The 72,089-nt window shown below is 34.6% G+C and overlaps 3 protein-coding genes across 3 annotated transcripts; 1 reads left to right on the top strand and 2 right to left on the bottom strand.

The window, feature by feature from the left end:
* Positions 1-7,808: 7,808 nt before the first annotated feature.
* Positions 7,809-8,321, bottom strand: LOC140435858 (uncharacterized). Its single transcript, XM_072524574.1, has one exon. The coding sequence runs from the start codon at positions 8,319-8,321 to the stop codon at positions 7,809-7,811; it is 513 nt and encodes a 170-aa protein (XP_072380675.1).
* Positions 8,322-37,279: 28,958 nt separating this feature from the next.
* unc-45 (unc-45 myosin chaperone) lies at positions 37,280-70,068 on the bottom strand. The gene is made up of 7 exons (XM_072526049.1): positions 69,499-70,068; positions 69,039-69,330; positions 68,004-68,685; positions 61,484-61,741; positions 59,545-60,112; positions 41,570-41,882; positions 37,280-40,045 (listed from the first exon to the last, which is right to left on the bottom strand). Exons 1-7 carry the CDS (start codon positions 69,777-69,779, stop codon positions 39,641-39,643), a joined length of 2,799 nt encoding a protein of 932 aa, XP_072382150.1. The 5' UTR covers positions 69,780-70,068; the 3' UTR covers positions 37,280-39,640.
* A 1,134-nt stretch (positions 70,069-71,202) lies between these two features.
* On the top strand, positions 71,203-71,889 carry LOC140435857 (uncharacterized). The gene has a single exon (XM_072524573.1). The coding sequence runs from the start codon at positions 71,203-71,205 to the stop codon at positions 71,887-71,889; it is 687 nt and encodes a 228-aa protein (XP_072380674.1).
* Positions 71,890-72,089: the final 200 nt, after the last annotated feature.

Genomic DNA, 72,089 nt, shown 5'->3' with positions numbered 1-72,089 from the left:
TAATTGGCGCAGAGTCAGTACGGAAGTGGAAGAGTCTTTATAGATCCTCGTCACTTTTAAGTGTTTGTCCACTGTTCCAAGAACCAGCCCCAGGGAAACCGTCTGCAGAGTTCACCCGAGGGAATTAGAGAATTAGAATTTAGAAGAAGCCTTCAGGAGCAAAGGAATGCACATCGGCATCGTCTTTATCCTGTAAGCGATTTTATTATTACTTAGAATTAAGAAGATTAGATTTTGAAAGAATTTTTAATAAATCAGACTCCTCTGAGTCCTTAGATTGAATCAGAGCTAAATTAGAAGATAAATAAAACAAAGATTTGAATAGATTAACAAAGATTAAAGTAATTTAAAAATATCTCCTCTAAGTCCTTAGATTGACTTTAGAGTCAGATTTAGACAAAATTGAATAGCTTAATAAATACTATATATTAATAAACATAGAGATTAATAGATAGAAAATAAAGTAGATTAAGATTTATATATTTATATATTGATTATTGAAAATTACTATACCAGTTTGACTATTGACTATATATTATATTGAAAATTTTTGAAATATGGCAGTTCCACAATTTGACGTTAAAAATTTATGCATTCTTCCAAATTTTGACGGAAATCCAAATGAATTACATGAATTTATTAAAGTTTCTACAATACTTCTAAACCATTATTATGACAGACTTAATGCAGCTAATATACAAAACAAATTTTTGCTTCATGGTATTATCAGTAAATTAACAGGTAGAGCCAAGGAAGTTATATCTGTATATGGATGCGAAAGTTGGGACGAAATAAAAAACGCATTAATTCAAAATTTTGGAGACCAGAGAGACGAAAATTCGCTTACAAGGGATCTAGTAAATTTAAGACAAGGCTCGACAGAATCTATTATGCATTTTTACGAAAAAATCATGGGACTTTTAAGCTGTATTAATAACTACCTAGAATTACATACGATAAATGCCGATATTAAAAGGAGCAAACAAGAATTTTTCCGTCAACAAGCTCTTACAACATTCTTAGCAGGCCTACGAGAACCAATGGGCTCTGTTATCAGAGCAATGAGACCAGGAAGTTTAGCCACGGCAATACAATACGTACAGGAAGAAAATAATGTTCGATATCTTCAAAAAAATCAAATAAGTCAACCTTCAACATCAGGAAGAAGCGAAAATTATCAAGAACGCCGACCTCAGAGACAGCAGATGCCTGCACAAATCCAGAAACCATTGTACCAACAGACAAATTTTGTACCTCCACGATGGCAGCAACCAATGAGACAATTCTATCCGCAGAATCAGTTTCAGCAACCACATCGGCAACAAAACTTCGATCAATTTAGACAAAATTCAAACCCTCTAGCATTCAGGACCCAGAACCAGTCAAATGTATGGGCACCCAAACCTGGACAGTCAAAGCAGTCTAGACCAACACCTATGAGTGGAATATCAGAAACCACAACCAGAGGCCGTCAAAATTTTACACCAAATTACCGGGCACAGCCAAAATTCACCGTAGAAGAACTTTACAATATACAATGCCACGGAGATGAGCAAGAAGAGAATGCCAACTACAGTGATTACTACGAACCTGAATACGACAATTTTTTACAAGATACATACGAAAATCAACCAACCGAATACGAAGAAAACGTAAATTTTCGAGAGGACCCACCAGAAGCAATCGGAACGTAATTGAACTTCATTCATTTCCCGACAAGAAGGAGCTACCCTACATCGAAATTTCTAAGCCTTCTTTACGACTTTTAATCGATACAGGATCTACAAAGTCATTTCTTCATCCAGAAATAGCTTCTTCATATTTTCCAAGTTACATAAAACATGAACCCTTTGTCGTCACATCAATTTTTCAAAACTATTCCCAAAAATATTGTGCCGAAATTCCTTCATTTTCAGAATTTAATTCTGACAGCAAAATGAAATTTTACCTCTTTAAGTTTCACAAAACTTTCGATGGTCTTATTGGCCTCGACAATCTAAAACTCTTCGAAGCCCAATTAAACTTCCCTAAATCGCTTCTAGTTACAAAAGATTCTACAATCCCCATTAAATATTACGAAACAAATAAAACACAATTTTATTCCATTCATTTGGAAGCACATTCTATTAGCCAAGTGAAAATTCCTGTCAAAGAAGAAAAGGGAACCATCATTATTCCTACCCAAAAAGTACAAGGCGTCGTAGTACGAGAAGCCCTTACTAACGCCGAGAACCACCTCGCCTGGACCGAAATTGCCAACTTCACGTCAGAACCCATTCATCTTTCTCTTATGGAACCACTCGAAAGCAATAAAATAGACATTCAAGATTTCCATATATATTCCATGGAAACAACCCCCGGACCAGACTACAGACAAGATATCGACGACTTAATTAAAACCGAACATCTTAACGAGGAAGAAGAGGAACAAGTTCGCCACCTATGCCGAAAATTCTCCGATATATTTCACCAACCAGACACTCCTCTCAGCTTTACTAACGAAGTTAAACACCACATCAGAACCAAGGACGAAGAGCCTGTATATACGAAATCATACCGGTATCCGTATGTGCACAAGGAAGAAGTAAAGAAACAAATCTCTTCAATGTTAGAGCAAGGGATTATTCGACCAAGTCAATCGCCATGGTCCTCGCCTATTTGGGTTGTGGCCAAGAAACCAGATTCATCCGGTAAAATAAAGTGGAGAATAGTGGTAGATTATAGAAAGGTCAACGAGAAGACAATTGACGACCGATACAGAATTCCTCACATTAGCGATATTTTGGACAAATTGGGAAGATGTCAATATTTTACGACCCTCGACTTAGCAAGCGGATTTCACCAAATCGAGATGGCTGAAGAAGACATTCCCAAAACAGCATTTAATGTGGAAAATGGACACTATGAATATTTAAGAATGCCATTTGGACTTAAGAACGCTCCGTTCACGTTCCAACGTATGATGGACAACGTATTGAAGGGACTTCAAGGAGAAATATGCCTCGTCTATATGGACGACGTAATAGTATATTCAACATCACTACAGGAACACATAGTAAATCTCACAAAAGTATTTCAACGACTAAGAGAAGCCCGACTAAAAATCCAAGTCGACAAATGCGAATTCTTAAAAAAGCAAGTTAATTTTCTAGGACACGTAGTCACACAAGAAGGCATAAAACCGAATCCAGCGAAAATTGAAGCAATAGAAAAATATCCAATACCGAAAACAGCGAAAGAAATAAGAGCATTTCTTGGACTACTGGGATATTACAGGAAGTTTATTCGAGACTTCGCAAAAATCACAAAACCTCTAACAAGATGCTTAAAAAAGGATGCAAAGATCAAACATAAACCCGCATTCGTAGAATGCTTTGAAACGTGCAGGAAATTATTAATGAATGAGCCATTATTGCAATATCCAGATTTTTCCAAACCGTTTAACCTCACAACAGATGCCAGTAACTTCGCTATCGGTGCAGTACTTTCCCAAGGACCAGTTGGCAGTGATAAACCAATTGCCTTTGCTTCCAGGACACTAAATGAAACCGAAACCAAGTACTCTACAATAGAAAAGGAAATGTTAGCAATGGTGTGGGCAACTAAGTATTTTCGACCTTACCTATTTGGAAGAAAATTTAAAATACTTTCAGACCACCGTCCTTTGCAATATCTATTCTCCCTAAAGGAACCCAACTCCAAACTAGTACGTTGGAGATTAAAATTAGAAGAATTTGACTACGAAGTAATTTACAAAAAAGGCAAAGCTAATACAAATGCGGACGCACTGTCTCGAATCGAAATACACACAAAGGAAACTAAGGACATCGATTCACAAATTAAGGAAGTCTTTGATGATTTAGTAGACATGGAAGACGATGGATGGTCAATGACTAATAATCCAGATGCAGATCGAATAATCGACGAGATTGTAGTAGAAAAAGCTACAGAATTAATTCCAGAAAGCATCCCAGAAGATATTGTTAAACACGAAGATCAAAACATGGACGAAGACGGAAATGAAACAATACATACAGCAGTAGAAAATCCAATTCTTGGTATACCTATTTCGGAAAAACCACTTAACTTCTACAATAACCAAATTATAGTCAAAATCGTCAACTACAATCCACGACCTCCAGCAATTATACAAACCTTTCCGAATAAAAGACGTTATCATATCCAGCTGTCGAAAGATCAGTTAAAAGCTGATACCATAAAAATTTTTAAGGAACACCTCAACCCGAAAAAGAAGTATGCAATTTTATTTGAAGCAGAAGAAGAAATTTTTGCAGAAATTTGCAAAATTATCAGGAAAACTTTTAAACACAACGCATATGACTTAGTAAAGTGCAATCTTTTATTGGAAGATGTTAACTTAGAAGAACAACAAAAAGAGATTATAAAAAACTATCACGAAGGAAAAACGAACCATAGAGGAATAGTTGAAACAGAAAGTCAAATAAGGAAACGATATTACTGGCCTAATATGAAGAAGGACATAGAAGATATCATAAACTTTTGCGATATATGTCAAGAAAATAAATACGACAGACTTCCTCCCAAACCAAAATTTATGGTTACACCAACTCCCACCAAACCACTGGAAATAGTTCACATTGATTTATTCCAGGCTGATGGACAAAAGTTTCTAACCATAATAGACGCATTTTCGAAATATGGGCAAGCCTACCCAATAAATGGAGGAAATGCAATCAATGTACTCAACGCCCTACTGATTTTTATAACACATCATGGACTCCCAACAATGATAGTAGCCGATAATGGTACGGAATTTAAAAATGGAGTAATACAAGAATTTGTAGACTCTCATAAAATCTCAATCCACTATACAACACCAGAGAATCCGCAATCCAACGGGATGATTGAGAGATTTCATTCTACGTTAATCGAACATCTTCGAATCCTAAGGAACACCAAAGCAAAGCTCTCGATTAAAGAACAAATGCTATACGCTATAATTGGGTACAATAATTCCATACATTCAGCAACGAAGTTAAGACCCATCGACATATTAAACGGACATATCAACGCAAAAGATCCCTTTGACGTTGACATACAGAAAGTAATACTGAACAATTATATCCAAAATCATAGAGAGATAACAAAGGAATTATATAAGGAAGTAAACCAGCAAATACAAGAGAATAAAAATAAAGTCATTGAAAATAGAAATAAATCGAGACAAGACCCTATTACGTATAAACCAAGTACAAAAATCTACACACGGAAAACAGTTACCAGAAATAAATTACTTCCGCGATATTCCGCAAAACATATAAAAAGAAATAACGAAGTGACTGTAAAAACATCAAAAACTACAGTTCACAAGAAAAACATAAAACACCAACCTAAATCAAAAACTAATTCTGAACCTTCCCCACAGGATCACCCTGACGACGGGAGAGGAAGTGAAGATCAAGGACCTGAAAGACAACCCAGGAATAATTCCCCTCAACCTGGGACAAGCAAAGATTCATACTAGTACACACGATTTTATACACCTTTTCAAACTACTACCAATAAAGGAAGAATTAGACAGAATTGAAACCCAGTACGTTGCAGTGACCACAGCAATTCAAAATGGACTTAGCCATCCGTATTTTAGCAGTTTACAAAATTTCGACCAAGCTCTTAGATATCAATTAAAATCAGCTCAAGAAAAATTCTCAACAATTTACCCCTATAGCAGAACAGAAAGAGGGTTAATTAATGGAATAGGAAGCATTATCAAAGCAATTTCTGGAAATCTAGATCAAGATGACGCAGAAAAATACAACAATGCTATAGAAACCTTACAGACGAATCAGGAAAATCTTATAAATCATCTTAATCGTCACATTAGCTTGAACAAGAAGATTATAAAAGAGTTCAACGAAACTATCACATTACTAACACATAACCAAGAAATAATAGCAGAAGAAGTAAATAATATCAGCACGAATCTCAATACATTCATTTTTGACTTCAATCATTACTTGCAAGCAAGGAATGTTCTGGACCAATTAAATTTGACCCTTCAAATTATACTTCAGTTACTTAATGACTTAGAAGAAGCCATTACCTTTTCTCGTGTAAACACTCTCCATAACAGTGTGATCAAGAAAGACGAAATAAAATGGATCATCAATAAAATGCTAAAAGTAGATGCCTATTATTCAAACCGTACTATTATATTTATCCTTCATTTTCCTGTCCTACACCCTGATTCCTTTACTTATTATCATTTATTTCCTATACCTACCGCAAATTCTACTACAATCATTCCTCCGGAACCATATCTCCTCATAAACGAAAAATCCTTTCAATATTTGGAAGAACCATGTGCCCGAATCGACACAAGATATCTTTGCCAAGAGGAAACAATACTAGAAGCAACGAAAACTGATGACTGTATCAAACAAATCCTGCAGTTGAGCACCCAAGAAGCTTCTTGCCAATACACCCCCGTCCAAACTCGAGATGTCATCATTCAAAGATTATCAGACGCCCACTATATAGGAATATTCCCCGAATCAACCAAAATTACAACTCGATGTTCTACAACAAAAATTTTGGGCCTAAAAGGAACTTATATCATCAATCTTCCGCCAAGATGCGAATTCAAAACCCCAATCCAGAGTTACATAAATTCAAGGACAACCATCCCAGAGCAACCGCTAATGCTTCCCAAAATAAGGACCATAGATATTCAAACAGCGATTAAATTCAAACCATTAAGAATAGATCACATCCCCTTAGACAAACTGGATGAACTCTCTAAGGAAGAGGAACATCTAAAGACAATTAACCCGAAATTATGGAACCATAGCCATAACCATTTTTGGATGACTCCTTTATATATCTTTATTACAATAATCTGCCTCTATATATGTTACAGGTATAAAACAAACAACAAAAAACCCAACTCTAGCGACGAAACTCCAGAAGAGGCCAACTCAACAGTTCTGTTCGTCCCTCACAAAACTTCTTCAGGGGATGGAGTAGTTACAGTACAATGACCGCTACCATCCAGTAAGTTCCACCACGTGGATTCCAACACGGGGCTACCGCTTGAACATTCTGGACTAAATTGCGACGTATTGAACAGCAAGATCAGCAATTAATAAATTATAAAAACACCATGTTAAAATCAATATTTTTCAGTCTGATTAATTAAAAGTCTGATTTAAAATTATAGTCTGATTTAAATTATTATTGTTGTTACTAAAATCTTTGTAAGTCGAAATAAAAGTTTTAATTGTGAAGTTCAGTTTTTAAAAAAGTGTTTTTCCCAAGAACATTCATAATTCGCACGACAACTACCTCACTTACTAGCACTAGCACTCGCGGTTGTACCTTATCCGGATCGTGTTTGTTGCTGTCAGTCTTAGGCGGTATGATGCTTTTCCTTTCAAATTTGGTGGCCAGCAGTGATTTGAGAGGTATGGACACTTTTACTGATGTTATGGGGCTATTCAATTGTGTTACCCCCATATGTGCCTCTTGAATTTTCTTTTGGGACTGCTATAATATATTCGCACTCGCGGCCTGGAGTGAGTGGTAGTGCAAAACTGTCCGATAACGGGCTCATTATTTCTGGAATTTCCAAAATGTCTTCCATTTGGTGGAACGCAGGGCTGTTTATTATTTCGCAGTTCCTGCCTGGAGTCAGCGGTGGTCTTCTGATAGGGCTGTCTGGCAGAGGGCTGTTTTTCATACTGTTCCTGCAATACAGGCGTGTTGTCATAACTTGTGGTAAAAAGGGTGGTGGGGATGGTTAAGGTAGTGGTTGTGTTTGATTGGGATTATATGTTATCGTCGTGAGCCGGTTTCAAATCTTTAATGTGAACTTTGTTGACTGTTTTTCCCGTTGCGTCTTTCAACTGAAAAATTACTTTTGATAATACTTTGTGAATAGTATATGGACCGGAGAATTTAGGAGCTAATTTGGCGTTTAGTTGTTTGGCAGCGTTAGAAATGTTGTAAACCTTTCTCATGACCTTGTCGCCGATCTTTGGTGTCCATTCTCTGCGGCGCAGATTGTAGTAGTGGCTTTGTGATGTGAAAGCTTTGGCCAAATTTATTTTCACTAAGTCGAATGTCTCTCTTAATTTGTTCCACTTGCACGATGGTGGGATTATGTCGGATGGCTTAGGTGCGTCTACTAACTTACTGGGTATGTCTAGTTCGTGGCTGAAATTTAAATAAGCTGGAGAGAATCCGGTGGAGTCGTGCTTTGCGGAGTTAATAGCAAAAGTTAGTTCTGGTATGTACGTGTCCCATTTCTTGTGATTGTTGTCGCAGAATTGGGCTATCATTGTCTTGATTACTCTGTTTGTTCTTTCGACTGGGTTCTTCTGTGGTGAATATGGCGGTATCCCGTGTTTTTCGATGTTAAATTCTTTTAGTAAACTTCTGAATTCTCTGTTTTCGTACGAAGTTGCGAGAGATTATCTGAGATGAGTTTGGTCGGACATACGAATTTCATTATTATTTTATCTTTTAGAGCTTGACACACAACACTGGTTGTGGCTCGTCTTACTGGGACAATCTCTACCCATTTCGAAAAAGTGTCTTGAAAAACGATTGCGTAGATGTTGCCTTTGCTTGATCTTGGCAGTGGTCCAATCATGTCGGTGGTGACGGTATGCCATGGTCGTTCTGGGATTGAGGTTGAATACATTTTTCCGGGAGTTTGTTGTTGTGAGGGTTTGTATATTTGACAGCTGTGACAATTTCTGACGAATTTTGCTGTATCTCTAAACATGTTAGGCCAGTAGTATTTTCGTGCCAGTCTTGCAATTGTTTTGGCTATGCCTAAGTGTCCGGACGTTGTCGTATCGTGGTTTTCGGATATTAGCTGTTTTTGCTTATTTGATGGAATACAGAGCTTCCACGGATTAGATAACTCTGTTTCTTTGTAGTCATATTTATCCCAGAAATGTCGGTATAGTTGACTGTCTTTTATCATATAATCTGGGAATATTTGTGGGTTGTTTTTCACCTCCTCTATTTTCTTTTTGTACCAATCATTTTGTAGTTCTCCAAGTGTAACAGTACTAATTGCGGCTACTGGTTCTCGGGAGAGTGCGTCAGCTAAATGATTCTGCGTTCCTTTGCGGTAGATGACCTCGAAATCGAACTGTTGTAAAGCCATGGCCCATCTGGCCAATCTTCCTGACGGATTTCCTATTGATTGTAGGTATTTTAAACTCTGATGATCAGTTACGACTGAAAACTGATAGCCTTCCAAGTATGGACGCATTATCTCTATTCCATATACGATGGCTACTAGTTCTTTTTCTGTTACACTGTAGTTTTTCTCCGCATTTGATAAAGATCTGCTGGCGTAAGCTCGATCGTGTCCTTGTTCGTCTTTTTGGATCAGAGCTACTCCGAGACCGTAGTCTGATGCATCTGTTTGGAGAAAGAATCTCTTGGTAAAATCTGGACAAATCAGTACGGGAGCCTGTGTAAGTAATTTTTTTATTTTCTCGAAAGCAATCGATTGTTCTGAGCCTCAATTCCACTTATGTTTCTTTGTTAGTAATTGTGTTAGTGGTGCTATGATTGTAGAATAATCATGAATAAAACGCTTGTACCAAGATGTGGTTCCCAGGAATTTCCTTAGTTGTTTGATAGATTTTGGGGCTGGGTATTGGATGATGGCTTTAATCTTGTTTTCGTCGGTTTTGATTCCTTTTTTTATTGACTACGTGGCCGAGGTATACAATTTCATCTTTGCAGAACTCGCATTTTTCTAAATTGATTCTTAGCTTTGCGTTTTGTAACCTTTTGAAGACTTGTTTTAAATTTTGCAAGTGTTCTTCGAATATTTCTCCTAGAACTATGATGTCGTCTAGGTAAGCGAACGCGTAGGGTTCCATTTCTGGTCCTATAACTGAATCTAATAGGTGTTGGAATGTGGCTGAAGCTGCGTGTAGTCTGAAAGGAAGGACTCTGAATTGAAATAAACCTTTCCCCGGAGCTATGAATGCTGTTAACGGCTTGCTTTCTTCTGCTAGTGGTATTTGCCAATACCCGTTTTTCAGATTAAGTGTTGAAATGTATTTTGGGGCCTTTAATTTGTCTAGTATGTGATTGATATATGGAAGTGGATATGCTTCTTTCTCAGGGATTTCATTGACACGTCTGAAATCTATGCAAAATCGATAACTGTCGTTTTTCTTCTTTACTAATACAATAGGTGAGCTATAGGGGCTGTTCGATTCTTCTATTATTTCTTCTTTCAACATGGTATCAATTTCGTCGTTTATGATCTTTTACATGGCTGTGTTTCTCGGTCTGTATCTTTGTTTTATTGGCGGGTTGTGTGTCAGTCTAATAGTGTGTTTGATTAACGGGGTTACTCCTTTTAATTTGTCAAATTTGGCCACTTCGTTCTGTAAGAAAAGATCCAATTTGTTTTGCTGTGCTTTTGTTAAAATGAGCTTAATATTGAATTTAGTTTTCGTGATGCCATCGTTGTAAATATTTTCTGTAAAGTTATTGGTTACTTCTTCCTGTGTTGCGGAGTCCAACGCATTGGCTTGTATTGGAAATTCGGCGTTGTTGACTGTACTGTTGTTAATATGATAGGGACAGTTTGTTGAAAAATCGACACAGAGTCTGCATTTTCGCATGTCATCGATGCCCAGTATCGCTTCTGAGGAAAAATGTGGCATGTAGTAAAACTTAATTTGTCGCCACACATTGTTGATTAGGCATATGGTATGATAGCTGTGTCTTATTTCTTGCGTGCTACCGTCTGCAAGCCTAATATCCGTTCTTTCCTCTTCTTCTCATACATACTCTAACCTAACAGAAACAGTTGGCCTTCAGTCAATACCCTTGGGCCAGTGGACTTGTTGTCAGATCAATACTCCGACAACACACACACACACACGCACGCACGCAAGCAAGCACGCACGCACGCACGCATGCACGCACGCACGCACGCTCGCACGTACGCACACGCGGAAGCACACACGCACGCACACACGCACGTACGCACGCACGCACGAACGCACGCACGCACGCACACACACCCACATACACACACACACACACACACACACACACACGTGTGTCCGCTTGCGGCAGATGCATATGTTAGTGAGGGTAGTATTATGCTGTTGTTTTGAAACGAAGTTTGCTCTTTCTGCCTATTAGCGAAGAGTTCACTACACACACACACGCACGCACCCACGCACGCACGCACCCACGCACGCACACACGCACGCCCACACACACACACACACACACCCACATACACATACACATACACATACAAACACACACACATACACACACACACACACACACACACACGTGTGTCCGCTTGCGGCAGATGCATATGTTAGTGAGGGTAGTTTTATGCTGTTGTTTTGAAACGAAGTTTGCTCTTTCTGCCTATTAGCGAAGAGAGTTGACTTCTTAGTGCTTTTTCTTTGTAGACTGCTTGCTTTGCGTGTTCAGTGAAAGTAAGCTTTCTGTCTAGTATAACTCCGAGGTATTTTGCCTCGTTAGTCCATTCTACAGGAGTGTTGGCTATGGTGATCTCTCTGTCTGGTATACTTCTTCGGTGTCTGTACATGACGGCCTGTGTCTTTTCGGGTTCAGGGCAATTTTCCACTTTATGCACCATCTTTGGAACCTATTCGGAGCGCTTTCACTTTTTCAGTCTTTTTAATAAAAAAGTAATTGAGAGCATTCTATATTTTACAAATATTTATGCATCCCAGAATAACCGTCACAATTTTGAAATGAATAACATAGATTTAAAAAAAAATATTAGCATATGTATATTATCTGGTTTACACTCTGCTTCAAGTTGATATGCATTGGTCAAAGGATGAGGATAAAGAAGTGCATATTATAAGAGAAAGCATGAGCCGACATAGATTTATATTTATAATTTATAATAGTGAAGAAACCGCTACATCAGTGTCACTTAGTACATGGACGTCAATCTAAATTTGCTTTACCAGATGAAACCGGATTCGACAATATTGGCCACATTACAAAAAGAGACGATAGTGCAAAAATGTAGGATGTGTAAAAGTAATACTATTTATTTATGTAAAAAGTGTAGAATGCATCTACACCCCGAGTGTTTCGAAAATTTTCACCTTAAAATTTAATTTACATTTAAGATACAATTTTTTTTATAGAGCCCTTTTTCTATCCGAATTGTCGAATAAAGGCCTCTCCCATTTCTCGCCATTCATCCCTGTTGTGTGCTAGGCGTTTCCACATTGGTCCTGCGACTCTTTTGATATCGTCGCTCCAACGCATTTGAGGTCTTCCTCTTGGTCTCTCCGCATCGTACGGTCGCCAGTTTCCGACTTCTTTGTTCCATCTACCATCTTCGAGACGTTCGTTGTGTCCAGCCCATTTCCATTTAAATTTAGCTGCTTGTTTCGCGGCGTCCTTTATTTTTGTTTTGTTCCGGATTGCTTCGTTCGTTTGCCGATCTATTAGTGAGATACCAAGCATCTGTCGTTCCATGGCTCGCTGGGTTTTTCGAATCTTGTCCATGTTCTTTTTTGCGAATGTCCAGGTTTGAGCTCCGTGAGAACCATGTCCTCAGTGAGAACGGGAAGGATACAAGAATCGAACACTTTGGTTCGAAGGTTTTGGGGTATCTTTTTGTCTTTCAGTATGTATGAGAGTTTTCCAAATGCGGCCCATCCCATTCTTACTCGTCTGCTTATTTCGGTAGTTTGGTTTTCTTTGTTTACCTTTAAGATTTTAAGTTTAAGATACAATATGTTCCTTTATTAAAAATTGTACTGTTTTCCTTGAAAATGAGAAAATAAATCTTTTTGGTTGTAAATTAGTCCTAATTTATGTATTTTTAATTCAATCTAATAAATTAATTGTCAAATTTCTCTTTGTATATTGAGCGGCCGTTAATGTTTTAATATATATAAAGAATAAACTGGCCTCAAATTTACTTTACTTACCTCAAAACTGTTTTAAAGTTAATAATAAAGTCTATTTAATAAATATATTCCCAAGAACACACTAGGCCTACGCACATATGTATATAATCTGGAAGGAATAAACTAAGATATCATATTTCTCTCATTAAATTCTTTCTAAGAACGTAAATATATATAGACCAGCAAAATATTAATAAGTTTACCGATGTTTCAAACTATTCAATGAACTTGTCTCACTATATACTCGTGAATCGCACCAATTTATATCGTTACGGGGGCAAATTTATCTTACTGTCTCGCTTATTTACATGGGCGAAGCATACACATTAAAAATGACCCCGGTAAGAATTTACTAATGAAATTTTACATGGTTGCCGCTACCGTTTAGTTCAATTTGTAGATTAGCCACCTTTAATTGAAAATTTTACGACTATAGGCGTTGGCGTGGTGTGTGAAAATAATAAAAAAAAAATAAAAAAAAGTCAATAAGTATCGAAAATCGACACGGAATTACATGAGGTACCTGCTAGTACCGGAGATGATGATTGGAATAAGAAAAATCATAAAGCCTGTATGGTGATAATTCAAAGTGTGGCAGACTCCCGCTTAAAGTATGTAAAAGAAACAGAAGTTGCCCTTGAAATGATAACCAAATTAGAAGCCATTTTTAGCAAGAAAGGTATGTGCTCTAAATTTTATTTACTGAAGGAATTAATAAATCTAAAATATATCTATGGTACTGATTTGCAAGAACATTTTACAATGTGTGATCGTATTTTTCGAGAGCTTAAAAGTCTGGGGAGCTATTATGAAGAGTCAAATATTGCATGTTTTTTGTTGCTATCCATGCCACATGATTTTGAGGGGATAGTCACAGCTATACAAACTCTTTACAAGCTTTCGAAATGTGGCTCTATCGCCGTATCCTAAAAATACCATGGACAGCGAAAATCACAAATATAGATGTCCTTAAAAGAATAAACCAAGAACGCCAACTTTTCGAAACCATCAAGAAAAGGAAAACGGCGTATCTAGGTCACATCATGCGAAATGAAAAATACCAGTTCCTCCAACTTATAATCGAGGGTAAAATTGAAGGCAAGAGAGGAATGGGACGCAAGAAAATGTCCTGGCTCCGAAACATAAGGCAATGGACAGGGATTAACGACATACAATCTCTGATACATATTGCAAGAAATAGAGAATTAATGGAAAATGTGATCGCTAACATCCATTAGTGGATTTGCATCTAAAGAAGAAGAAGATACAAACTCTATCCGAAGCAGACATGAAGGTTGAATTTGTAAAGAGTAGGCTATTAGAATTCAGCTCAAATAAAAATAAAAATGTAACTAAAGTTATGCCATCATCATTTAGTGTGACTCAAAAAGGTGTTAAATACTTTAAATGCGGTAAGATGGGCCATTTAAAGAATGTTTGTGGTGTAAAATGTCATACATGTAACAAAATGGGACACAAATCAAAAAACTGCTATCTGAATAAAAGCAGACAAAATCAAGTTAACAATAGGGCAAATTTAGCTGAAGAGTTATGTAATAACCAAAGCAGTGATATTCAGATATCATCGCAATCTGTTGCATTCTGTGCTTCGAGTGAGTATTTGTCAACACCTAGTAAAAGTACGCTGATTCAGGAGCTACACATCATTATATTAATGATAGCTCAAACCTAATAAACAAAAGACACTTTATGGAGCCAAGGTCAATACAGTTAGCAGAAAAAGGAAAGTTTGTGGAGGCAACCTGTGTCGGGGACTTAAAAGTGTTAAGTGAAGTGAATAACAAAGAAGCTGTTATTACTATTAAAAATGTGCTGTGTGTACCTGGTTTACGAGCAAATTTGTTATCAATATCAACAATTGAAAAAGCTGGTTTTGAAATAAAATGTTTTAATAATAAAATTGTCATTAAAAGAGGTAAGTAACTGTATTTATGCTGAAGGTAATAGAAGTAATAATCTTTATAAAATCATTTTTAAGCATTGTAATTTTGAGTATGCAAACTTAGCTGTTGGTAATGAAAAAGATCTTTGGCATCAAAGGTATGGCCATTTAAATTATAATTCATTGTTTCAAATAAAAAATAAAAATTTGGTTAATGGCATGCAGTTTTCAAGTTCAAAAAATGATGGGTTGTGTGATATCTGTGTAAAAAGCAAACAAAGGTGTTTGCCACATTTTTCAAAAAGTAAAAAATCAAGTAGAGTTCTGGAAATTATACATACAGATATTTGCGGTCCTATTACACCAGTATCACATATTGGTAATAGTTATTTTGTAACTTTTGTAGATGATTACTCAAGGTGTGCCATGGTGTATGTAATTAAACATAAAAATGAGGTATTTAACTGTATTAAAGATTATGAGGCAAAGGTAACATCTTTGTTGTGTGGTAAGAAAATTGCTAAAATAAAATGTGATAATGGAGTTGAGTATAGATCAAAAGGTTTAGTAGATTTTTGTTCACAAAAGGACATTCAAATTTTATATAATCCACCATATACTCCAAAACTCAATGGTGTAGCAGAAAGAATGAACCAAACATTGATGGATAGAGCAAGATCTAGCAAATATAGACAAGTCATTCTGGGAAGAGGCAGTGCTTGTATCAGCCTTTATAAACAACAGAATACAATCATGTTTGAATAAAGAAAAAACTCCTTATGAGTTATGGCTAAATAAGAAGCCAAATGTTAGCAATATGCGAGTTTTTGGATGTATAGCTTATGCAAGAATTCCAGATTCTCTTAAAACAAAACTGGATGATAAAGGTTTGAAGTGCAAATTTATCGGCTATACTGGAAATGGATATAAACTATATAACGAAAATGAAAATAAATTTGTTCACAGTAGAAATGTCATATTTGATGAGAACAATTTTAAATATTTTCCAGATAGGAAACAAACTGAAAATGATTGGGAAAATGTTAATAGCATCAGAGATGAAATTGTAAAAGGGAAGATAGAAGAGACAAATGAAATAATAGAAATAGAATATGTTTTAGAAGATATGGAGCAAAATGCTAGATCAAAAAGACAAACTAGGTTACCTGCTAAATTCGTTGACTATGAAATGGACATCAGCTGTTTGGCATTACTGAGTGAGTTCTCGGATGTTCCTCAATCATACTATCAAGTACAACAAAGTTCGAATTGGAATAATTGGGAAAATTCTATTGATGATGAAAAAGAAAATGTTTATATAAAGCAAGATTAGTTGCTAGAGGATTTGAACAACATGATTTTGGTGAGTTTGGTCAAATTCATGCTTCAGTTGCAAAACTTTCAACTCTAAGAATATTATTGGCTATTTGCAATAACTATAATTTGGAATTAGAACAACTGGATGTTAAAAATGCCTTTTTACATAGTAATATCAAAGAAAAACTTTTTATGAAAATTCCAGAAGGAATAAAAGTATCAGAAGAAGTAAGACAGAAGTAAGGTTTGTCTGTTAAAACGGGCAATATATGGTTTAAAACAAGCTCCAAAGGCATGGAATGAAACATTTAATGGTTTTATGTTAAATTTAAAGTTTAAAAGATCAAAATCTAATTACCCTTTATACAGTTTTCTTGATCAGAATGTAAGACGATATCTTCTTCTGTATGTTGGCGATATCTTAATTGCTTGTAACAATATTGAATTTTCAACTTTCTTGAAGGCAAAAGTCTGTGAAACATTTAAAATTAAAAAATTAATCAATGACATATTTAACTTTTTAGGCATTAGAATTATTAGAGATTTAGAAAATAGGACTGTTTGTATAGATCAGATATCTGCTATAAAAATGTTTATTAAAAGGTTCAATGTAGAAAATTCAAAAAATTTCAAAACATCAATAGAAAAGAATTTAAATTTAAAAAGAAATGTTGAAGAAAATAAAATGACAAAATTACCTTATAAGGAACTACTAGGAAGTCTTATGCATGTAATGATGGGAACAAGACTAGCTATTTTGGTCAGTTTCAAGACTGTGCAACAGACGAACGTTTTAAACATCTTTTAAGAGTTCTAAAATATCTAAAAACTACTGTCAGTTATAAGTTGCATTTTTACTGTATTTCTGATAGCTTGGTAGCTTATACAGATGTTGACTGGGCTAATAATGTTATTGATAGAAAATCGATAAGTGGATACTGTTTTAAAATATTTGGTAATTTAATTTCTTGGAGTTCCAAAAAACAAACATTTATAACTTTATCAAGCACGGAATCAGAGCTTGTAGCAGTTTGCACTGCATCATGTGAATTTTAATATATTAAAAATTTGTTGTCAGATTTAGAAATTAATATAAAATTGCCAGTTTTTTTGTTTGAAGACAACCAAAGCACTATTAAATTAGTTCACAACTTTGAGAATAACCGGAGATGCAAACATATAGATGTTAAACTGCATTTTGTGTTGGACTTAGTAAATAGTAACATGTTAAAATTAGAATATATTCCTACAGATAGTCAGCTGGCAGATGTATTCACTAAAGCTTTAAGTAGTGTACAATTTTCTAAATTTGTCAAAATGTTAAATTTAGTAGTTTAGCATAGAGTTTTTATTCCACCTTTTAACATTTTACAGGTTTGAGGGAGGGTGTTAGAGTACACTCAATTTTGGGAGCAAACCTTTAACATGTTGTGTTGGCAACAATGACAGCAAGTTCCTGTCTTCAGTAACAACTATCATGTGTCATAGGATAATAATATATAAGTTGTAACAATGTGCTAGACGTTCAACAGTTCGAACCGTGGGAGTGTCGATAACCGCACACCCATTTCCACGGCGACACGATGAGGTGGGATCCGGAGCGGCTATTTAAGAAGAGTGATGGGCGGAATTAAATTAGTCTTGCGGCTAACGCTCTAGACTCCCTGGCTCGCTGACCTGGACAGAGAGACTTCCGTACTGAGGATTATACTCTGTCTGCAATCAAGCAGAACCCGTGGGTATTGTGCATTGAACGTTACCGTCTAGCGTGGATCTGCACAACCGACTATTTCGAATGCGAGTGCGTATTGCGCTTCCGCTGGATTGAAGTGGAAGCGAGCACTGCAATTGAATTCGAGTATTCCATTATCTTTGTTAGTAATAATAAATTTTTCTTTTACAGACGTCCGCCGGGGAATCTACTCTTGCGGGATCCAGGCGGGGACCTAGATTACATTTTATTTTTATTTCTTTATTTTGTATATACGTTGAAACTAATAGATTTATTTTTAATTCAACCTGTGTTTTACTGAGTCTGTCGCTTCGAAAGAGCTACCCGTCACAAACTGGCGCCCGAGCAAAATCAATAACATGCCGACAGATAAAGACACAGACTCAGTAACAGGTACATCGTGGATAAACCGCCTTTGCAAAGAGGAATTGCAGGGCGAAGCCGGAAAATGCGGCTTAGATCTCAAGGGAACCATCAACGAATTGAGAGTACGACTCAGAACCTATTTTAAAGATCGCGAGGAAGCGACAGGAACGATTCCAAAAGAAAAAACTTCCAAGGGAGCAGAATCCGACACACTGACCCAGGAAATTTCGGTCATCCGAAAACAATTACAGGAATTAACAATACCGAAACAATTGTTAGAAGACCACGGATTGTTATGGTATCGAAACAATAACAAAAATTAGAAGTCGTGGACAGATTTTGGCGAAGATTTTAAAAAAGCTTTCTATCCCAGATATATATATATATATATATATATATATATATATATATATATATATATATATATATATATATATATATATATATATATATATAATCAATAACCCTTCTACCCTAAGGTGTTGGGTGTAAAGTCTCTTTTTAGGTTTCATATACAAACTTCCTCCAATTCTTCTTGTTGCTTGCCAATTTCTTCGCTTGCTCCTTGGTGACTCCTCTCCTGTCTAGGATGGCGGCAATTTCATCGTCCCAGGTCTTCATGGGTCTGCCCCTCGGTCTTTTCAAGGTTCTTCTCGCTTCCCACACTTGTTTCACTTGGCTTTTTTTATCCATCCTTACCATGTGGCCGTACCATCTCAGTTGGGCTTCTTCGATTTTCTTCTCTATTGATTGGACTTTAAGGCGTTCTCTTATTTCATCGTTGCGTATCCTGTCCATTCTGGTCACCCCTAGTACTCTTCTTAGATACTTCATTGAAATACTTTGCAGTTTATTTCTTAGTCTGGTGGTGAGCGTCCAGCTTTCACATCCAAATGTTAAGATAGGTACAAAAACTGTGTTGTAGATAGGTATCTTTGCTTTTTGAGATACTTCTTTTTTCGATAGGAATGTGCTCTTAATTGCGTGGTATATCCGGGAAGCGTTTGCTATTCGATTGTTTATCTCTGCTTCTTGTGTACCCCTACTCTCTAGTTGCACTCCCAGGTATTTAAAGGTTTCGACTTGTTCTAAAGTATAGTTATTTATTTTAATGTTTGTATGTTGGTCTGTTTTACCACATACCATGACCTTGGTTTTACTTTCATTAATTCTCAGGTTACGTTTTTCGAGTTTATCTCTCCATATCTGGAGGTTTCTCTTAAGTGCGTCCTCGTTTCTTCCAAATATGACGAGGTCATCTGCAAATGCGCACTCCGCTATCTGTATCATTTCCAGGTTTCTATGTCCAACAAATATTCTCGATGTTTCTTCTCTAGTTTCTTTCATTACATCATCATTGAACAGGATGGGGCTTAGTAGACCTCCTTGTCGTAAGCCATCATTGACTCTAAACTCTTCTGATTCCATATTATCTGTTCTTACTCTGTTTCTTGTGTTCTTGTATAGGCTCATAATAGCTTTTCTGAGTTTGCTGTCTACTTCTCTGTTTCTTAGGCTTTTGTCTATTTCGGTTCGCGGGGTTCTATCAAATGCTTTTTCGAGGTCTATGAAGGCTTGGTATAGTTCCGTGCTTGTATTTCGTGCATTTTGTATTAGATGCTTGAGTGTAAAAACATGGTCATGGATGCTTCTTCCCTTCCTGAAACCGCTCTGTGACTGCTCCAGCTTATGGTCTACTTCTTGTAGTAGTCTTTTCTCCAGTACTCGTTCGTAAACTTTGGAAGGGATAATCAGGAGAGTTATACCTCTGTAGTTGCTGCATTCTCGTCTGTCACCTTTTTTGAAAATGGGTAGAATAACGCCCACTTCCCAGTCTTTTGGGATCTTGTTCTCATTCCATGCTTTATTGCAAACTTTTCTAAGCATTTCATTTCCATTTTCTCCGATATTTTTTAGCATTTCCGCAGTTATCTTATCATAGCCGGCTGCCTTTCCTCTTTTGAGCCTGAGTATTATTTCTCTTATTTCTTCTATTGTTATTTCGTTTTGGTTTGGGTTCTCATATGGGTTTTCTTCAGTGTTATCTATTTCATTATTATAGTCTTTTTGAGTCAGAAGGTCTTTGAAATATTCTCTCCACCTGTTCATAATATTTTCGTTCTCGCAGAGGATGTGGCCATCTTTGTTTTTAATTTGTTTTGGTGTTTGTTGTCTGTTCTCTGTTCTTAGGCTTCTCAGAGTTTTGTAAAATTGTTTTTGGTTAGTGTGGTAGTCCTTCTCCAGCTTATTCCCAAAATCCTCCCAGCTTTTCTTTTATGCTTTAATCACCATGTCTTTTACTTTTGCCCTCTGTTGCTTATATTTTTGATAGCTTTCTGCATTCTGGTTCCCTAGATATTTCTTCCACGCTAACTTCTTGGATTTCTTCTCTTCTTTTATTTCATTACTCCACCAATTCGTACATTGTCTGTTTTTATTGATTTTAGCTATTCCGCAGATTTGCTTGCCCCCATCTAAGAGGGATTCTTTAAGTTTTTGCCAAGTTTCTTCTAAGCCATAGTTCTGGTTTAAGTGCTTTTGTAGACTATTATTCACATAGCTTTTGTATTTCTGTGCTATTTTCTTATCTGGTAACTTGTATGACCTAATAACTGCGTTGGTGCGATTTTTTAAGGTTGTGTCTCTTTTTCTTGGTACCTTCTGCGTGCGTTTTTGTTCCACACCGATATTAGTTCGGGATACTACCAGATAATGGTCGCTATATATTTCTGCTCCCCTTCTGACTCTGACATCTTTAATACATTGTCTTAAAGGTCTGTTTACCAATACATAGTCAATAATGGACTTTTCTCCTCTACTCTTGACTTCTCTGGTATATTTGTGCACATCTTTGTGTTGAAAAAACGAATTCATAATTATCAGGTCATTCTCTCTACAAAAGTCTATAATTCGTTGACCATTATTGTTTCTTACTTGTTCTCCGTGTTGTCCTAGTACATCCGAGGATTCTTGGTCTTTAACGCCTACTCTACCATTGAGATCGCCAATTATTATTATGTTACTTTCTGCACTATCTATGATCTCCGTCGCCTTTTCCCAAAAAAGTCCTTGGTGTTCGCTCTTTCGGTATCGTTTGGTCCATATATAACAAAGATATTGACTGGTTTCTTCTCTTCGGTTGTCATTCTAATTTTTAGGATCCTTTCGGTAATACATTCCCAAACTTTAATGCTACTAGTTAAGTTTCTATTGATGAGACAACCAACTCCTTCACGTGCTCTTTCTGACGGGGGTACTCCACTGAGTATTAAAAAATGGCCATTTTCCAGAAACTGTGTGCTGTTACCTTTTCTTTTGGTCTTTGTGATTCCTAGTATGTATATTTTAGCCTTATTAAATTCTTCTACAAGTTCAGCCTCCTTGCCGTTGAGACCTCTTACGTTCCATGTTCCTATTTTCCATCCTTCAGGTATTCTGGTTTTTTGAGTTGCCGTTGTTTTCACACTTTTAATCTCATTGAATGCAGTTGCTTTGTGTATTTGTAAGCGTTTCTGATCTTCCTTTTTTTTTAAGTTTCCATACTGGTCTTTGTATAGTGCTTTACTACTACTCATGTCCTTGTTCATTGCCTGTTTCGTCATCGTTTTTCCATTGCCGTTTTTTATTAGTTTTTTGGTTTGTCTATCTTATTTTCTTTATTATTCCATTTCCATTCTTCTTATTTACCCACAATTTATTTGTGCCAATCTTTACGTCGTTGCCTTTATCTCTCTCATCTCGTGTAATGATTCTTATAGTTTTTTGTATTTCTCTTTCTTTCATTGTGGTGTCGTTGTTGTTATATATTTTTTCTTCCTTGTGGTTTTTTAGCTTGTACTTGTTCTTCATGACTTTGATTTTTTCTTCCTGATCTTCTAGTTCGATCAGACAGGTTTTTGTTCCCAACTTGTATGCATCTTTAATTTTGACCTCAATTCCCATATATGTTTTGAATATATTCAGCATCGCCTCTTTTATTACTCTTTGATCATAGGTATCTATTAATGTACCATTCAACACTACATTGTTTTTCCTCCTTTGTTTTTCCATAAATTCCATATTCTCCTTGATTTCTTTCAATTCCTCTTTGATTTCTTTGTTTTCTTGTTTTAGGTCTTTGTTTTCCTTCTTTAACTTTTTATTATCTTCGATGAGCTGTTCTATTGCTTCTTTACTGCTCTTTTGGTCGTTCTTTATCTCTGTGACATCTTTTGCCAACTTGTTCATCATTTCAATTATGGTATCTAGTTTTGATTCATGCTTATTCCGTGGTGAGTTTGTTGAGAGCTTTCTATTCTTCGTATGCTCTCCTCTTTCTTCATCTTCGATGTCATCCTCCCTCATTTTTATTTTTATTCCGTCGTCCGTTACTGAGCTATCGCTCTCCCAATCTTTTCCTTTCTCCAAAAACTTTTTCATTATTCGGCGCCAGGCACTATCTTCCACCTCAACGGTTCAGAGAAAACAGTGTCTACCGTTTATTTATTACAACCAGCTAAAATATTGTCGTCTGGGATATTTTGCTCACATTGGCAATGTCGCATAAAAATTGGTGAAGACTTCAGTGAATGCTTTGCTTTTTATCGCGCTTATCAGTTAACCTCTTCGGTGTATTTTGGTTAATTGCTTATAATTATTTCACTGACTCACCTTTTAGAAGTCCACTTTTTATACTGCTGATTAGTTTTTAACTTTGTTTGGCACTCTAACTAATTTTGATTGTTTATTTCTCGTTGTAACTCTCAATAAATCGGGTTAATTACAGCCGAAACAACAAACGTATTTCGAAAACTTAACCGAATTACAAGATTTAGCCCAAGAATACGAAGCTTTAGAAGACGAAAAGACCCGAGCTAATCAGATTTGTCGTGGAAACTGGAGACGTACGGACCAAGCAGAGTACGATGCCAAAACGACATGCTTTAGATGCAAGATGCCAGGTCACAGCCGTAAAAACTGCAAAAACCCATGGAAAAAGTTTTGTTCGCGTTGCGGCAGTGAAGGGGTTTACAGCAACGACTGCTGTTTCAGGCGTTAGGGAAACGAATTACAGACTGGAGAAACAAGGAGTCGTCCCAGTCTGTAAGGCAAGATTCGACTCCATTCGTTTTCACCGTTACACGGCCAGAAAGCAATGACGTTCGACTGTTCGCACCGCTGAAAATAGGGCAAAGAACATACAGAGCGCTCATCGACACAGGAACCACTAAAAATTACGTCGGGGATAGAATAGCTCACATATACAAGGACTCACTAGATAGCTACAGCGGAAGAACAAGACTAGCAAATGGATCGTCTATGGAGCTTAACCAGAAGTTGACAATTTACTGCGAGATCGATAAGTTACAAACCCGACAAACATTCATAGTAATGCCAGGGTTAACGGAAGACGCCTTACTAGGAGTGGAATTCCTCAGGAACCATACTATCGAACTTAAATTCGATAAAAATACGACCAAAAGATACCGGATATGGTGTAACAACGGGAGGAAGTTTGCGGTAAAGATACCGCGAGGGATAGATGGCATCACAAGGCTCTAGACGTCACACACAAAAAAAAGGTATGTTACTTTTTTTCCAAAGAGAAGGGGGTGTAAAGATGCGCTGGACGTTTAACAGTTCGAACCGTGGAAGTGTCGATAACCGCGCACCCATTTCCACGACGACACGACGAGGTGGGACCCGAAGCGGCTATTTAAGGCGAGTGACGGGCGGAATTAAATTAGTCTTGCGGCTAACGCTCTAAACTCCCTGGATCGCTGGTGTATTGAATCTGCGAGCCGACCCGGACAGAGAGACTTCCATACTGAGGATTATACTCTGTCCTCAATCAAGCAGAACCCGTGGGTATCGTGCATTGAACGTTATCGTCTAGCGTGGATCTGCACAACCGACCATTTCGATTGCGAGTGCATATGGCGCTTCCGCTGGATTGAAGTGGAAGCGAGCACTGCGATTGAATTCGAGTATTCCATTATCTTTGTTAGTAATAATCAATTTTTCTTTTACAGGCGTCCGCCGGGGAATCCACTCTTGCGGGATCCAGACAGGGACCTAGAGTAAATTTTATTTTTATTTCTTTATTTTGTATATACGTTGAAACTAATAGATTTATTTTTATTTCAACCTGTATTTTACTAAGTCTGTCGCTTCGAAAGAGCTACCCGTCACAAAGTCAAGTGTAATAAAAATGTATGGCGCCTTTTTATGTCTGTAACATTACGCCTAATATAAAATACAATTAATTCTTAACACATTTTCCAAACATTATTTAAAGAACCTAACAAAGTCGAGACATATCTTTAATCATACAATAATGATATTTAATTTCTACAGATTCATCGTGAGCCATAGGTGCTTCGTAGTCATTCAATTTTGAAAAATATTTATCCTGCACAATCGATAAATTTACATGTTTAGTTAATTTGATTTTGCATAGCCTTACCGGTGTTGTTACGTAAAATGTTCTCTCTTTAGCAACATTCATTTCTAACCCGTAAACGTTTACAGAAATGTTATTTAACTTTTCAAATTTTGAAATACTCTTTATAGTCATAGGTGTCTCTAGTCCATCGATATTTAAGACAGTCGCATAATGTGGATATGAAGAAGTGCGATCTGAGCTGCATTTAGCTGGATAAATCGCCGAAACTATGCTCCAAAAAAAAAGCATGCTTCATCATCGTTTTTAATATTAATACATGCATGCTTCTTTTTGATTGATTCTGGTAGTCTAATGAACGACGAAGCTCCATTTTCCACTTCATATGTATTTATATTGACTTCTAAAGAAACTATTTTTTCAATGACTACCCTGATCCCTTTTCTTCAAATTCTGAAACGACTACGTTTTTATGAAACCATAAAACTAAGTCCGTTCCTGCGTTCAGAACAGCATTTTTGGTATTGAAATATTTAAATTGGTTAATATCACCTTCATTTGATTTTCTAATAAATTCTCCACATAATGCCATATTACATTTTATGATATTTAATTTTTTTTAAATGTTTTTAACTCGAATTTTAAATAACTTAAAAGAGTTCCCGAAAAATTGCATTAAATCTTTGTGTCCTAAATTAATAATTATACCCGTTCTGAATCTACTCGAAAATACGGAATTTACATCTCTCCATTTAACTCTACGATGTTTATTATTAGTTCCGCCACCCACGCGAAGACCGAAATTTTTAATTTCCAATTTAATTGTCTTTAAATGACCTGCGTTTTGTCTGTAGTTGTCGTAATTTAGCTAATTCCAAGTCCCCACACCGAATCGCTTTAGTAAACAAAGTCAAATATCTCTTGATGTGTTTTAACGAAATATTCGCTTCTCGCAGTGTATAATTTTGAAACAAAATATTTCGCACGTTAACTAAATGTTGTACAATATCGCTACTGAGGTTACCAATATCACCACTCATGATTGAATAAACAATAAAAAATTAATAAATGTAAAAACTCACCAATATTTTTGTTAATGCTCAGCTATTTTAAATGATGCAAGAGGCTGGTTTTTTCCTACGTCCACTTTCCCCTCGAAGATTAGTGAGTATTTTCCTCTACAAAGTTCGCCGATGATTGGTCGGTATACTTTGGTCACCCTATGAGGCAGGAACACGACTTCAGTGCCTAAATCCAGTAGAACTGCTTCCCCAAATTTTGTGTTTACCACTTTTCCTGAGTAAATTGGAAAGGGTGTCCCAATCAGCAAATCTACCAAGTTTTTTATTGGTTTGCATTCTACAACCAAAGATGATGCATTAATTTTTGCTAGATCCATCTGCAACAATATACATTTTCTTAATTTACCATCGAAATATTTTTTTGCGTGTATTTTTTAATCAACAATTACTTTATTATTTGTGAAATGCACTGTTCTACTTTAAAAACGAGAAAATTAAACATATTTACAAATAATATTGCATGTTTTAAATAATACAGAAATTAATAAACAAGATGACAAACTTAGAAAGAATTATGGATAATAGATGCTGTATAAAATCAGAATTTTAAAATATGTTTTGTATGTCTCTATTTTTTAACCAACAATTACTTTATTATCAGTGAAATACACTCTTCTACTTTAAAAACGAGAAAATTAAACATATTTACAAATAATATTGAATGTTTTAAATAATACAGAAATTAATAAACAATCTGACAAACTTAGAAAGAATTATGGATAATAGATGCTGTATAAAATCAGAATTTTAAAATATTTTTTGTATGTCTCTATTTTTTAATCAACAATTACTTTATTATCAGTGAAATACACTCTTCCACTTTAAAAACGAGAAAATTAAACATATTTACAAATAATATTGCATGTTTTAAATAATGCAGAAATAAATTAACAATATAACAAACTTAGAATGATGGTGTACAAAATCAAATACGAGCCCACTAAAATATATAAAATAGTACTTACTTTTTAATTTTTATTTGTAGCACAAACACAAAACGAATACTTTACCACTAAGCTTCTTGTAGCACAAACGACCACTGTTGCTTTCGCAAATATTGACTGCAGAATGAAAGTACAAAATGTATTCGTTCATTAAATAGGCAGGCTGGTATGACGTAACTCGACCGGAAATTAGCGAGAACTGCATACTATTAATAACAAGCTGATTCTTGTTGCACGTGCACAGGATATTCTTGACTGTGAAAACGCCGAAGTGTGAGAAAATGTTAAAAAGGAATGCAATAATATCCGGCGACGTTCTCGTTAGCAATATTTCGCGTCATATTACGTCCAGTGGTATCATTCTATGAATAACAAGCTACCACACGTCGAAAAGGAAATGCACGTGTTTCCGGCGACCGTGTGAGAGATATTAAAAGGAATTGCACATCCGGTGAGTCACTGGCTGTGAATGCATACATTCACTCGCGTTATATTTTTGTTCCCAGCGATGGTAGAATATATACGTTGGAATTTATAAAGATTCCCAACTTTAATTATATACGAGGTTACTCGCAAATTACTCGTAAAATATAAATTGAAAAATAAATGAATTTTTACTATTACGCTATTCTTCTTCTTCTTCTTCTCGTAGCACTACAACCCGGGGTGGGTTTTGGCTGACTGCACAACTTGCTTCCATCTTGCACGGTCCTCCATAATAGTTGGGTCAGTGGGTAGCCCCATTGTTCTTAGATCTGACCATATATTGTCTCTCCATCGCATTCGTGGACGTCCTAAAGGTCTTCTTCCTGTGGGGGCTTCCTCCCATATTAATTTGGTAAGGCGGTTATTAGGGAGTCTATGGACAAGGCCCGCCCATCTAAGACGTTGTGATTTAATCTCTTGGACTATATCGCTCGCTCTATATATCTGCTTGACCTCAGCATTTGTTCTCATTCAGTATTGGTTGCTATTAATGTCGTGATAAGGCCCAAAGATTCTTCCTTCTTCATTACGCTAGTCGTTGTGGATAAAATATATATGATGTTTATCAAAAATTACTCTCTTTGTCCGTCATTCGTCTTCTTTTTCGTCTGTCGCCATTGATGTTTGTCGAGGCGTATCTTCGTTATTATTGGGGGAATGGGGGGGCGTTTGGGGGTCTTTTCGTTAATATTGTTGAACATCTCCACCAGTCGTTCTTATTGGTGTACGTTGAGGCGTATCTTCGTTATTATTGGGGAATGGGGGGCGTTTGGGTGTCTTTTTGTGGGACGTCTCCAACATTGGTCGATGTACGTTATTATGTCACCATTGGTCGGTGAGACACGAGGATGAACTCAATTCGATGTCATGATGCCGCTATTGGGCGTAGATACGTTCCGACGTCACGAGTAGGGCGTTTTTGTGTCACCATTGGTCGAGGATACGTTCTAACGTAACGAGGGTTGTATTTATGTATCACCATTGGTCTAGGATATGTTCTAACGTCACGAGGGGACGTTCCTATGATACCATTGGTCGAGGATATATTCTAACGTCACGAGTGGGGACGTTCCTATGTCACCATTGGTCAGGCGTTTACTTGGGGGCGTTCCTATGACACCATTGGTCAAGGGACCTGGCCTAGAGACACGAGGGGCGTACCTACGTGACCATTGTCCGAGGGCGTGGCCTTGAGACACGAGGGGCGTACCTACGTCATCAGGGGGGCATGGCCTAGAGTGACACGTCACTTCCGCTCTAGAACGAACTTGTCACATCTACTCTCATACATTCTTAATTTTAATAATATTTCAATATTATAGATTTTCATGGACCTTCTACTTACATGCTAATTTGTGATGATCCTGAAGAGCAAGATCACAGGGGGTGGCCTTGAGACACGAGGGGCGTACCTACGTCATCAGGGGGGCATGGTCTAGAGTGACAGGTCACTTCCGCTCTAGAACGAACTTGTCACATCTACTCTCATACATTCTTAATTTTAATAATATTTCATTATTATAGATTTTCATGGACCTTCTACTTACATGCTAATTTGTGATGATCCTGAAGAGCAAGATCACAGAAATGCTTGAGTTTACACTTTATTATCTACGGATCGTCCTTTAAGCAAGAGTATTTTAGAAGGTATGGAACTTATAACAAACCAGTACTAATGAATATAGAAGCACCTAAGCAGATTAAACAAAGATTATACATGAAGTCATCCATATGGTACAGGATTGCAACCAATGGAGACAGCAAGCTAACAATATTTAAAGTGACTAGACCTACACTTTGACAAGGGCTTAAGGAATGAGGAGTAGAAGGACATTTGTTGCCAATACTTTACTAAAGAAAATTATACAAATAAACAAGTGTCAGGATATCTGAAATCTTCTATTTTGTTGTTTTCGGGACTTTGGTTTGTTAATGTAATGGAAAACAGATATAGTCATATTAAATAAAAACTTTCCTGTAGCATAATATATACTCTGTCTACCTGATATTATGCTATACATTTATATATAAAAATGTGTAAGTGTATACTATATTACAGAGAGAATATATTTTTTGGTATAGAATACGTTTTTTGTCTTATTTTATGACTATATTTATTTTCTATGGGACTTACCTTACTAGGGGGGTATATACTCTGCTGTAAAACGATAGACATGTGTTTACCCTTTTAGTGGGTATTTTCTGAGTAATAAAAGTGTTTACCATAATTAGAGTATTATTTCGATGATGTTACAATTATTTGGGGACGAGAAAAATTGTGGAAATTTCGGTAAAACACAAAATATTGTATTTTTTCTACGGAAAGTTGAATTTAGAATTTGCAGGTCATGTCGCTGAACGACAGTAATTAGGAAAACGTTTTTTTGCCGCTCCAACAGTGCCGCTCCGTTACATTGGTTAATACTGGGAACATTTCGGCATTAGCAGTTTTCAAGCAAGGCGAAGATTTTGAAATGTTTGAAGAACGTCTAGGCCAACAGCGAATATAATAGAGGGTACACGAAAGGTTCCTTTTTTACTTCTTACCTTATTAAGTGAAGAGGTATACAAGACTTTGAGGGTTAATATGGGAAAAAATATTTCGATTTGGTAGTGTTGGCATGTATTTATAATGTATATACTGTATGCTTCAAATATAAAGAGAGAAAGCTTAAGAAAAGTACATTTTGATTATATTATGGTATGAATTCTACAATGTTTAATTTATATAAAACAAGAACGAGTAAATATGTGTTTCTTTTTCGATAATATTTCTATAATATATCGATTAAGAAGATATTTCGTAATATATTCTTAATCCTACCGCTGACACTAATGTTACTCTTCTTGAAAATAACATTATTCAACACCAACTTGTTTACAATACTTTAACCACAGAATAAATAACAACCAGAATTTCCACTCTCAGATTTGAAGTAAAACAGCACGCGATCGCCATATTTTAAACGGAAACACAGACTAGGATTGAGAAATTTGTGACAAGCTACCACAGAACCATAATTTAAATTTTTAGAGATTAATAATTTAGTGAATTTGAAATAATTTAATATATTCTTCAACTAAAAGTACGACATAAAATATTGCATATTAGGTCTATGGTTGCCGTAAATCAATTAAACCGGGTTAATTTTTCTATGCACGTCCGATAAAATTTCACTGAACAGCACTGGTTCCATTTAAAACATGGCTGATTCCGTCTGCGCGAACGAGATGCGCCTACTTATCTTGACAAGCAAAGTGGGCATTCTGATTGTTTTATTATTCTGTGCTTTAACAGACTGACAACTATAAACTTCAATACTCAAAATACTACTACCGGCACAGAATAATAAACAATCAGAATGACCACTCTGCTTGAAAAAATAAGGACGCACATCTCGTTCGCGTAGACTTATTTATATTTTATCCATACTCATCCATATTTTAAACGGAACCAGTGCTGTTTAGTGACATTTTATCTGGTGTGCATAGAAAAATTAACCCGGTTTAATTTATTTACGGCAACTATAGACATAATATGCACCATTTTATTCGTACTTTTAGTTGAAGAATAGATTAAATTATTTCAGATGTACTAAATTATTAATCTCTAAATATTAAAATTACAGTTCTGTCGTAGCTTGTCACAAATTTCTCGATTCGAGTCTGTTTCCGTTTAAAATATGGCGATCGCGTGCTGACAAACTTCAAAGGCGGCATCTGAGAGTAGACATTCTGATTGTTATTTATTCTGTGCTACCGGTCTGTGACTAATACTACTTAACTGTCAAAAACCTCTGTTCATATTCACGGTTCGTAGACTTACTACGGTTGCCTCTTCCGCCTAACCAATGAACATTAAGCCCGAAACTGTACTCTCGTGACGTAATTCTTCCCCTTCAACCAATCAACACTGCAATCGACCTGCTCTCTACATTCAGTTTCAATCGCGAATAAATGGATTTTGTACACGGTTCGTAGACTTACTAAGGTTGCCTCTTACGCCTAACCAATGAACATTAAGCCCGAAACTGTACTCTCGTGACGTAATTCTTCCCCTTCAACCAATCAACACTGCAATCGACCTGCCCTCTACATTCAGTTTCAATCGCGAATAACTGGGTTTTGTATTCTTGTGTACTCTGGTGACGTAACTCAAGCATCCCCACCCCAGTCGGAAGAGGCAACTGTAGTAAGTCTACGAACCGTGGTTCATATTCATATATATTTTCTGATGTACCAAACTGCACTAGACATTTCATGAATTTTCGATGCCATCTTAAATGTTCTTGAACTACTTCCTCTTTTTTGTCAAGGGACTTTTTCTATGTGGGATAAATCTTACGGAACTTTCTAACAATAATAAGAGAAAAGTCAAATTTTGCAAAATAAATATTTATTTTAAAATGTTTACACAAATTACTTGGTAAAATAAACAATTCAAAAATTAACGAAATGCATTTAATCATCTAACCCTAGAAGTACCCCAAATTAAAAAAGAAAAACATTAATTTTCGTTGATCAGAACCGAAGATGTTCATGATGGCACATTAGAATTTATGAATGCAGTTTTTGAAATAGTAAAATAGCTTTGTTTTTAAACTGGACGACATCATGGACGGCTCATTTTTAAAGGAATAGTTCTTTAATTGTTTTTTGTCTAAACTTAAACCCTTAATCTATCAAAATGGTTCTTTTTAAATTTGTTATTGTTTATAAACAAAGGGCCGGTGATAATTTGAAAAAAAAAATCATAATCATATAATAATAATCGATTTAAAAAAATTGATTTGCTAATTGTGGTAGGTACTTTATTTTTTTTAATAACTAGAGTTTCTTTGACGTTTTTTATATTAATTATCTATATTACTAACTTTACTTGTTTACAAAATGTCGGTTCAAAAAAAAAACGGCTGACACTTAAAATTACAGTACTTTTGTATACTACAATATTTAGCATAAACTTTTTAATCGTTAAATAATTTAATTTGATAAAATAAGCATTTTTCTTCAATTTGGTGCTTTCGGAATTCATGTAGACCCAACAGTTTACGCATAATAACGTTGTAGATAAAAGCTTTTTTGGACAACAATTTCAATTTTGCAATAAATATTAAGTGAAACATCTTTAAATTTTTAAAGCTGAATATTTGTGACATTGTCCTTTGAAGTTTTTTGTGAATTTTTAGAAAAGTTATTAATAATTTTCAGGTCAGATAGCCAAGTGGGCTAGGAGCCGATTCTCATTCGCTTCACTGTCGAATGATTCAGTGGATGTGGGTTCGAGCACCAGCTCGGTGTACAGAAAAATAAAAAAGGCTAACGCAGCAGTTTAAAATTCTAGATGAATCTGCGGCTTAGACTAGAATATGCTGGTGCCTGATCGGCCTATGGTGGAGCAGTACGGCAAGAGATAAGGGCTTGTGGCTCAGTGATACTCCTCCATAGATCCCTACCGGTATATATATATATATATATATATATATATATATATACAGGGCGGTCCTTAAGTAATTGTACAAAAACAAACCGCAGATTCTACACCTAAAAATATTACGATTTAAGTCAAATTGCTTTAATAAAATGTTGATATTAAGAAAGATACAGGGTGTTAAAGTGGAAATTTAAAATTATTTATTTTTTGCTACAACTTTCATGTTTGTGAACATTTATGGATAAAAATTTACAACTGGATACTATTAAATATAAGAAATTATAATGTGATGCATACTTTGATGTAGTTGTGACACAATTTTACTGAAAAAGCATAGAAAATCCTTTAAAGTGAGAGTTTGTAAAGTTATTTTTGTTAATTTGTTGCTTAATTATTGCAAAAATAGAATCAAAAGTCGGTTTTTTGAAAAGTATATATTATATATATATATATATATATATATATATATATATATATATATATATATATATTAGAAGTGATTATTTCGACCAAAAAATAATTTATAAATACGTTCAAATTATCAGGTAAAGTGGTCTGTAATAAAAATCTTTCTTTTTTCTAAATAACTCAATATTTCGCCATTTATTTAAAAGCTTCCTCAGGAGTAAACTAAAACAATTTGAACATTACAAAAAATGGCGTACAAATACATTTTAAAACACTCACAGAATTTAAAAGATTTCGCAAATAAAAAGTGACATTGAAGTATTTGAAATATTGAATGTCAAGATTAAATTGTCTTAAGCACGTTCGTTACAGCTATACGATAAAAAATTAAAATTATTTCAAATGTAAAAATAAAAATAACAATAAAAGAAAAGTTAGAAGAATAATATTTCTTTGATGAATTATTAAGGTTAGTTGTTATTAAGATGAATGTTGGCTATTTTGAATATTTATAAATTTTGTTCAATATGTTACAATTTATGTTACTTAACTGTCCAATGTCCGTTTTATAATTTAAAGTGTTTTTATTTTTGTTAATGTAATACATCTCAAGAAATAATCTACTTTTGTAGTTATCAGTCTGTGCCAAAATGTGAGCTTTGTTATAGTCTAGCATATGACCAGTGTTTTCATAGTGCTCAACCACTGCGCAACTATTTTTTCTCAAACGGCAATCACTTTTATGTTGTGTGATGCGTTGTTTTAGCCATTGTGATGTTTGACCAATATAGCTATTTTGACATCCTAAACACGATATTTCATAAACGACATTACTTTTATATAAGGTTGGTACTGGGTCTTTGATTTTTGAAAATAGTTGTTTGCTGTTCATTGTATTATATTTAGCTATACTAATATTAGGAACATTTTTGAATATGGATATGACAGAATGAGTTAGACCATTAATAAAGGGAAGTTTTTTATATTTGATTGATTTGTTGTTAGAATCATGGACGGGACCGTCATAGAAATTAGTGCTGTAAATCAGTTTTTTTTTAATTTGTTTAGTATATCCGTTGTTACGAAAAATTTTGTATATTATGTTCAGATTTTTTTGTAAAAAGTTGTCATCAACAATGGACATTATCCTGTTTTTCATACCTAGTACGGTATTATATTTTTGACGGGTGGTATGGTTTGAATAGTAATTTATATACCTGCCTGATGCTGTCGGCTTTTGGTACCAATCCAATGTCAAAATATTGTCATTTGTTCTTATTACTCTTGTGTCTAAAAATGGTATACTAAAATCTGTCTCATTTGCCACATTTTTCAGCATATTTGTATAAAATTTTGGTGCCATCTAAAAATCCTTGCCCAGTCAAATGAAAAATATATTTATTCTGGTTTGCAAATTGGTCTCGTAAGGAAATAAAGTAGTCGAATTGAGTAATTTAGAAAAAAGAAAGATTTTTATTACAGACCACTTTACCCGATAATTCGAACGTATTTATAAATTATTTTTTGGTCGAAATAATCACTTCTAATATATATATATATATATATATATATATATATATACTTTTCAAAAAACCGACTTTTGATTCTATTTTTGCCATAATTAAGCAACAAATTAACAAAAATAACTTTACAAACTCTCACTTTAAAGGATTTTCTATGCTTTTTCAGTAAAATTGTGTCATTTTTCCATATAATTTACCGGTCTCCACCTTTAGTATTTAAAATCAAATAGCGATTTTACACTGTTAATAAGTAAAAAATGACGTTTATTCTTTTGCATATTTTGTTTATTACCAAAATTATCAAAAGCAGTTGTGCGATATCTGTATCAACGACTGTGATGGTAAATCGTTACTTCCCTTGTCTATACATGTTTAGTTTAATGCCTTGGCAAGTTGTTGAGCGTGCCTAGATCTGCTCCACACAAGACATGCATATTCTCCTGCTGAGAAGCACATCTCGGTTGTTGACTTTAGGACTTTTTGGATGTCACCTTTACATCTTGAAAGTTTTCGGAGAACATTGATTCTCGTCATAATTTTCTGTCTTTTGACTGAACCACTATTTTGACAGTGGCATTTATGTATATTTCTGCATTCTAGCATGACTATATATATTTAGGGATTCTACAGTATTCACTGCCTTCCCTCGCTCAACCGTTTCAATCTTTCTCTGTTGTTCCATTCTCCATCGTTTAGTCCTCTCTTACTCATGGCGTCGTCTACTTCGTTCCTCCAGGATTTTCGGGGTCGTCCTCTTTTCCTCCTTCCTATGGGGCTCCATTCGGTTATTCTTTTTATCCATCTGCTGTCGCTAGCTCTTCTTACATGTCCATACCACTTTAGTCTTTTTTGTTCTATATATGTTAGTATGTCTGTTTCTATTGATGTTCTTTGCTTTATTTCGTCATTACTTCTCCTATCCATTCTTGTTACTCTGCAGCATCTTCGCAGGCATTCCATCTCTGTTGCTATTATCTTACTGCTGTTTTTCTTGTTTATGATCCAATTTTCGGCCCCATATGTCATAATACTTCGCACTAATGTTTTATAAATCTGCGTTTTTGTCTTCATATTTAGGTGTCTATCCCACCATACTGAGTTAAGTTGTCGGATTGCTGTTCTTGTTTGTCCTAATCTTTGTGTAATTTCTTCCTCTGTTGTTGCCTTTTTCGTGATTATAAACCCCAGGTATTTGAATTTATCCTTTCCTTTGATTGTTACGTTGTCATCAATCTGTAGATCTTCTATGTCTTCTTCACTTGTAGATAGGTACTCTGTTTTCGCGAGGTTAATATCTAGGCCAGCCTTGGTATATTCTTCTTGTAGTTTCTTCATCATGTAGCTGAGGTCGTCTTGGTCTTGTGCAATCACTACTTGATCGTCTGCAAAACTTAACGTATATAGGTATTCGTTCCGTACCGGTACTCCCATGCCTTCGCATTTTCTTTTCCATGTAGTCAAGGCTTTCTCTAAGTATATTTTGAATAGGGTTGGAGATGTGGAACAGCCCTGCAGGAGCCCTTTTGTTGTGGTGAAGTCTCCTATGATTCTTGTTCCCATTTTAATGGACACTTTATTTTCTTTATACAGAGCTTTTGTAGCTTCTATGAGTTCCGTCTGTATTTCTAATTTGTACATTGCCTCCCATAGTTCTGACCTTGGTACAGAGTCATACGCCTTTCTCAGATCCACAAATGCCAAGTGTATATCTCTATTTTTTGCTTTTTTCTTTTCCAACAGTTGTTCCAGTGTGTATATGTGGTCTATGCATGATCTTCCTGCCGTGAAGCCTGCCTGATCCTCCCCGATTTTGCCTTTTATCGCTTGCTCTATCTTTTCTCGCAGTATCTTCCCATATAATCTTCCTATTGATGATATTACGCTTATTCCTCCGTAGTTTTCGCATCGTTTTCTATCTCCTTTCTTAAATATAGATGTCATATATGCCGCAGTCCATTCCTTTGGGAGCTGTTCTCCATTTATGGCTTTCTGAAATATCCATTGTATCATCCGGTGTAATTTTTTTGATCCGTATTTTATAAGCTCAGGTGAGATGCCTCCAGGTCCCGGTGATTTCTTATTTTTGATTGCTTTTATGGCCGTTCTCATTTCCCTATCTGTTATTTCTATTTCTTGTTGTGGGAATCTGCTTCGTCTTCGCCTGTTTTCTTTTCCAATGAATTGTGGTCTTTGTTCTGTTAATAGTTCCTTGTAGTAGTCCTTCCATTCTTTGTCCTGTATATTTCCCAATTTAGTTTTTTCTTTTGAGTTTTGTTTCAATCCTCTCAGTACTTTCCATGACTCCGAAGTTCTTGTACCTCCTATATATGTTTCAATATTTAAGCAGATTCTTTCCCATTCTTCATTCTTTTGCTGTGTTATTTGTTTTTTATTATTAGCATGACTACACAATATTTAAGTCTGTTGCTTCAAAACGTTTAAGCTAGTTGTTGTCCCTCCCAGGATAAATTTAGTTTTTCATACGCAAGACTTGTGTTAATTTGGAAAGCACATACCTTGGTTCTAGCAGGGCTTAGTTTTAGGAAGTTTGTTTGTTTGACGTTATATTTAAGGTTGCTTCCATTTTATTTGTAAGAGGTTTTCACAGTATGGTATGTTAGGTATGTACGGTATGGTAGGTTTTTGAGTAAGTTACGCATTGTGGAGATCTGATCTGTTATTGCCTTTCTCCGCACCTTCGGATTTTTTCATTATTATTCACAAATCAACAAAGGATTAGAAAAATAAATACTATCACTTTTAAAAACTTTATTCTCAAAAACAAGGCACTAGAGAAAACCCTAATATTAACAATAAATAGATTTTTCGTATATAAAAACTTAAGTAGAATTATATAATAAGTACTGCCTCTGATGTAGCAAGAAGTAAAAATACATGATATTGAATAGTTAAAGATTCAAAATCGTTTCATATTTAAAATCATGCCCATAAAACTCATTTTGTAGTAAGATTTCGACTGCAAGGTACCTTTCTGTATGCACGGAAAGGTGGATAGTTGAAAACTATTCTATCTTATGTAAAAATTTTTCGCTGAATACGAATATGTAGGTCCCCCATCTCAAAAAGGTACAAATTTTTTATAAATAATTTTGTTATAAATAAATTTTCAAATTTGAATATTTTAATTTACAACTAGTCTCATCGTAAAGTACTGGTAAAAATGCATTAAAAATGCATTATGTTATATGTAAAAAGTTTATAATTTAAAAGTTCTTAAAATTATTAAGTAGAGAAATCGAAGATTTAGTCAACTTTTAGTAGCCCTCATAACTTTTTACATGGTGCATTTTTTTCTAAAAGCTGCACATAACTAGAAAGTTTGAGCATATTTCAACAATTTACTATTCAAAAAATGAAAGAAATTTTATTTTTCATTGAGTTAACAAGCAATAAACAAATACCTTTTCGTCCTTAAAGAATCACAAGTCCAAACGGTGCGAATACGTGTTTACAGTATAGGTGCTAAATAGTAGCTATTTTCATTTATTAAAATTTCAATAACTGCTGGATGCATGCAGGCGAATGTCGACAATACGTATTTGTCCAGTTTGTGCTTGTGATTTTGCTAGGGGAAAAAGCTATTTGTTTATTGCTTGTTAACTCAATGAAATAGAAAGTTTCTTCCATTTTTTTCAATAGTAAACTGTCGAAATAGGTTTAAACTTTCTATGATTATGTTTTTTATGATTGAAGTTTTTAGCGAAAAATGCACCGTGTAAAAACTTATGCGGACTAAAAGTTAGATTAAAGCTTCGATTTCTCTACATAAAAATTTTAATAACTTTTAAACTATAAAACTGTTTATTATCTAACATATATAACATTTTAATATATTTTTAGCGGTACTTTACGATGGCACTAGTTGTAAATTAAAATATTGAAATTTGAAAATTTATTTATAAAAAAAATTGTTTATAAAAATTTTTGTTTATAAAACCACTTTCTGAGATGGGGGACTTACATATTCGTATTCAGCGAAAAATTTTACATAAGATAGAATAGTTTCCAACTATCTACCCTTCCGTGGGTGGGTACCCTGAAAAAACCTTTAATGTTTTGTTTGCGACAATCTTATATTTTTTTATTTATATTCTCACATTGCTTAGTAACATAACAGACACGCTAAATATTATCCGTGAGAAATTATATAACTGGATATATGACCACCGATTCAAAACATAAAAGAAAAAACAAAAAAACGATAATGTAAATTCAGTTAAATTGTTGGTAAGTTTCAAGTACCAGTCTCCGATATGTTGAACAACAAATACGCGTACCCACATCAGCAATTAAGAGCAGTTCATGAGCAGGTGTGTAGCGTATAAGAAGTATCAACGAAGTGGCCATAATTTATGAAGAGAGAACCTGACCTAGTAAAGGAGGTCAAACAAATAAAACTAGGCAACACGAAAAGAGTTCCACAGGTGTTACCGATTAGGAAACTCTACCCGAGAATTCCAGGTAGAAGACACCAAGGAATAACTGATTCAGATGTTATGATAATATATCCGGTCGAAAAAATGATATTAAGTATATTATTATTGTATTGGTTCATTTTAACATTTTAATGACAATTGGGTACCATATTGTCATTTTAATGACAATCGAGTACCATGCTAAAACTGTGGCAAAGAAAAATCTAAGGTTTTAAAATGGAAATATAAATGGCAAATTACATGGAAAATGAATAATGATGATGTTGCATGTTTTAGTAATGAAAATGATTAAAAATAAAAAAAAATGAAACAAAAAGAGTAATAAAAGAAGAAAGTAACATGCTGCTAAAGGAAACTCGACACTTCAATGGAATAATATCGAAATGGCATGTAAGTGACCACTCCATCGGAATAAGGGCCAAGTATAAAATAAATTAACACTTATAAACTAAGTCTGTCGCAAACTAAATTTATGATGAATTTTTTTCATAATAATAATTTACTATGATTGGATAGTAAGGTATAAATATTATATGGAAGGTTCAGAATCAGAGTAACCTAGTATAAAATGTAGGTTAAACAATTCTGATTCCACACACCTCATGCGGATGTAGCACAGCTTCTTTTAATTTGGCACGTATTTCCCTGTCAACTATCTATTCCTCATCATCATCATTATCCTCCTCTCCAGGTTTCTTGATAACTCCCCATTTCTCGGCTTCCTGTAACGCTTGTCCTGCAATCTCCACAATCTTCTCCCTTCCATCATACGGTGGCAACTTCGATAAAGCCATTAAAATTTCTAAAACATCTGTCTCAACCAACTTCTCGGCAACTGTTTTGGATGCTGAAAGTATGTTGTAAGCTACGCAGACTCCTCTGTACTGCATACTAAGTACTGGGTTTGCTAAAAGACAGTGTAAAGTCTCCAACCAATTTTTTGAGTCGAAGATTTTCTCGCAGCACTTTTTGCTGACTCCTGTTAGGATAGCAAGCATACCTGCAGCTGCCATAGATGTGTCTTTGTCTTCATCTAGGCAGAGAGATACAGTTAACTTCATCTAAAATAAAATAGAGTAGATGATTATATTTTTTCTAATGATTTTATTATTTTAGAGAAATTACGTTAAAAAAATCTAAGGTGAAAAAGAACAAAAAAAATGGATAGAAACAAGCAATTGGACTTCGTAAGTTCTAAGTTTTCACCCAACGTGACCGGAAGTAGAAACGGAAGTTGATATTTGAATTCTTCGTCTGACTTTGCGTCGCGCGTCGATTGATATACGATTTTACCAATTTTGATTTTTGCCACACTTACAGTTTAACCGGTAATGTAAATAAAATCGGAACTAAATATTCGAGCTCGACTTTTCAATACGAGTCGATTAATATATCACATATACAATTTTTGCGACCATATTGTGGCATTTCCGATTACATGGGTACCATGGGTATATTATGGTACATCACCATCATCAACAGCTATTTCATACATAGTCGGATAAGTCTACTTGTGGTATGTCTATTCGTTTCTCTTGGCCGTTTTTTGATTTTATTGGCATTCAATGTCATTGGTCCATCTGGTTTGAGATATTTATCTGGTTCTCTTGTGTGCTCTCCGTCGCCATTTAACAATTCGCTTGTAGGATGTCTTCATATATGTCAAATTTTAACGTAACAATTTTTTTGAATTATATCTGTTATCATTGATCTAAATATCAACGTAGTGGGTGCTTACAACGAGGCGCCGACCCTCGCTCCGACCACAGGATCGTACCATATTAACGATCGCCAGGTAAAATAAATGCATTATTTTAAATGCCAGCGTTCACTGTCACTGCGATGCTTTAGGCGAGGATACGATGCGATTGTCTCCGTTATGAACGTACCCTTATGTAACTGCATAATGAATAAAATGATGGGAGAAATTAAAAAGACAGGACAAGAATACATATTGGGCAGAACGCAAATAAAAGTCATTTGTTATGCAAAAATCATGAAAATACCCTACAGCGAATGGTACAAACTTTTAAGACAGCGTTATAAAAATATCTACATCTGAGACGAGATTTTTAGTGGTGGCAAGGGAGTCAAACGATGAAAAATCTTATTACTACTGGGAGTGGAAACATTCAGCTAACGCAAAGCTTAAAGAGATTATAAGAAAAGAAGTATATAAAGCAGCTTATATACGAGGAAGTCTAAGGAATGTTATCTGTAAGAATAAGGATATGAGATTAGATGGGAAAATACGTATATATAAACCATGTAAGACCAATAATGACTTGCGAGTAAAACGAAAGCAGATATAGCAGAAATAAAAATATTTATAACGTCAGAAAACATTAATGACCAAATAAGAGATCTCTGGAAAATACAGTAAATCGTACTATAGAGAAGACGGGAACGAAACCAGCATGTTACACACATGGATAGTGAGAGACTATCCATAAAATATACCTTAACGGTCAACGTTTAGAGATGTTATAATCCAAAATATTGCACAATAAATAAAAAATCTCTTGAGTACTTTAATCGCACTATTAATTTTTAATAAGAAACGGAATTATAAAAGATAAACTTACCCTATCATTTTCTCCCTCGAACATCTTAACTACCTCTTCGGACTGAGTCATATTGCACATACACTGCACAGCAGCTCTACATATGTATTCATGATCCTCAAACATATAGTGCTCGATCTTGGAGAATCCCCCTTCCTTTATAATCCTCATTCTAGCCGTTTCGCTCATTTGAGCGATGTTGCATAAGGCCATAAGTGCTTCGAAATTTTCTAAACCTGAACAGTCTTGGTGTAACGAATTTAGGAGAGGACGGATTACTTCTAAGGATCTCTGGCCCGGAAAAGCTATTTCTGGATTCATGGTAATACCGATCCTGTAAAAATATTTTTTGTTTATTTATGTATTAGTAACGTAATCAGTCTCGTTCGAACCTTCGAGTTGGAAAAAAGCATCGAAGAAGTACTTGTGTATAATTATCTTATCTTTTTGTAATTAGTACCTATAATTAGTATAAGCTATTCATTATCAAGAATCTTAAAAACAATAACCGAAAAAAGTGTTTGTGTTCAATGTTATTTTAATTATCCAACAAGGAACTAATACAAATTTAATTACTACATTTAACATAAATATAAATAAAATAGTCCGGTATATTAACAAAATATGCCGGAATGTCTTAATAATTCCTAGTTGTAATTAGTGTAAAACTATGGATCACCAACTAGATAACCAAGAACCAACTAGCTATCAATGCATTGAGGACATAAATCCAGCCATTAGAAAATCCTGCCTAGCCCGGACTCCTCCACCTGGAAGAAATCGAAAAGACAGTTACAACTCTTTAGATGAACAGCAGAAAAAATTTAAAACATCCAACAACGATCTACATACAAATTAACCAAACTTTCAAATAGAGAAACCACAAAAAAATCTCACAGATGCAGATGAGGTAAAAAGTGATAGTGGTGGGTATCAGTCCACCACAAGAAACGACAATGCAACGATGATAGTCCTGAATTGAAAAACGCCAAACAAGCTACACTAAAAGATTATTGGCTAAGTAAAACTGTTCTTACATCTAACAGATACGAGGCACTTGAAGATGATAAACCTAGTAAACAGGTTGAAATGCTGGAAGAAAAAAAAAGATGAACAGCCACCACTTATACTTATACAAAACGTCGAGCGTATCAAACCATTACAGGAATTACTACAGCCGATAACTCCAGGTAAATATACTTTAAAATGTCTTGCTAACAACCAAATTAAAGTTCAAGCTGACTCATCCAAAAGCTATTCATTAATTGTAAAATCTTTAGCAGGAAAACATAGTCAGTACCATACATACCAACTAAAACAAAACCGTGGACTCCGAGTTGTTATACGTAATTTACATCCTTCAACAGATCCAGATGACATTAAAAAAGCGTTGCTAGTGCACCGACATACAGCACTGAACATCTCTAACATTAAGCAAAGAGGCACAAAGAAAGATCTGCCACTATTTAATATAGAACTTTCTATTCAAAGTAATATTAAAGATATATATGATATTACAAAATTACTCAACTATATTGTCACAGTTGAGCCACCGCATCCGAAAAGGGAACTACCCTAATGTCAAAGATTTCAACATTTTGGCATAATTATTGCCACAGGAGTCCGCACTGTGTAAAATGCATGGGCGATCACCTATCATCTCAATGTCCAAAACAAATGAATATAAAAGATGTTCAATGTGTAAATTGTCTAGAAAATCATCCTGCCAGCTATAAGGGATGTTAAGTATACAAAGAGCCGCAGAAAAAAAATTTCCAACACTTAGAGAAAAAAACGCAAGTCAACCACCTCGTGCAGTACATCCTTCAATCACTCAACCAACTATCAGCTATGCGAAAATTGTTGCAGGAAGATATAATAGAAATACATCTAGCATAGATGAGACTTCTCATGTAATAGAAACAACAACTCCTCAACATATACAAAATAATCTAGAACTGCTAGTACATAAGTTAATGGAAAGAATGGATAAGATGTTTGATCTCATAATGTCTCTGATATCTAAGCCTAACCTTCAACACTAAACTAAAGATGTGCTGTTGGAATGCTAATGGCTTAACCACTCATTTCCACGAAGTTAAAGCATTTATTTACTCTCATAATCTAGATGTTATGTTTATTTCCGAAGCACACATGACTAATAAGAGCCATTTCTATATTCCCGAATATTCAACCTACGTAACTCAACATCCATTAGGTAAAGCCAGGTACGGCAATTATTATAAGAAATAACATTAAGCATCATGAAACAAATAAAATTAGTAAAGTTAACATCCAAGCCACATCCGTATCGGTCGAAGATTCACAAGGCCCGATTATTCTATCTGCTATTTACTGTCCACCGAATAAAATAGTTAAAGCTGATCATTTTAATGAATACTTTAAGATGCTCGGACACCGTTTCATTACTGCTGGAGATTATAATGCCAAACATCATAAATGGAGTTCCAGAATCATAACCTCACGTGGACGAGGATTATTAAAAATTATTAATGAGAATCATTTAATTCCTTTCTCTACTGGAGAGCCTACGTATTGGCCTACTGATAGACAAAAAATGCCTGATCTTATTGATTTCGCTATAGTAAAAAATTTCTCCTTCATTTGACCTCTCATCAGATCACTCCCCTTCCTTCATAGATCTACAAAGCCAAATTCATAACTGTCCTAAACATTTAACACTCTCTAATAAAAGAACAAACTGGAACAGATATAGAGAAAAAATAAAAACATCCATTAACCTAAATTTGTCTCTTAAAAGTGATAGCGACATAGAAAATGCAGTTGCTCACTTAACTACAGTTATTTAGCAAGCTGCTTGGACGTCCACCTCAGAAATTAATTACAAACACAACTCCGAGTCCTATCCTGCACACATAAATTGAAAAAAGAAAACTGTGAAAGAGGTGGCAGCTCACTAGGCATCCAAAAGATAAAGCAAATCTGAATAGATCTTGAAAACTACCTAAAAGAAAACTGATCCAACATAAAGACAGAAGAGGTCAAAGAAATAATTGATAATCTGGAAATTAAAAAGTCACCTGGATATGACTTAATATCTAGTTTAGTACTAAAAAATCTACCCAACGAAGGCGTAAGTTTAATTACTTATATATTGAATTCAATATTAAAAACAGGTTATTTTCCACTACAATGGAAAGTTGCTCAAATTGCTCTTATTCCGTGTGATCTTAATAAGGATCACATGGAAGTATCTTCATATCGCCCAATTAGATTGTTGCCTATGATATCCAAAGTATTTGAACGACTTTTTCTGAGAAGACTGGAGCTTATTTTATATGACAGTAATGTTTTACCGAATTATCAGTTTGGGTTTAGGAAACCACATGGTACTATCGAGCAAATTCATAGTGTGGTAAAAACAATCAGAAATTAGCTCGAACAAAAAAATTACTGTATTGCTGCATTTCTAGATATCTCTCAAGCTTTCGACAAAGTTTGGCATGTAGGTATTATCTCCAAAATTAAATCCATATTTCCTCATCCCATAAGTTCACTTTTAGGATCCTACCTGACAGATAGATTCTTTCAAGTCAAAAGAGGTGGGCAAATCACTAACCTGTTTCCAATTTGTTTCGGAGTTCCACAAGGAAGCATACTAGGACCCACCCTCTACTTAATATACACATCAGATCTCCTAACGGCGACCAATACAACAATCGCTACATATGCCGATGACACAGTTATCATGGCTTCAAATTCTACAGCAACCGAAGCATTCCAGGTATTACAAAATCACCTACTTAAACTAGAGAGCTGGCTTAAACTGTGGCGAGTCCAAGTTAACAGTTTAAAATCATCACAAATAACATTTACTTTAAAAAAAAAGGTGTCGCGCCACCCGTTTCTATAAACAACACTCCACTACCAGTTAATTTAACCGTCGTTAAATACTTAGGAATCCATTTGGATAACAAGCTTAATTGGGGCATCCACATCTGGAAGAAACGCCTTCAACTCAGCTTAATATACAGGAAAATGTATTGGTACATGAGTCGAAAATCAAATCTTAGCCTGGAGAACAAACTTCTGATATATAAATGTATTTTAAAACCGGTATGGCAATATGCAGCACAAATCTGAGGTTAAGCAAGTAATACCAACATCGAAAGTACTGCGCCAGATCTGTAATGCCCCTTGGTATATTACGATTCACAGTTTACACCACGATTTACAGTTACCAACAGTTAGCGAAGCAATATCTGCTGTAAACTCTGTATACAAGACCCGACTATCCTGCCATCGGTGCGGTGAAATAACAAGTTATTATTCTGGTGTTTGGTAAATCTTTTCTTGATTTTTTTTTAGTCTTGTAATACTCATGATGTGTGTCAGTATTGTTTATCTGTATTAAACTTTGTTAAGTTGAAGTTTAAATTAATTTTTATATCATAGATTACATTTATATTATGTCTTACCTGGGTACTCGCCACTGGGCGGCTTGTTATTATACATAAATTATACATATTACTCATTGTTTGTAATGAGACAGATTGCAGTAAACATTGGATGTTAAATAAAAAAAAAACAGTAACGTAATGGAGACCGAGAAAATGAAATATATGATAATCAGGTTCCAAGAAATTCTGACCAGGATTGCAAGAAAAGGATAAATGCTTTTACCGTCTACGGACTGTAGTTAGTAAAATATTTCGAGGAGAGAAAAAAGAGTAAATGAGTAGAGATAATCGAGTAGTATTAAAATTACACAGTTTTAAGTGAAGGCCGAAAATGATCAAAAACACATCTTTATTTGTGGACTCTCTCCATTTTTGAGTCTTCTTCTGGTCATCTCTTTTTTCTTATGAGCATTTTAATTTCACGAGTCGTCACGAAAAGCTGTTAAGGGTGTGCGCTCATGCCGCGCCAAGGCTAAAATTCCCTAGAGCACGCCAGCTCTCTAGAGCATCGCTTAGACAATACTTTTCTCCTGTGCCATGCATGCCATGGACACGATAGTTAAACAACTCGGGATTGGAAAGCAGAGCACAAATCTCACAGAATGATGAGTCAGATGTGATGCAGATATTCGGATATCTTCCACAATTCGGCTTTTTGAGATATCGCAGAATGATTCTGCTTCGATAAAAAGAGTAATAGCTTCTTGTTTACCAATACAATCAGCAATCTAATTTATAGCTATTTTTTTATGTCCCGTCATCAAAAAAGTACTTGTGTTGTGCATTTATAATAATGTTAAATAATCATATAATGTTTATTAGATTGCTTCTATCAAGAGTTCCATATAGTAGAACTCTAGGGGTAGTTTACCACCTACATGGGGTTGATTAACTCGAACTCACTGGATACTCACAATTACTTTATTGGTTCTCTAAGTACAATAATAGAGATAGTACCCAGTTGACGGATGACAACACTAGCTTCGACTGTTACTTCTTAATTCTTAATAATCTACTCCCGTTATTTTCCAGGTATTTAACTCACGTGCGTTTGTTTATGCATTCATATTTTTCTAATATAATTTGTACACATTATTAAACAAGCTTTTGATTACATTGCAAATTTCAACACGCGTGTGCTAGTTACACCGATATTTTCAATGTCATAAACAAACAATCGCATTAAGCAAAAAGCAATGAATACTATTATTAAAAGGATTTTAAAATTTTAAACTAAATTAGGTTACTTAGATCTGATTTCTGGATGCTGAATTAAATCCCGTTACACTTTGCCAATGTCTTAAGGGACTGCTTGCAGTTACGGACTTACTGCCATATCTAATATTCAGCTATATATATATATATATATATATATATATATATATATACGGTTACAGTATTTATTGTACATATATATATATATATATATATATATATATATATATATATATATATATATATATATATATATATATATATATATATATATACGGTTACAGTATTTATTGTACATATATATATATATATATATATATATATATATATATATCTACGGCATAAAGTGGACTCTGCCCATGTTAAAATTCAGGTTCAAGTGAGCTCCGTGGTCAAGTCGACACCGATATACGGAGCTCACTTGACCATTCTATAATATTGGCTCTGTCGATTCGTCAACATGTATAGTTTCATAATTGTTAAAAATTTTGTGGAGCCCTTAAGTACCCCTGTATCATGAATGTATATTGCTTAGTTCACGTGTATATCTTATAGGGGTCGTTCAGATCTTTTTCATTGTATATTGGAACCATAGGTATATCGGTTTAAGTAAGCTCTGATAGTTTGGCAACTCTGCCATTAAGCTGTATACTTCTCGCGTATAGTCTGAACGGTTTATATGGACTCCTTATTTTTGTTATCATTCAAACGCATTACATTGTGTAACAGATATGAATACTATTAACTACCTGTTTTTGGTAGGTACGTGCTTTTCTAAAAATAGCTTTATAGATACAAAAGGATTTTGTTACCAAATTGGATTTTTTTCACATGCGGAAATTTCCTAATGTATTTTGTTAACGTGAGTATGTCTTCATACGTTTTATTTAAGAATTCTATAGATAAGAACTTCTTTTATTTTATCCATTGTTTTATATCTTTTATACAGATTTTTTATTATTTTATTTCTTGTTTTATCTGTGTACTACAGATAATTCTGGATAGAAAGTTATCTCAAAATAAATATTGAAGTGCTAAAATAAATATTTTTGTGTAAAAATGGATAGTAGTGCACAAAAAAAAGAAGAATGCTTAATTTATCTAACAACAATTATACCACTTTACCCATATTACATACTTACACCCATATTACATACTGAATGTTTTATCTCCTATTTAGGGGTAATATGTAGTCAATATAAGTGTAGTTAGTGTCAAATTTGCAATGATCAATATAAGTAATAGCTTACTGACTGTACTTTACATGTTTAGTTCAAATAAATAAACCTTGTCCCTTCAAAAAAGAGCGATTGGAATGGCAAAGTCAACTAAGAAAGTGTAATGAATCTTGTATCACCCCAGATTCACACAGGTTAACCGGTGTTTGAAGGCAAGAGTCCTCATTGCAGATTTAAGGAAGATAACTACCATAAGGAAGTTCCTTTCGAGGGTTCAGATGGCGAGAAGCATTTTATTTTTTTTGTATGTCTTGCAGATGTGTTGGTCTAGCTAGTTTTTCCTCGATTCTAGTCATAAAATGGGTTGTTATTCGTGGAGTGGATGTTACGAATCTAGACTTTGTTTCTTTTGTTCTCTAGCTACTTATCTTCGGATATTATGTGGATTGATAACTACGATATTGTAGAGCTTATGTATGGATGTGAGTCTTAATATCCGCTGAATTTGGCTGACTAATTTATAGCTAAATCTACGTGTTAAGTATGTATTGATATCACCCATACAAGCAAGGTATATTCGGCAGTAGAAGCATTGAGTTCAAGCGTCTACGTTTTAAGAGTGGAAGGATGTGCTTCCCATTTTTAGCTGACAAGTTCGCGAAGAATATTATTTTTCTGGTTCTAGTTTTCCATTTAGTTTTAAACAAAGTTCTGTGAAGTACAAAGTGTGTTTAAGAATTTCATGACACTATTGGTTCAGGTATATGTTCAAATTTGTGAAAGCGTCTCTGTTAGGGACATTGAAGGAGCCCGCCTGACTTTTTCCAGGGTTTGGCTTAAAATTAATTTATAATCTATTTTTATTGTGTTTAAGATATGATATTTAGATTTTTCTCCACTTCAGCAACAAAATTTTTTGGTTGTGCAACAATAGATGGATCGTCTACAAAATAAAAGTCCTAGTATTTACTGGTATGGGTTGTGTTAATATTATACAGTGTAGGTGCCATTACGGTACCCCAAAGGAGACCGTTCTACTACGTTCTCCATCTTCATCTTCTATTCTTATCATTGAGTGATACGAAAAATTTTCTGTTGTGTAGGCATACGCGGATAATACAAGTGAGTTTATTACCTAAGGGGATATCACATAGATTTTGGAGACATGTGCTTTAATTTAAGGTGTCGTAAGCAGAATTTAGATTGACAAATACCACTCCTCATGTCTGATATTTTTCATATGCGTCTTCGCTGTGTAGGGCAAGATTTAGTATGTGTAACGAACATGATCATCATCATCATTTTGGCTTTACAACCCTGTGTGGGTCCTAGCTTCCCCAAGAATTTTTCTCCAGTCGTCCCTATCCATCGCCTTCCTCCGCCAAGCACGTATTTCCATATTTCTCATGTCTTCATCGATGTTATCTAGGAATCTTGTTCTGGGTCTTCCTCTTCTTCTTTGACCAATAGGTCTATCAAGGAGCGTTTTTCTAGCTGGGTCGGTTTGCTCCATCCGCATTACATGGCCTACCCACCTCAGACGTCCTATCTTTATGTGTTTTACAATATCTGGTTCCTGGTATATCCTATAGAGTTCGAAGTTGTATCGTCTTCTCCAGACACCGTTTTCATTTACCGCTCCATAGATGCGCCTTAGTATTTTTCTTTCGAAACATCATAACATGATCTATCCTGTCATATATAGCCACTTTTATCTTTAAATTGATGTTTTTCTTCTAATATCGGTTTATCTTAAGGATCATATGCAGAAGTATTTTGTATAGCTGAAAAAATAAATAGATATATTGGCCGATAGCTTTTGTGGTCGTTGGGGTTTTAGTCAGGTTTAAGCAAGGCCACAACTTTGTCTTTGCTTTGTTTGTCTGAAGACTTTGGATATCAGTAACTGTTGTATTTTTGGTCCAAATTTTATAATAAGCTTTGTGCTCAGATCTTCAGTCAGTGCCGTACTATTCTTCATTATATACGTAGATAGTGGATCCAAGCTCAACATCGTTAAAAGGTTCCTTGAGCTGACTGGTTTTGTCCTCTCTCATTTTAAGTTTTTCTTTGCTTCTTTGCCGGCAGAGATAGCACTTTTACATTTATTATGTGATTTTCAGCGATCAGCTTAATACCAAATACACTATTTTTTGCCCTCTATGTATTTTCTGCACTAGAAATACGTCACATTTGTGCTAAGCGCATATGTCTGATAAGGTTAAGTAAAGTAAAGTGTCTTTATCTCTAGATATGCCCTTAATATTTGTAGACATTATTAGAATAATTGATCCTAAAAAGGACCGATTTGACAAAAATGATATTGACCGGGTGATTCTGATTAGCCGATTAATTAATTATTCATTACCCAGGGTACAACTGATTACGGTGGTCTTATTTGTACTCAAATTTTCGTAAAGGCTTTTCTTTTGAACCCCATAAGAAATGGCTAATTAACTTTTCATTAAAAATAATTTTACACACTGTTACTTTTCGACGATATTTCGAATCAGATTTGTATAGTAATAAGTATAGTTAATATGGAGTCTCTTTGTGAAAAGTAAATGAGTTTGTAATATCGGTCACAACTCATATATGAATGATAAGCACATAAACGGTTAAAATAAGTGCACAGAATTTTAACTAAATATATATCGGCGCCATTGTTTAGGAGATGGATTTATCGCAGAGATTAAAGGTTAAATGTATATTCCAGGTTCTATCTACGTATTTTCATTACTAAAAAAGTATAATTAAAATAAAGGCCTTAAGATATATTTAGATTCTATGGAAATTAGCAAATTAAAAAATACAGACATAATTATTCTGAATGACAAAATTGAGACAAACAGTTGCCTCAAGTATTGTTTATATTGTAATTTTCGAACGTTGGTTATGGAAACATCATGTACATACCACCGGATTCCCTAGATCGACATTCAGCAAAATTCTTTTAATAATGATGCGGGAGTAAAAATATAAATATCTGGGAGCTTACATCAACAAAGAATTAGATTCAGACTAAGAAATCAGGGTACGAATAGAAATGGCAAGGGCAGCGTTCTTAAAATTCAAGCAATTGTTCTGTGACAAAAATCTTAATACTGCGCTGAGACTGAGGTTTGTTGAATGTTACGTCTGGTCTCAACTATTGTACGGAGTAGAAATATGGACGGTAAAAGCGCAAATAGTTAGAAAGCTTCAAGCCTTTGAATTTTAGATATACCGGAGAATGTTGAGAATGGACTGCCAGGGTCACCAATGAGGAAGTGCTGAGAAGGATGGGTCGAGACAAAAAATTGTTGAGAACAATAAAAGTACGCAGGACTGCATACCTGGAACACATACTAAGGAATATAAAGTCTTCTGCAGGCCATCATGCAGGGTAGAGTCGATGGCAAAAAGGGAATAGGTAGAAATAGGAAGTCATGGCTGCGAAATATTCGTGACTGGACAAAGATAGATGACTGTAGACGAATTATTCCACGTTGGAAAAGACAGAGATACTTTTAGAAATGTCAACCTCCATTAATGGGGACGGCATAGGTAGAAAAATAGTGATACGCTAAACAAAAAAAAAACAGAGATGAAGATAGGCGCCAAGAAACTCTGTGTTATAAAACAGTTGAATAAAATACAGATTCTCGATTCAAATATTCAAAAATTTAATGAACAGCTTACTAAAATAGAAATGACGTCTATTTAAAATGCAATTCATTAATGGCTCAAGGTACAAAGCAGTCCTAGCATCTGCTAATGATATTGATCTTATAAGAAACTCTTTCCGCAAACGACATCTTCAACAAAGTGAAGAGAGCACGAAAAATGTTTTACTTAAAATCAATAAAATAAAAACCAAATACAAGCGAATCAACAGAAGAAAGCAATTCAATACAGAGCATAATTCACTTAAGACCTATTTTAATACATGAATGCGAATCATGGACAATGACTAAAACAAATAAGGAAGAACTCCGAATATTTGAAAGAAAAATAATAAGAAAACTTTTTTAACCTCATTATCATATTGCTACAAATCCGTGTAGAATAAGAACACATACTAAATAAAGAAAGCTCTTATAAATATATTGTTTAGGAAAATAAATCGCTTAAGGTAGATCGGACACATGCATAGACGCCAAAATGTCAAACTTGGTTAAAAAACGTAAACTAATTTTTGAAACCAAATTCAGTATTTTGCTTTAATCTGTGCCTTCTAAGAATTGCAAGGAAAAACAGACGTTGATAAAACTGTTATTAGAGACATGGGGAATCTAAAAATTGCATTGAACAACATATCTCCTCAACTAAGCAAAAATCCTTAACGAATTGGTTTCTAGTACTCGTACAGAGTATATCGAAATAAAAGGAAAAAGACAGTTAAGCAAGAAGAAAAGTGCAAGCATTTACGTTTTAAGGGTGAAAGGATGTGCGCCCCATTTTTAGCTGACAAACTTGCGGAGCATACTATTTCTGGTCCTTAGTTTGCCTTTTAGTTTTAAACAAGATTCTGTGATTGACAACGTGCGATATAAACTATCTACTCTACAAGGTATTTATAGGAAATTCAGAGTTCAAGGATTTCATCACACTATTGGATGTTCAGTTTTGTGAAAGCGCCTGTGTTGGGAAAATTGAAGGAGCGTTCCTAAGATTTTCGGGGTTTGGCTTAAAATTAAATCGTAGTTCATTTTTATTATATTTAAGGCATCTATTAGATTTTTTTCCACTCCAGCAACAAAAGTTTTTGGTTGTGCAATGTATGGTCTACATGAAAATCCTAGTATCTACTGGTATCTGTTGATCATTTGTGTAAATGTAATACAGTGTAGGTGCCATTACGGTACCCCAAGCGAGACCGTTTGTCTGCGTTCTCCATATTACCATTGAATGATACGAAAAATCTTCTGTTCTGTAGATATACGCAGATAAAACGATGTTTACAGTTTGTCATACAGTTTTTGGAGAAATGTCCTCTAATTTAATGTGTCGTAGGCGGCATTTAGATTGACAAATACCACCCCTGATACCTGATATCTTTCGTACCCGTTGTTGCTTTTTGCAACAACGGGTACGTTATTACGTACGTTATAAGTATTACGAATAAAAATAAATAAGCAAGAAGAATATAAGTGAACCATATTTAAAATAAGTGACAGAAAAAAGAATATTATATATACATTTACTTCTAAATTAAAAATAAAATACTCGTATGTCTGATAACGAAAGATACAAAATTTACAAGCGACAAAGTATTTTTTAAAACAACCGAACATATATGTAATAATTGTAATAGATATGTTGGCTATAATCAAATTACCATAAAGCCACCGAAATATTTTATCTGAGTAATGACTCAATACTGATTGCTACGTTACGTTATACGATACATTTATAGTTAAAGCGAAATTAGGTGTTATGCCTACTTATTATTTTAGTATCTGTTACAAGTTAGATTAGATAAGAGTCAGGCCATGGAGCTGGGGTATCTACATTGTATAAATGACGTGTACCCTATCCTCCATGCTATGGCATGCTGGACGAGCCATACAGTCTGTAGTCAACACCCCGAGGTGTGAGCGGGAACACAAATTGTATCAATACTCATACGCTTATGAAACGCACCTGGCGGATCATAAGGGCCTTCACATTTTACTCTGTTTCAACTTGTCTTGAGTAAAATGTCTTTAATCTTTCCTATCAGCTTCTCTTGGCTAACTCTCGTTTTTTTTCCGACCCCGAATGGCTATTAGGTTTCCGAGGGCAGACGGGTCACTACATTTACTCCTACTACATACTCTTCACAAATACTGGTCCTCCAAGTCTGGGGGTTTGAACGATGGGCCAGCACCCCTTCTTCTAGAAAAAAGTTATTTGCTAAAAATTTCGATCAAGAGCCTCGGAATAAGGACGGAAACAAAAGACGACGACTGCTACGAAAAAGGACTATGAGATTGGCCACATGGAATGTACAAGGTCTAAGAACCAAGGAAACTGAAGTTTTTCAAGAATTAGAACGACAACAAATAGACATATGCGTTCTTACAGAAACAAAAAAGAAAGGAAAGGGAAATGAAATCAAGAACGACTATATTCATTTATACAGTGGAGTTGAAAAATCATTAAGAGCAAAAAGAGGTGTGTCTATAGCCGTGCATACAAAACTCAAAAACTATATCAAGAGTTGGGAAGAGATAGACGAGCAGATCATTATGATGGATCTTGAGAAACATGGGGAGACGATAGTTATAATAGGAGTATATGCTCCTAGTGACGATTCTGATACAAAAGTTAAGGATGAATTCTATGACAAATTGCTTGACGTGTTGACCCATGTAAACCGATCCAAAGAAATATGCCTATTAGGAGATTTCAATGCTCGGGTAGGCAAAAAATTACAAGACAATGTGGTAGGAAGATATGGTGAAGACAAAATAAACAACAACGGAGAGCGACTCATTGATCTTTGTGAAACATTACAGCTTAAAATAATGAATGGATTTTATCAGCACAAAGATATACATAAATTTACCTGGGAACAACCAAAGAAAAAGATAAAATCTATAATCGACTATCTCATCCAACCAGAAAACAAAAGGCTCCAAACAAATGACGTAAGGGTGTATCGTGGTGCCGAATGCGGATCTGACCACTATATGGTGGTCGCAAAAATAACCATACACTACAGGAAAGTAAACAAGAACAAAATTGAACAGGAGAAGGTAGCAGCTTCCACAAAGATAAGATATAATATTGATAGCCTCAAACAAGAATCAGTACAATTCCTCTACAAACTTAGACTAGCCTCAAAACTAACTCACTTAACTCGAAGAGAAACAGCCGAAAAAGAATATCAAGATATAAAAAATTGCATTTATCAGGCGGCCAAAGAGGCATTGGGGTACGAAGAAGCTGACAAAAGAAAAAATCCTGAGTGGTGGAACGAAGAAGTAGGAAAATTAATTAAAGACAAAAAAAAAGCTTATCAAACATGGCTATCCACGAAAGACTCAGAAGACCACAGAATTTACAGCAGACTCAACAGGGAAGCAAAGAAGGAAGTCACTAAAAGAAAAAACGAAATGTGGGAAGAGAAATGCGAAGAGATGGACCGATGCTTAGGAGGAACCAAAGTGACACAAGCTTGGAAATTCATAAAAAGTATTAGAAAAGAAAGAAAAGATGAGGGAAATATAAACCTGATTCAAAATAAAAAGTGGGAAAAATATTACGAAACGCTATTAACAGAAAGTAGGCACGAATTTATGGAAAGACCTGACCATATCTCAATGACAGAAAACTCAGAGGTGCATAAGATTAACAAAGAAGAACTGAAAAAAGAATTGAAACAAATGAAAAATGGAAAAACACCCGGGCCTGGAGACATTCCCATCGAGTTGGTGAAACATGGACCGGATGCTCTTTTGGAAAGCTTAGTGAATATTTTTAATAAATGCTTAATTGAAGGCCAAACGATTCCAGACGATTGGAATTTGGCCCACATTAGCCCCATTTATAAAAAGGGAGACAGAAAAGAATGCGGAAATTATAGAGGCATTAGCGTAACTAGCTCGCTGGGAAGGTTATATGGTCGTATATTGAAAAGAAGAATAGAAGAGGAGTATAAAGAAATTGAAGAACAAAGCGGCTTCAGAGCAGGAAGATCGTGCGTGGACAACACATTTACCCTTCAACAAGTAATTGAAAAACGAACAGCTCGAAACCTCCCTACGCATCTGGTATTTATAGATCTGGAGAAGGCTTATGATACAGTTCCTTTAAAACTCTTATTTAGTGTCTTGACGAAAACGGACCTTAGTAAAACATATCTAAAAGCAATACTGAACATCTATAAATGTCCTCAAAGCACTGTAAAAACAGGAAATACTTTCTCAAGGGTATTTACAGTAACGAAAGGCTTGAGACAAGGATGTTGTCTTTCCCCCACCCTATTCAAAATATATATCCAAGAAGCACTGCACCAGTGGAGACAAAAATGTACGGGAATGGGGTTGAAGCTTAACAACCATTATCTGACAACGCTGTTCTTTGCAGATGATCAAGTACTAATTGCAAGCTGTGAAGAAGATGCAGATTATATGCTTAGAAAGCTCAAAGATGAATACGAAAAATGGGGGATGAGTATGAATATGTCTAAAACAGAATATATGCGAATAGGCAGTGAAGACGAAGACCCGGATTTGGAAATTAGACAAATGAAAAGGTGCTACGAATACAAATATTTGGGAAGTATTATCTGCAGTAAAGGCACAACGGAACGAGATATAGACTATAGAGTGCAACAAGGCAGGAAGAGTGTTCAAATTCTGAATTCGATACTTTGGTCCAACAAAGCTACTATGAAAACTAAAATGACTATCTACAAAGTAATTGTAGAGCCCATTCTTACATATGGAGCAGAATGTTGGCAAATGACAGTAAAAGGAAAGAAAAAAGTTGACACGGTTGAAATGGACTACCTAAGAAGAGCTTGCCGTATATCAAGAGTAGAACGTATACCTAATTCTGAAATTAGAAGAAAAACAGATAGAGTACATACAACTTCTGAAAGAATAGAAACTAGACAGTTAATATGGTATGGACACGTACAGAGGATGGACGACAACAGATGGCCAAAAAGAGCTATGGAATACAATCCAAGTAATAGAAGGAAACGAGGAAGACCAGCCAAGTCTTGGATACAAGGTGTTATGGAAACCATGAAAGACAGAGCCATTGATGAAGACACCTGGAGAGATAGAAAAAGATGGCGATCGAAATGCGGGAAGCGGCAGAAGCTGTAGGATCCCCGCTTATATATATATATATATATATATACAAGTTAGATACTAAAGTATTATAGTAAGATATTGAATTCCCTACATTTAAAAATTGAAATATTGAAATTAGACAGTAAAAAATTATAATTTTAAGATTGATTTACAAATTATTATAATTTAAATTTTACTACTTTATGAAACAAATATTGTACATCATAAAACGTAGCAATCGAAACATCGGAACGTACATTTATATAATAAATTTTTCAGTGTCAATGCATTAAAAAAATACTAATACATAAAAATTGCCCTTTCCAAGCTTATAACAGACACTAACTTAAGTTTAAAAATAATTAAAGCAAGTAATATAAATTACCACCATAAAATATTTAACTACATTAACCAAGTATTTGTGAAATTTCGGGATGAATAAATTGATTGATATTTAAATAAATTTCAAGTTCCAAAACGTACCTGCTGTAAAATTTAAAAATCTACGACTAATCAAATTATTGGCAACATCGGAGGAGTTTAGTTGTGTACGGGGAAGAATACATACGGATCCCAAAAGTGTTTTACCCTATTACGGAGTTCATTTAATCCTACGTGTTGGTCGGAGTCTACATAAAGCGCTACCCAGATAATAATATACACGGTGTATATTCTCCTGGAGTTAGTATAATACCGTTTTAGTACGGGGCCCACATTAACCGCTAGATCTATATATATATATATATATATATATATATATATATATATATATATATACTATGATTATACTTTTCCATTTGTTTTAAACGGCATTCCTTTACCCAGATAGTTGTAGCTTCCTCCGTGGTTATTGTTAGTTATTGCCCTGGAAGCCATCAGGGTCTTCTAACTCTAATACCACAAATTGGTCGCATTGCTCCTGTAGTGATCCTTTCCCAAGTTAACATGCTCCTTTTTTAACTTGGATGCACCGTACTGAAGACGACCAATAGTCAGAAATACGTATATACGGTTGCCTTCCATCGATATACCTTTTTTGTTTTCTGTTTTGCGAGACATGTCATTACATTTTACTTTATATTTATATATTTATATATATATATATATATATATATATATATATATATATATATATATATAAATATATATATCTAACTTCTTCTAACTATATATATATATATATATATATATATATATATATATATATATATATACATATATATAGTTAGAAGACCCTGATGGTTTCCAGGGCAACAACTAACAATAACCACGGAGGAAGCTACAACTACCTGGGGAAAGGAATGCCGTTTAAAACAAATGGAAAAGGATAATCATAGTATGTATGTATGTATATATATATATATATATATATATATATATATATATATATATATATATATATATATATATATATGTGTTCGGATAAGTTTCCGCGGTCAGATAAATGAAAATTACTGAGTTCTCGGGAAGAACCGCGTTGAGAATTTAAAACTCGACGTTTCGGCACCCATTTTGGAGATATTATCAAGAGTGATACGGTTCGGTTCGAGTTCGGGGTCTCAATCTGCCTACTCCCCTAACTCGAGACGTAGCAGTATCGTGTTCTATATTGCAAGAACTGTCTCTCGGCACTGAGGTCTCAATCTGCCTACTCCTCAGTGTCGAGTGACAACCGGTCTTACCCTGTGTGGCTGCTTTTATACTCGCTATATGCGCGGGAACGATATGCGCTGACGTGGTCTGAACTGACGTGGCCTGAGTGGTGTGGGCGGGAGGTCGCTGAAGCAGGGGTCGCCATGTTGCCAGCAATCGTTTCGCGTCATCGCGCGTGCTCAAGCTGTTAGGCCGTTTTTCGATTTCGATAGCTTCACGAATGATTCTCGCTTTTAATGAGCGGATGGGAGCGATGGTTTTTGCTTTTTCGAAATCTATTTTGTGGCCTGTCTGAATATGATGTTGGGCTAGGGCTGAAGTGGTATCGGAATGTTTGACTGATAGAGAATGTTCGTAAATACGGTTATGGATTCGTCGGTTTGACTGTCCTACGTATGTACGTGGGCAACTGGAACAAGGTATCTCGTAGACACCATGGTCTTCATTGGGGATTTGGTCTTTTGGTAAATGAGGGCCGAAACGTCGAGTTTTAAATTCTCAACGCGGTTCTTCCCGAGAACTCAGTAATTTTCATATATATATATATATATATATATATATATATATATATATATATATATATATATATATATATATATATATATATATATATATATATATATATATATATATATATATTAGTGAGCGTTCTATTGCTTTTGTTAAGGAATTAGACAAATAATACTTAATGCTAATACTAAATACTAATAAACTAAATTATGTATTACAGAACGTACCTTGCTAAGGCTTGAGCTGCTTGCCTCTTTCCTTTATCTGTACCATTTAAAGCCAAAGGTAACAATGCCTTACTACCACCTTGAGCAACAACGACACCTCTTAACTCATGTTCGCTGCACAATGCATTAAACACCCTTGCTATCAATTCTTTGGAATTGTTACTCTCTGTCTTCGATAAAGCAACCAAAGCCGTTGTCACATTACTTCTTCCCAATACCAAAATTCGTTTTGTAACAAAATCGGGATCATCTAGTTCGTGCTCTTCGGGAATATGCTGCTTTGCGAATTTTGCCAACTCCAACATTTCTGGGATAACTTCTTGTTTTTCATAGGCGTTACAAAGATTCACCAAAGTTGTTATGACGCCGAAAAGAACCGACTGATCTTCAGTTTTCGCTAATTCTACTAGAGCTTGAAGTGCCGCGGAGTCTTCTATTAGCTTTTCTTTTACTTCAGCGTCTAATGTTAAATAAGAGAGACCTTCAGCTGCCCACTTTCGGATATCTGTGTCTTTACCTGGATGAAGCAAGAACCGTCTACAAGCTTCAGCTAGTTTTAAAGAAGATCCTAAAAAAAAACAATAATAGATTGAATAATAGAAAAGAAGATGTTATTAATTTGATTGTCACAGGAAGAACAAAATATTAATTCAGTATTCGATTCTACTTTCAGTTTGTATACTTTCCTCTAAGGGGCTGTTCAAGTATTACGTAAGCACTAAAGGGGGTCTTTGCTTTGCTTATTTTTGATTACATGGGGCGGGGGGTCTAGATGGTGATTAAGTCAGCATTAGTTATTTACTTTTTTACACATATTGCTACCCACATACTACATTTATATTTGAATTGAACAAATATATACATGACGTCATTACAATTCATGAACATTTAGAAAGATCCAATTTCGAGTTTGCAGGAAATGTGTAAGCTGAAGTATGAAGTTCAGTTGAAACTGATGGCTATAATGTTACTGCAAAATATGTTGGGCCGAGTGAAAAATATCTTCCTGATTTCCTGATTAAATGATATTCAGAACATGTGCGTGAAAGCCAATACTTGTTTCAAATTGTAAAATGTAGAAACAGCATGCTGTCGTCCAAGAAGTGGCCTATTTAGATTGCTAGACAACAGGTTTCTTTCACCATCAGTAAAAGTGAAACAAACAGTTGATGACTTGGTTTTGGATGATGGAGGGTAATTTCCCAATCTTCCAATAAATTTAGCTCCAAGCCAATGCTGTACTCAAAGATTTCCTGCAAATGCCCTACGACTATTTTTGTGTGATGGTAGAATACAAGCTATTAATTCGAACATGCAAAACGTGTGGTCTTTATCATACTTCCGTCAAGTCACTAAATCGTCACATCGAGAATATGCACAAAAAAAGGTAACACGCACACGCACATAAGCAACACAATGTTAAATGGGTCGATGAGAACGACGTAAACATTCCAAAATCGGATGAAAGTGAGCAGACACACAGCATTGAGCAGCAAACATCTAATATCATCGAAAACTTAGATTCATGGATTTGTGTATCATGGAGTGAAAACTGTTAAATGGAATTAATACGTATACCAAACATTTAAAAGAAGTTTGTTTTGTTCGTAATATTACTTAAAATTATATTTGTACCTTACTCTATGTTGAATACCGTGTCAATAAAGTTTGTTTAATTAAATATTATGGGCGCTAAAGTCCTATGTCGTAAATATATTTTCTTAATTCTAGAATTATAAGTGCTACTCATGAATCAATAAAAAACCGAATACATTAAAAGAAAAATGAATATAACAATGTTTAAGTGACATAGGAGGGGGGAAAGAGCTTTGCTTACTTTTGCTGACAAGGGGATGGAGGTAAATAATTGTAATAAATCTGCTTACGTGAATACTAAAACGACCCCTAAGCTAGTTTTAGTTAATAATGTTCCACTTACCTTCTGCAAACGGCTTCAGGGAAGCGTCAGTACCGCCAGAACTCCCCAACTTGCACAGTCCCACCAGAGCTCTAATTCTGATGTGGTCATTCTTTGATTTATAAAGGTGTTTCAAAATATTGATGCCTTGATTGATAATGGTTTTGGCTTTATCTGCTTTACTAGCTGCTGCAATAATACACTCACAGGCAACTTTTTGCTGGAGTTCGTCTTCTGTGTTGGCCATTACCAGGATCATTTCCATGATGCCTTCTTTGCCTGTAAGAGACAATTATATATATATATATATATATATATATATATATATATATATATATATATATATATATATAGAAATGTAGCCATAAGGTCCCCTACTATTAAGAATCAGCAGATTCCGATGTCCGATGTTTCAATAGTCAAGCTTAAATCATTAAATGTAGTAGTTTGTAGTATTTCTCAAAAGTGTAAACTTTTAATTTCGAAATAAAGATTTTTTTTGGGAAACTTAACGTTGAAGAAACATTTCTGGCGCTGCGAACAGGATATTTCATACAGAAACTTAGTTGTTTCCTGGTCTACATTAGTTTGATGAAATCCTGAAGAACCTGGTAAAAGAGAAAAATGTATTGGAAATCAAACACGATCATCCTTGCGTAAGTTTTTCCTTTCTTTACCACTGTTTATGAGCATTTATTATTTTTATTGAATTTTTACACATTGACATTGAATTTATTATTTATTGAATTTATATTATTTGTAATATTTTTACTTCAACGAATTTTTTTTATATATATTTGCATATACATTTTTACATGTTTGCATATATTTTATGAGTACATTGAATGATATTTCCCAAAATAGTATCGAAAATTTAAGTTTACTATTCGATAATTTGAACTTCAAAATAAAAAGAAATCTACAAACATCTAAATCCAAGCCTGAATCTAAATTACATTCCAAAATGCCGATGACCAATAGCGATATTGCTAGCCTTTGCTCAACTCTGGCCGAATTCTCTTCTGGAGACAACCTCTCCACCTTTATTAAAGCAGTAGATAATTTAATAGTTTTCTTAGGCCCCCAAGATCTAAATCCGTCCCAAGAGTTTATCTTAAATTCCCATATCGTATCTCGAATTAAAGGAGAACCTATAAATTTCTTAAACTATTCAAACAAAACCAATTGGACAGAGATTCGTCCAGCCTTATTAACTAAATACGGAGACAGACGTTCCGAAGACATATTAGTAACACAACTATCCACTACCGTCCAAAAACATAGTGAATCCTACGACAATTATCATCAGAGAATAACTACAAATCTGAATGACTTACTCCAACACATCACCCTAAACGACAATCCCGCGACAGTAATTTTTAAAACTACATACTTTAAAAACATTGAACATATCGCATTTTGAACTAAATTCCCTAGAGGAAGCCCTCCAAAAGTGTATTGCATACGATAATCACAAAAATCAGCAACAATACATGAACTTCCTTAAGAGCCAACAAAACAAAAAGCCCCCAATGAAAAATAAACCCTATCAATCTTCGAATAATCAAAGATCCACAAACTTCCAACCCACGCATTCAAATTATGTGAGACCTTCGACTCATAACACACCTTTCCACAACACAGAGCCAACTTTAACTTCACTCCACAACAGAACTACAATTTTCCTCAGAGACAAAATTTCGATTCTTACGAACAAAACCAATCCTTCCAACGAAACAATGTTCCGAAAAATACCCAACAAAGATTAAATAAATATGTATAAAGCTCCTCGACCCCAACCAAATTTTGCCACTCCAATGAGCGGTGTTCAAACTACCACAACCAGAAACCATCAGCCCATGACAATTATAACTAATAGAAGCCACAATTTTCACATAGACTCAAATGATACCCAATATTTCGAAAATTAAGAATCCGAACAAGAGCCCGATTTGCATGATGAAAATCATCAGGATTTTCAAGCCATCCCGTTAGACGGTCATCCACCCCCTGTATAAACCTACATAATATCGAAAGTTCCCCTGGGTTGATCGACACCGGAGGTTCCCATTCAATTTTAAACCCGCGAGCTCTCAAACTATTTGATAAAAAACATATTTATCGAAAACTTTTTTCGCTAACGTCAATGAAAATTACTTCCAAGCACGAATTAAATATTAAGACGCCACTATTCCTAGAATATGGAATTCCACAAACATTCGACGTAAAAATCGCCGACTTTAGTCAGCACTTTGATATCCTCCTAAAAAATTACGATTTAAAAAGATTTCATGCCACTATCAATTATGTGACTCATATTTTAACCTTTGAGAATCCCCACGTAAGCATTCCATTCCAAACATTATATCAGAAAATTCCCGTAAACATAAACAACGGCAAAGTTTTATTGCGTGAAAGACACTTTCAAGGTATCAAAATTCCCCATTCTATTCACGTTGCAAAAAATGGCTTCATAGAGACTATCGACTTACCGACGCCTACGAGATTTAATAAGAGAATTGAAGTTGATAACTTCTGTAATTATGATATAGCAGAAATTCCGACACATTTTAATGAAAATAAAATACGAACTTCGCACTTAAACAACGAAGAAAAGTATAAAATTATAAATCTTTGTAAGAAATATAAGGATGTATTTTACGACGAAAACTAAAATTTAACTTTCACGTCAGCTGTTAGACACGAAATCAAAACGAAGGATGAAAATCCGATTTACGTAAAGGGTTTTCGTCATCCTAAAACAATGCAGGAGGAAATAAAAAAAAAACAAATAAATAATTTATTAGATAATAAAATAATTCGACCGTCAATTTCACCGTACTCAGCTCCAGTTTGGATAGTACCAAAAATGACTATATAGTACTCAATGATCATACTGAAAGTGTTCGTTACCTACTTCCTCAGATAGATGAGATACTGGATAACTTAGGAAAAGCCAGTTATTTCACAACATTAGATTTAGCTCCAGGTTACCATCGGATTGAAGTTCATCCGTATTCTATTCGGAAAACAGCCTTTTCAGTTCCGCATGCCCACTTTGAATTTTTACGTATGCCCTTTGGTTTAAAGAATAGCCCAGCAACATTCGAAACGTTAATGGACAATATTCTTAGGCCCTTTATTCATAAGTTTTGCTTCGTCTACATGGACGATGTCATTATTTTTTCCAAGTCACTGCAAGAACACTTAGTTCATATTGCTACTATTTCTGACACTTTCAGATAAAATAATTTAAAAATTCAGTTAGACAAATCCGAGTTTCTCACGAAAGAAGTTTCTTTCCTAGGTCACGTACTAGGTCACGTAGTGACAACCAAAGGAATCAAACCTAACCCGGCAAAATTCGAAGCTATACAAAAATACCCTCTACCAAAAACAGTAAAAGAAATTAAATCATTTCTTGGTTTAATCGGTTACTACCGAAGATTCATACCCAACTTTGCGAAAATAACATCCCCATTTTCGAGATGTACTCGAAAAGGAGCAACTATTGACCCTACTAATCCAAATTATTTAGAATGTTTTGCAAAATGCAAACAATTATTAACTAATTCCCCAGTTCTACAATACCCAGACTTCGAAAAGCCTTTTGTACTGACTACAGACGCCTCTAATATAGCTATAGGATCAGTATTATCTCACAACAACCACCCTATTGCCTACTATTGACACCCGCAGAACAAAACTACTCCACTATTGAAAAAGAACTTTTAGCCATACTAGATTCTTGTAAACACTTCCGTATGTATTTATACAACCAAAAATTCACTGTAGAATCAGATCACAATCCTCTCGTATGGATCTACAAAATTAAAGACCCCACTTCTAGATTAGCCCGATGGAGACTTAAACTAGAAGAATATGATTTTGAAGTTAAATATAAAAAAGGCAAAAAGAATCAAGTCGCTGATGCTCTTAGCCGAGTCCAAACAAATGCCCTAAGCTCGAGTTCAGAATGTGCTGAACCACTCGACAATTTCGACATTGACGATTTCCTTGCCGATTTTGACAACTTACAAAACAGTACTAACACACAACATACATCAGTTGAGAACCCTATTCGCGATTGAAAACAAAGTATCTGACCTCTGGCGGAATAAATTTAAACTACTAAAAGTGGTATAAACAAACCAAACAGCTGTTGATTTGAATAGAATTATTAAATTTTTTTAGTAAATTTTAGCATTATGACTACGTCACAGTATATTGCCAAGGAATATTCTTTATAAAGCAATATACTGTGAGTACGTTAAAGTATTTTAAATCAAATCGATATTGTTCTGTCCCTCAATGCAATTCAAGATCGCCAAAAGATATTTCCCTATTTCTCTTACCTAAACTGGAAAACTTGAGGAAAAAGAGGAAAGCAATAAAAAGAAAATACCACTATCATTAAGTCAATAATATACTAAGAATACATCATTTATTTTCTTGAATAACAGAAATACAAATACTTACTAAGTTGGGATAGTATCATGAGGTTTTTTCCTCATGATTTATTATGGAACCTTTTAAAGACAAATCATGTGCTATGATCTTTTTTGACAGGTGACTCTCCAAGTTAAGGTTGATTTCATGTAAACAAATGAACTATCTTACAATAAAGTCAAGTTCAAGTTATTTATTTATGTTAATATACAAAAAAATACTTACATATATCAAAAAATAGTATAAAATAAAAATTAACATATTAAAAACATAAGGCATAATATAAAATAATGCATATATTAGTAAGACAAACATTACACAGAACATTATTATACTCTGGGTTCCCAGGAATACACAAAATAGGATTCTGGATTCATCAATACACAAGCCAGTTCCAAACATTAAAGTTAAAATTTAAGAATTCATCACTTGAAAACTGCTTCCCCTTCAACCAATGGCCTCTTTGCTTCACCATAGTACTCAAAGATATCATTAGGCTAATTTCCATTTTTAAATGATAAAAATAACTCGTCTTAAACCAAACTAAACATGCAAAAGCAATGGTAAACATTAGACTGTTATGTTTGTTTATACCATTTATATCAGCCATGACACTGCAATCGACCTGCCCTCTACATTCAGTTTCAATCGCGAATCACTGGAATAGAGACTTCACCTGAACCAATTAATTTATCCTCAAACAAGTAACAATAAATTTTGCTCAATTTATCTATGTCTGACTTTTTATTTATACAAGACGTATTAGATTTTATTAAACACATTTCCAAAAAAACACGTTTTGAATGGTTTTTTTCCTTTGCCAAAATACAACTTTAACTTTCCAACTAAATTTTAAAATGTATTTTGTCCATTATTTTACATGTTATATTTTATATGTGTGTTTTTAATGTTGAGTGTCGTAGCTTTACACAAATAATCTCAACGACTAGTAAGTTGTAATGACAATTTGAGATATGTTGTTAATATTTACACTTTCTTCTAATTACAGTGTCTTGAAGAAGGAATAAAAGAATTCCGAAAGCTTGACCAAAAGTCAAAAGAGTGTTTCTATAACATCCCGGCCAAACCTACTGACTGCAGCCCTAATAAACTGTGTTGTTTGTTTATATCGACAGTCAATAATATCCAGTATTTCTTATATATATATATATATATATATATATATATATATATATATATATATATATGGAAAAGGATAATGCGAGTGAATAATAAAAGTAAAAAGTAATGGCATTTCTCGCAAAACAGAAAACCAAAAATGGTATATCGATGGAAGGCAACCGTATATACGTATTTCTGACTATTGGTCGTCTTCAGTATGGTGCAGCCAAGTTAGAAAAGGAGCATATTAACTTGGGAAAGGATCACTACAGGAGCAATGCAACCAATTTGTGGCATTAGAGTTAGAAGACCCTGATGGTTTCCAGGGCAACAACTAACACCAACCACGGAGGAAGCTACAGCTACCTGGGGAAAGGAATTCCAAACGTTGAAATGTTTAAAACAAATGGAAAAGGATAATGCGAGTGAATAATAAAAGTAAAAAGTAATGGCATGTCTCGCAAAACAGAAAACCAAAAATGGTATATCGATGGAAGGCAACCGTATATACGTATTTCTAACTATTGGTCGTCTTCAGTATGGTGCAGCCAAGTTAGAAAAGGAGCATATTAACTTGGGAAAGGATCACTACAGGAGCAATGCAACCAATTTGTGGTATTAGAGTTAGAAGACCCTGATGGCTTCCAGGGCAATAACTAACAATAACCACGGAGGAAGCTACAACTATCTGGGTAAAGGAATGCCAAACGTTGAAATGTTTAAAACAAATGGAAAAGGATAATGCGAGTGAATAATAAAAGTAAAAAGTAATGGCATGTCTCGCAAAACAGAAAACCAAAAATGGTTAATATATATATATATATATATATATATATATATATATATATATATATATATATATATATATATATACATATATATATATATATATATATATATATATATATATATATATATATATATATATATATATAAATCAGCTTAATTTAAAACATTATTAAATACTTACCTATAAGAGCATTCCCTACTTCTAGAGGGCCCCTTAATAGAGATGTTAATGCTACAGTCACTCTCACTTTGGATTCAACATCAGGTGTTAACAATTTTTCTTTAATGAAATTCTCTATTTTTCCCATAAATTTCTCCCTTAGTGTATCATAATACATATTTTCATAGACCCTAGCTAAACAAACTGCAGCTACTGTTCTTGTAGAAGGTGTGATGTTCATAGCACTCTCATACTTGTACTCTTCCAATTCACTAGCACATTCCATTAATCTTTCTACACCTCCTATATCTACTAGCTCTTTGGCCCAACAGAGCTGATCATAGTGAATATTCCTCATTATGAGTTCTATCAATGCATCCCTAGCTAGTCCTGAAATTACTCTGTTATTAATAGAATACACTAAGCAAGTCAGTAATGTATCTATTTGTTTCTTGTTACTTTCTATTAACTCCTGTTTAGGTTTAGTGTCTGGTCGATTTTCCATGCCAGAGAATGCATTTATAATAGATTGCATACAGTGTTCTGCAGCGGACACTTGTTTTACATCTTCAGAATCAAGTATCTCAAGAAACCAAGGAACTCCCATAGTTTCTATAACTTTTTTAGTGCGAGTCTCACTGTGCTTACATAGTTCTCCTATTATTCTAACAGCTGAAGTAAAAATAACTTTGTTCTTTTCAACCTAAAATAAAAATATTCACTTTTAAAATCATTTAATATGATAAGATGTAAATTCATGTGTAAACCTAAAATACAAAAATAATCATTCAATTTGTAATACTTTTAGAGCATCTTACGACTATAGTAAGTAGTCTAATATTTCTAGTACATGTATAATAAGAAATATAAACAAGTGAAGTACCCTTAATCAACTAGTGACACTGTAGGTAGTTTATCTAATTACTTTTATATACTAGAGAGAAGACTTCTTTGCTTCCTTTAACACTATAGTGGTCCACTGTAACTTTTTCTTCCTCAAGTGTATTCTTTTCTACTTATCAATAAACATTATGCATTATAAAAAGTATTAATTACCTTTAACAGTTTTTTAATCTCCTGAAGAATTGGAGACTTAACCATCAATTCAGCTCCAGCATGCTGCCTTGCTAATACTAAAAGATTGTTCATTGCAGTCTCCCGTTTCTCTGTAGTCTCTTCCAAATCAAAGGCAATTTTTGTCATACTTTCTAATTTAGTACTAGTTTTTTCATTCTGTTTTGCTCTCTCTTGTACTATTTTATACAACCTCTCCAAAATGGGCTGAATGGGTTTATTTGTGGGATCATCTTTGAATATTTGTGTGGCATCCTTATATGCTTCTTCATACCTACATAATATAGAGTATTGTTCAGTAAAAAAATTAAAACAAAACGCAGACAGACTAGTTATTAAATAAGGGTATCTTTCATGAGGAAATGAATAAAAAATTTCAATTTTAACAAGAAAAATAAATACCAGAATATGTCAGCAGTTTAAAATCTAAATTCTTGTTTACCTTTTTTGGGCTTCCAGAGCTTGACATCTTCTAAAGAGTGCTTTAGGGTCAGTTGGAACAATTTGTAAACACGCATTGCAGTCTTGTAGTGCTGCTTCATAGTTTTCTTGTTTCAGATATGCAGCAGCCCGATTTTTATAATAAACAGATATAATTCGAGTATCTTCTTTGGATAGGTTAATAGCTTTTGAGTAAAGGTTTACTGCTTGGTCCCAATTACCGTTTTTAAAGGCAGTATTTCCTTCTTCTTTAAAGGATTCAGCTTTAATTTCACTTTCCATTTTAATTGAACTTTTGTTTTTTATATCAGTTTAATTCAATACTTTCCTTGATCGTAACTTTAACTCACATGCTTTTATATTTTTCCCGGCAGAGAGTTTTCTCGTTTGTTCTAGAGATCCTATAAATAAATAACTTAAAATTAGGCTACCTATTTAAAGTATTTCTGACTCATTTACGCGATCGGTTTTTAATAGTTAAAAATTACGGGAATTGGCAGGTTAGACAGTAAATACATGTAACACAACTTTTCGTTATATTAAAAATCATAACAGATACGTCTCAACGTGTTTGTCAAATTAAAACATACCTTTTGACATAAGTCAAAGTTAGACAAAGTCACAAATCAAAGAGTGGTCTGTGGCACGGTTCGTAGACTTCTACGGTTGCCTCTTCCGACTGGGGTGGGGATGCTTGAGTTACGTCACCAGAGTACCTACACAAGAATACAAAACCCATTTATTATCACAGTTTGTTCGTGGTAATTATCTTTCAGTTTATTAGTTGCTTTCTTATTTATCGTTTCTTAAATATCTCAGTTTACTTTATATTTTTGTATTTAAAATTTTGGTGTTGTTTTCTATAAAAACTTATTTTGAATTATCGAAGAAACGTTATTTATTGTAGTTGTACATCGTACCTATTATCTTCGTATCTTTTTAAAAGGTAGGTTAAAACTTTAAAATTTCATTGTGTATTAACGTAATAATAACGTTGATGAAATTTTAGAATTCCAGGCACAGGTTGTAGTGTGAAGAAAAGATATTAAAAAAATGGAAAAATAGTTAGGGTAAATGCACCAGTTGTTGGCCATGTGCTAGTTATTGGCCTACTAATATGTTTTGATTAGAATTAGGAAAATGTTGGTATTTTGTTAATTCTAACTACTTTTTTTAAGTTTGGCAACATATCTCCTAAAGTATGACACATCTAGTTTCAAGGTAACCATTAAATTTTAGTCAGTATTCGATGTTGAATGAGACACTGTTCTGTGCCGCTAGTTTGCAACCGAAATTTTGTTATTTACCTATAGAAACTTGTGTTGGTCGGTAAGTACTATATACTGCAATTTACTTTCTACTTTATATTTTATGTTTTTGTGAGAATATAGTCTATGTCCTGTTCCAAACTGCATAACGAATATAACGTTATTTATACAAATAACGTAAATTTTAAGGTGGCCAACTACTAATGCATGAAATTATCAATGTATCAGTTATTGGCCTAGATGGCCAATAACTGAAACATTAGATTTTGTAAGAATCTAGTGATTGACATATGTTAATAACTAGTGTTTTATATGTGGCCAATAACTAATTAATATAAATTGTTTTAGAAAATATGCCAAAACGATCTAAAACTGAAAACAATTATAAAAAAAGTATTCCGAAGACGATGTTAAAAAAGCGTTAGAGTTAATTAAAAATGAGTGAGCGAGAAGCATTAAGAATTTTTAATATTCCCAGAGCCACTATAAGTTACCGGAAAAGTGAAAAATTTCATTACAAAATAACCCATGGACCAGATCCATTTCTTTCGAAGGATGAAGAGGAACAACTGAAACTCTGGATTTTTCATTGTCAAAATCGAGGATTTCCTGTTCGTGTTGACGACATTAAGGACTCCGTTAAATCATTTTTAGAGAGTAACCCTAGAGTTAATCCATTTGTTGAAAATAGACCAGGTAGAACATGGCTATCAGCATTTCTAAAGCGCAATCCAAACATTTCGCTAAGGACTTCAGAGGGAGTGACATCAGCAAGTTTAAACATTAACCAAAGGGATATTACCAAATGGTTTGACAACATAAAATCTTATCTAAATAAAAAAGGACTTTCAGACGTTCTTCAAGACCCAACAAGAATCTTCAATGGTGACGAGACATGTTTTTATCTATGTCCCAAAAATAAAAAGGTTTTGGCTATGAAGGGTTCCAGAAACGTCTATGAAATTGAACATAACCCAAACGTTAACTTAACAGTTATATTCACATTTTCTGCAATAGGCAATATTTTACCTCCTATGATAATTTATCCCCATAAAAGATTGCCAAATGATATACTAACTGCTGTGCCGAATTCGTGGGGTATTGGTTTAACTGAAAATGGTTAGATGGACAACAAAAACTTTTATGAATATATTGGAAATATATTTAACCCTTTAACGCTGATACTTTTTGTTGATGGGCATAAAACCCATTTAACTGTACAGACAAGTCAACTTTGTACAGATTTAAAAATTATTTTAGTAGCGTTATATCCTAATGCCACGAGATTATTGCAACCAGCGGATGTGACTGCATTTAAGCCTCT

The sequence above is a fragment of the Diabrotica undecimpunctata genome, chromosome 3 (assembly GCF_040954645.1).
Source record: "Diabrotica undecimpunctata isolate CICGRU chromosome 3, icDiaUnde3, whole genome shotgun sequence".
Classification (NCBI taxonomy): Eukaryota; Metazoa; Arthropoda; class Insecta; order Coleoptera; family Chrysomelidae; genus Diabrotica; species Diabrotica undecimpunctata.
This window is presented reverse-complemented; position numbering and strand designations above follow the sequence as displayed.

Bases quoted from the DNA above. Each gene is read 5' to 3' on its own strand.
- LOC140435858 (XM_072524574.1), bottom strand. From the start codon at position 8,321: ATGATAGCCCAATTCTGCGACAACAATCACAAGAAATGGGACACGTAC.
- unc-45 (XM_072526049.1), bottom strand. From the start codon at position 69,779: ATGGAAAGTGAAATTAAAGCTGAATCCTTTAAAGAAGAAGGAAATACT. The intron at 69,331-69,498 runs GTAAACAAGAAT...TATATTATGTAG, and splicing joins GCTCTGGAAGCCCAAAAAAG to GTATGAAGAAGCATATAAGG. The intron at 40,046-41,569 runs GTAAGTTTATCT...ATTTTATTTTAG, and splicing joins TCGAGGGAGAAAATGATAGG to ATGAAGTTAACTGTATCTCT.
- LOC140435857 (XM_072524573.1), top strand. From the start codon at position 71,203: ATGAGTGAGCGAGAAGCATTAAGAATTTTTAATATTCCCAGAGCCACT.